Genomic DNA, 72,089 nt, shown 5'->3' with positions numbered 1-72,089 from the left:
ATTAACAAATGATTAAACCCATTTAGCAAAACTGCAGTCATAAAACTTTCCAAACACGCTGTAAACATCGCCAACTTTTAATCCGATTTTCCTCTGTTTTTCTTAAACATCGTTATTTTGTGGTATACAGTACAGTACTGTAAATAATACATGTTTTTTTTTTTACACACACTAGACTGATATAAAAGTAAAAGGTAAATGTTATGAAATATTTCAAACAGAAAAATACATTCTCAATTTAAAAGGGGATGTTGATAAATTCTTAATAATGTAATACTTTTATGACCAGTGTTGAAGGTGTTTATTTCAGGGAAAAAGACTTGTTCTAATAACTAAATATAGGAATATTATACATATATCTATATTGTGAAGTTAATTAGATTCTATTCAATTAAAGTCTAGCTCTTTGATTTTCCATTATGATAATAAATTCAGGATTCAGCCGGGAAAGGGGGTAATACTTAAACAGCCATAACTTTTTTATTTTTTAATGAAATCAGACCAAATTTGAAAAGTTTTACTCAGAATTGCATGAACTTTCTGATTGTAAAGTGTTTTGGTTAGAAAGAAACAAACTCTAAAAGTTAAAGAAAATGTCAAATTTTTACTAGGCCTGAAATTGAACAATATGGGAACAGAAAAGATGTTCAATGTGTGTAAAATGGGAAACTGGCTGAATTTTCATGATTGCTCAACCCTGTGATGAGATTTAGGGGCCAAAATGTAACAGGGGGTGGTCCATAGAAAAAGTGCAATTTTTTCGCGTTTTGGGTTTGTCCTTATTTTAAAACCCTTTATAGGCATTTTATTCTTATTGATATAAGATGCAGGGTTGAATTTGAATTAACTGAATAATATTATACCATTTTCTTTAAATTTTCTTGAAATTAATTGATAGCCATGCAGTTTTATGAAGTTTTAAACCCTTAGTTTTGATAAGAAATTGCTAAATATTGTTCTTTCTCAAGCTAAAACAGGAAAAAAGTAGCTTTTATGGCTAAATATATATTTTACATGTGCTACATATAAATTATATGTAATTACATGTAATTCTGAATAGTTAATATTTGCATTTTAAGTCATTATAAACAATTTTAAAATGTCTGATTGTCAAAAAAGCACCCCCCCACCCTTCAATTTTCTTCACCAAAAACCCCAAAATAGCCTTTGTTTCACATTTCTTTTGATAAAATCTCATAGGTACACAAAATTGCTCCCATTTAAAACAAAACACATATGTGTGGTTTCCTCTTTATTGAAAATATATCAAGAAAAATTGAATTTGTGTGCATTTTTTAACCATTTGTCATTTGCATGTATTCCGACCTCATGATGGGGGTGTGGTCATGATGTTCAAATTTGGTATTTCTTTATGTGTAAAACATGTATTTCAATCTTTTTAACAAATGAATCTAGATCTTTTACTATTGGTTAAAGAATAAACAGAGAAATTAGGTTTCATCATCATCCGTTCAGCATATTTGGGAAATGACTCCTCGGGTAAGATGCCTGATTGCCATTTTCTAGGTACCTGTCCCTTATGAAGAGATGAAAGTGAAGTTTTGTGTTCCAAATAAGTTGCTTTTATGTTCCAATAGAGTTTTTAAACCTGTTAATACCATTTAAAAACAAAAAGGTTGATTGCAAGGAGTAATAGTGTGTTTTTTCTTATTCCCATTTGCAGGGGGATAGGTGATACATATGAGTTGAATTCTCCTATATGTTGTTACTAAATGTGAATATTTCAATGTTTTTACATCAGATTTGGATAAAGGTTTCTTGTTATAACTGATTTTAAAAGAAAAAATGTCTTTTGGATTGAAAGAAGTCAGGATACATCTTGAAAACCTTACAGAAACAGGTTAAGGTGATTCAGCCGGGAAAGGGGGTAATACTTAAACAGCCATAACTTTTTTATTTTTTAATGAAATCAGACCAAATTTGAAAAGTTTTACTCAGAATTGCATGAACTTTCTGATTGTAAAGTGTTTTGGTTAGAAAGAAACAAACTCTAAAAGTTAAAGGTGGCAGGGGATAGTTTCGAAGGAAAGACCCGGTCAAAATTTTGAAATAAAGGGAGAACCTGGGGTTTGGCTGGTTATTTGAGGGGTATAAATTGGTAGAATATTTATTGCATTCATTTTGTGGATAGAGGAGCTCATGTCAATTTCTTTGATATATGACACTTTAATACTGGTAGCACTTTTCATCAGATATGGAATAAAAATGCGAAACTGAGGCCAAAATTTTCACTTTCGGTTTTGTGCTTGAAAAGTAGGGTGGGTTCAGAACACGAAATGTCACTCGAAAAGAAGGTGATTGACCCCCCATCAATTGGTGATTATTTGCATGGGTATACATTAAGCTACAAATCCTATGGTAGTTTATGGCAGTTGCTCGGGACTGGAGCGTGGTTCTGGACCCGTGAAAATGTGAAAAAAGGGCAATTTTTCAGAAAATTTTGAGACCGTCCCTGGCTGTTCTTTATAGTGCTATATGTAAGTTGTACTTGTTTTATTCTGAAATGTTTAAAAATTCTCAAGAGTTGGGACCATGTGTCCCCTGCATGCAAACCAATTTTAGCAAATTTAAAAATCCACTGAAAAATTAAATCTCATATATGAGCACTATCTGCCTCACATTTCCTCGACCAGAAAAACTATCCCCTGCCACCATAGTGGAAAGATAGCCGACTATTCTATGTACGAATTGACTTATTATAGGTAAGATAGTCAGGCCTCCATGTTTACAACCGGGATGCTCACCCCACATTTACAATTCTGACCCACATTTACAAATGTGACATCATAGTATCACTCTCGTTTGGCTTTTCGGATATTATCAGGTTTGTAAAATTTTTGGCTTTTGATAATTAATAATAATGTAAACAATGTGTCTGCAGATTCCCGTTGGGCTGAGTGTGATCTGTTGACCATGCAAAACATGTATGTCTTGATTACACAGCGTTGTGCACAATATGCTCTCAAGAACATTCAATCCAGAAGCATGACCAATGTAGCAACACTTTTAAAACTACTTTTTGATACTTGTATTAATTTTAATGTTTATGCGCACCCGGGGCGCCCTTCCCCCTGTAATTGTTGATTTATTAGAATAACATGACATGTTTCATACATGATAGCATTAGAAATGGTCGATGGTTGTAAATATTTTGTTGTTTACCAATTTAATGTATGTTCTCACTAGAACATACACATATGATATATGGTAGACTATTATCACATTCAACTCTCTCTCTCTCTCTCTCTCTCTCTCTCTCTCTCTCTCTCTCTCTCTCTCTCTACAGCAGCGATTCATCTTATGACCTTTAAAAATCATGCAACTGCACTCTTGCGAGTATACAAAATGTTGTAAAATGTTCGTACTATATATTGTTCGTGCATTGCACTCCGATGATTTGGATCGCATTCAGTCGCGTCTGAATAGTGTGCATGTCCACAATTTTTAAGGAGACTTGATGCAAGCACTAAAACGCTTGCAACAAATGCGAGACCTCATGCAATATATGAGAGAGCTCGTGCGAATCTAAAACATTCCGATCGCAAAGAGTTGTAAAGTGCTCGTACGCCAATTGTGAATGGGGCTTAATGTAGATGTTTATGAATCCAAAAGTTTTCTTTGCATATAAACAATGCTTCACACAGGTGCTTGTGGTTTTAATGTAGGTTTTGGAGTTATTAGCACAACCAGTCATGTCAGTGGAGATTTTCTCCTGCAGGAGAAACATTAAAAGGACAGGATGGGGAGGAGAGACTGAAGACAAGCACAGAAAACAAAATATTAATCTATAAATATAATGGAAAAGAACTTTGGTAATACGATTTATACATATTTACATGAAGCTGGAGGTATGTAGCTCCTGATGTAAAAGAAAAAAATTGAAGCAACGTTTATCCAAATTTTTTTTTCAGACCAGGAGATACAGACCTGCAGCTAAATGTAATATTTTAACATTTATGTATGGCAGTAATGTTTCTAGAAATAACTATAAACAATTCTAATTAAGTCAAGCAAAAATACCAGTAATTATATGCTTCTTATTTAAGGTTTGATTTCTTTTTATGTACACTGTAGTATTGATGCTGTCAGGAGTGAACAACCATACATGTATCTGCCAGTTTGTAAATGATGGCAAGGACGATGCAAACTCCACCATAAACTCAGAGTGTTTAATGGAAGGGAATACCTATGATTGTTTGCTAAGAGAGACATTGTGGTTGGGGAAGAGATACTTCATGTATATGACTATGGTTGTGATGGGAAAAGCTTGCGGTGGCGCAGCAAGGTAGGAAAATGGTTGGATTAATTATACACAAAAAATAATTATTAAGAGAGAGTTTAGTGATTTAAAATCAGGCTTTGGATATCTTGTTATCTGGCTTTGGTTTTGTTTTTGCATTTTTTCGTACATTGATTTGTTTTAAACTAATCTAAAAAATGGGTTTTTCTCAAGAATTTAAAAAGTATCAGAATAGATAATTTATATGTTTTTATTGAAAAACAAGCCTAAAACTTCTGTTAGTGTTGTTAAATAGGTTAAAAATTGTGATCAATTAATCAGCAGAATTGGTTGTCTCTTGCCATCTGATGATCGGTCAATAATCGAATCGGTAATAAATTATATTAAATTCAATAATATGGGGCACTAAATTTTATGCTATGTATAATCTAAAATATATAAGTGCTATTTTCACTTCCTTTTAAAAGCTTATAAGACTTTTGCTGTATTTTTAATAGGTAGCACATCTTTTGAGATTGAAGAAAACCCCCAGCTCACAACAGTTTTCATTTCATTCAATACAGATTAGAAAACAAAATGATAGGTATAATATTAATGTAATAAACCCAGACTGAGTATAATTGATTATAAAATCTAAAATCGATTATGATAAATCGACAACCTTTTCAACTCATCATTGATTGAAATTCAATCATCGTGACAACACTAGCCCCTGTTCATGTACATGTTTTTACCGGTACTAGTTTTGATTGATTTCAGAAAAGGCTGTGATCCTTTTGATTTTGGTAATGGTTTTGTTAGGTTTTATTTCACTTTATTTTGTTTATAGTTGTTTGATTTTCTTTCAATTTTAACATTATATACGGTTCTTGTGCTGACCTGAATAGATTTATTTTGTTTTCATTATCAAGCACTATTAAATTAAAAGCTTGAAAGAGGTGTCCAGTTGTGCAGTGGACAATGCACCTGCTTATCACCACTGCGACCCAAGTTTAATCCCCATGATCGACAGTTGTTGTATATGATAGGGTACATTGGTCGCCTGCTTGGACACGTGGGTTTTCTCCAGTCACCCCAACTTCTTCCCACATCATGACCCACTCGCGCTAACATCCATGCCAACAAAAAGCTATTAATATAAGTCAGTGTGCATTGTGAATCTGTCACTAATGTGGAGGGTCTCCTTTGCAGAACAAAATTGTTTTTGTTAGATAAATTACAAAATCTGTTTCTGTAGTAAATATGTATATTTTGCAAATTGTTTACAGAATGTACTTCTTGAAAAATATACATTTACATAGAATTATCAGATTTGGTGGGTTAGTTAATTTAAGCATCAATCTGAATTGGAATTCATTTTTCACTGAATATTGGTACAGTCTTGTTTTTGTACCATGGCTGAAAAGTTTGATTTAGTCAGTGGTCTGTTGTCAGATTTATAAAAAAGAAACATCAATTACCAAATGTGGTAAAATAATAATTGATGAATGTTTATGAAAGAAAATTTCATAATTTATAATATTGTTTTAATTTCTTTCAGTTCCCTCTGATGTGGATTCTGACCCATTTAGTGTATCAAACTACTCGCCAAATTCTGATTCTGAATCAGATGAAAATAAGATGGTTTTGGGTAATGTTATTATTTAAAGAATAATTTTGCATCTGCAGTCCATTTTCACTTTGCAAAAAATACCTGAAAGAACAAGAGGTTGAGAGCCCAGTCATTTTAATTCAGACTAAAGTAAATCCATTTATATTAACTAGATATACTTTGAAATGTAGTTGTGTATAACAATCTACATGTTGATCTGGTCTCCCTAATGCTGTGATAATGCATTAGATTTACATGATATGAGTGGAATGTACTGGATGTAATATATTTGTAACAGTTATATTTATTTTGTTTAATCATTAGGAATAAAATTTGCAATGATTTAAAAAAGTAAACGTAGAAGCTTGTATTTACAATACAATTTATTGGTATTTTTACAGAGTCCACCCCAAATTCATTGAGAGCTAGCCGCAACACAATGGAAAAACAGGGCATCTTGACCCTCAGAGAAAACAGTGAGCATTTTGAAGCAGGTAAATGAATTAAATTCAATGTTGCAATGTTATTATGTTTTTAAGCAAGAAACATTAATACAGTCAGTTGGGTAGCTAGACCTGAAACGAAGTGCATGCTTAAAATTGCAGGGGGTGTGGGGGCCACCATGAGGCCCCCAGTGGGTCCAGGACAAAGCCCAGGGGGCGAAAGCCCCTGGAAGCTCATGGATTCTGACGATTTTTAACACCAAAAATTAAAGCAGAAATTGAAAGGAATGCTTACTATTTAAGCCTATTGTTAGGCAGTTAAAATTGTTTTGGCTATAGTTTAGGCATAAAATAAAATCACAAAACTTATTAAAAGTTAAAAGAAGAATTTTTGTTTGACATTTGCCTTTAACCCACTCAAAGCTTTTATTCTTAAGTTCATTTTCACATAGTTTATGGTAATGAATATCTCAATAAAGCTGTGATATTCTATCGGGGAAATTTAAAATGTGTAAAACTAAGTTCAACTGCAAAATAAATAGTTGCCTTTTTAGGTACATGCATTGTGTACTGTTTCTTTAATATGGTACTTTAAGACCATATAGTGTGGCTATATTTGGTGCTTAATACGTCTTTGTTTAGCATTGATTTCGGATAAAGTAGGACCGAGTGACGGAAACGGGCTGATGGAATAACTAAGTATGGACCTTAATACTTGAATTCTTTTTATATATTTTTTTTTCTTTCTTTATTTTTTTACTGATTTTTCCCCCAAATGATGTGCATGCTCAGGCATATAAGCATACATGGTAGCTACGCCACTGGCAGTGTACAATTTACTACTCAAGTCTAAGATTGCTCGTGATCTTGGGGCTTGGTCTCCCTAATGCTGTGATAATGCATTTGATTTCCATGATATGAGTGGAATGTAATGGATGTAATATATTTGTTATACTTATAAGTACATGTATAAGTCATTAGGAATAAGTTTTGCAAAGAGATAAAGAAGTAAACTTAGAAGCATGTATTTATGATACAATATATTCGTACTTTTTACAGAGCCCACCCCAGTTTCATTGAGATCTAGCTGCAACACAATGGAAAAACAGGACAGCTTGACCCTAAGGTAAAGCAGTGAGCGGAGGTTGACAATGGTTTTCGAGGGGTGTCAATTTCAATAGATACCCTCCCAAACAGGCACTATTCATTTTTTTTTTACTGAATGTCTTATTTCTAAAGAAAATTTTACTGCTTTTATTTAGAAATGAAGTAAATTCTACGACAAACCGTACGCTCATAATTTAAGCGCATGTAACAGTTCGTTGTGTTACCAATTGCCAAGTGTGTTGCTATCGCTGAGGGTAATAGAACGGATTACCAACTGCGTCTAAACCATTTAACATTTAACATGAAAGTATAATAAAATTGTTTGTCTGGTCTCCCTAATGCTGTGATAATGCATTAGATTTCCATATTAGTGGAATGTAATGGATGTAATATATTTGTTATATTTATTTTTATTAATCATTAGGAATAAACTTAGCAATGATATAAAGAAGTAAACTTAGAGACTTGAAATTGCAATACAATATATTGGTACTTTTTACAGAGTCCACCCCAAATTCATTGAGATCTAGCCGCAACACAATGGGAAAACGGAACATCTTGACCCACAGAGAAAACACTGAGTATTTTGAACAAGGTAAATGAATTAAACTAAATGTTGCAATATTATTATGTGATCCTGGGGCTTGGTCTCCTTAATGCTGGGATAATGTATTTGATTTCCATGATATGAGTGGAATGTAATGGATGTACCGGTAATATATTTGTAATATTTATTTTAATTAGTCATAAGGAATAAAATTTGCAATGATTTAAAAAGTAAATGTTGAAGCTTGTATTTACAATACAATATATTAGTACTTTTATACAGAGTCCACCACAGATTTATTGAGAGCTAGCCGCAACGCAATGGAAAAACAGGACATCTTGAACCTCAGAGAAAACAGTGAGCATTTTGAACAAAGTAAATGAATTAGAATCAAAGTTGCAACGTTATTATGTATAACAATTAACATGTTTGTCTGGTCTCCCTAATGCTGTGATAATGCATTTGATTTCCATGATATGAGTGGAATGTAATGGATGTAATAAATTCTCCTATATGTAATAATATTCCTAAATATAAATACACTGTGTTAGAGTAAAATCCCAAGAGATCCGAATATCAACATGGTGTGTAATTTTGAAGCGAGCAAAAAAGTGTTGATTCCTTCAACAATATGAATTAAATATTTAGATGAAAAGTATTAACAGCCTCAGAATGGTTTGTTATGAATAATTTGACTGTTATTTTCAATACAACTTCATTATTTTTCTAAAAAATCGATTCGGAGCGATTCTGCAATTTTCTGCTACATTACGGGTATATGGGAGGCATTCCTGTCAGATTATTATAACTAAGCAGAGTGTAGTGAAATTAATAGCATTATTGTAGGCTTAAAGCTTGGTTCTGTAATTGTAAACAATACGGTGCGTCGATGTAGTGAATGTCCGATATCATATGCAATGTCAACCCGTGCACGCACGGGTCAAAGTCTAGTAAGAATAATTAATTTTGACTTGTGAAAGAAAGTAATCATTTTAAGATTGATAAAGCCACAAAAGGGGCAACTGTTTCTTTAAAAGATTTCTTGTTTTAAACTTTATTTATGCAATAACGATTCTTTGATCTTTTGCAGTTCCATACCATTGTTTTCCCTCTCTCAGTTCCTGTGATGAAAGAAGTCAACTTGATAGGTTTGTTTCAATCTATTTTGTGAATGTTTTTCTTGTTTGATAATAGGATAGTCATACATATGTAGCTGCAACAATGTAGCCCTCTCCGATTTTTTATAACTGATGTTTACTCCCCCCCCCCTCCCCCCAAAAAAAAACAAAAAAAAAAAACAGGAGAGGGCTACATTAATACAGCTAGGTGTTAGGCTTCGTGCTTTTGAATGACAATGTATAGATGGAGTTATTTCCTTGTGACTTGTGACAGAGGCTGTAGCGCACAATTCCATTTGACTTTCAAGAAATGTTCAGATAATAATGAAAATGTAAAGTGTTTAATAACATTTGCTGAGTACCACTTTCAATACTGTAAAAGGGATTATTTACATGTAAGGGAAAATTTACACTTAAGCTTAAAACTGGGTAAAATACCCCCACATTTGCATATGGGCAGTGCTTTAGTGTGGTAAATCACTGTGTATGTATTTCTTTTTCTTTTTTCTTCATTAAATAATTTTTGTATTTGTATACATTTTTGAAATTTTATCTAAAAGGGTGAGTGTCGGAGTTACATGTGCACAATCCTAAAGGTCCAAGTACAGCACCTGAATCACATGTGACTGAAGAAGATTTGATGTCCAAACCCTGCGAGAGTGGAAATGCAAATGCATCGGATGTTACACCACAAGGTGATCAGTCTTTTTTTTTATTTGTGTGAATCTGTGTGTGGTAGTGGTTGGGGGGGGGGGGGTAATAGAAGTCATATTATTGAAATGATAAAAACTTTTCTCAATAATTTTCTTTCTTTCTTTAAGATGACAATGGTACATTGATTTGCATCGTTTAATAATTAAAACCCATCCATAATGTTTGCTCTTTTCATTACGTTTTATGCATGCCTGTCCTTAGTATTTGCAAAGTAAGATATTCATGATACTGTTATTACAGAGTGCTTCTTTGAGATCGAAGATGATAATGGAACTAAAGTTCTTGCAAGCCCAGTTGCAGCCAAGAAGACTAAAAGCAGCTCAGGTGATATATCTTTGTTGCTTGGTCTATCTATCCACAATTTGATGAATTAGCAATTTTTAGGTCACCTGAGTTTATTGCAATCCGTTTTCGTCCGTTATCGTGCATCGTGCCTTAACAATTTTACATTTTTAACTTCTTCTTAAAAACTACAGGGCTGATTATTACCATTTTTGATGTGAGGCATCTCTATGGTGAGAGGAATCTAAATTGTAAAATTCATGGCTCTACTACCCCCGGGGCGCCACATGTGGGGCCAAATTTGCAAAAAAAGAGCCAAATTTTAAAAAATATTCTTCTCTATTCCCACACATGTTAGGAAAAACCTGGTTGCATAGTTATAATGTCCATGAAGCCCTCTACATAAATTGTGAAATTCATGGCCCCTGGGTCAGGGGTTCAGGCTCTAGAATGGGGCCAGTATGGCCATATAGTATATATGTATTTAATCTTAGAAAATCTTCTTCTCTACCCCATATATATTTGTTAAAACTAAATGCATGATTATGATGTCCATATTGTGAAATTCATGACCCCTGGGTCAGTGGTTCAGGCTCTAGGGTGGGGCCAATATGGCCATATAGTAAAAATGTATTAAATCTTAGAAAATCTTCTACTCCCATATAAATATATATATATATATCTGGTTATAAAGTCCATGAAGCCCTCTACCAAAATTGTGAAATTTATAACCCTCCGGGTCAGGGGTTCAGGCTCTAGGGTGGGGCCAATGTGGCCATATAGTAAAATGTTTTAAATCTTAAAAAATCTTCTTCTCTACTCCCACACATGTGGGCAAAAAACTGAATACATGGTTACGATGTCCACTAACTCCTCTACCTAAATTGTAAAATTCATGGCCCCTGGGTCAGGGGTTCAGGACATGAGGGGGGAGGCAATATAGTGTTAATGCATATAATGTTATAACATTTTCTTCTCTATTCTCACACATCTGTATAAAAAACTGACCTATAATTATGTTTACCAGGAAGTCCTCTACTGAAATTTTAATTTTCATGTCCCCTGGAGTATGGGTTTTAACTCTAGGGCAGGGCCAAAATGGATGTATAAGTGTTATTGCATATAATGTTAAAAAATTATCCTTTTTACTCCCACACACCTGAAAGGAAACTGAATTCATGATTTTGTAGACCGGATCTTTTAAAGTTTTTTGCCAAAATTGTAGGTTTCATAGTTCTTTTTGAAAGATTTCAGGCTGGGAGGTGGCCGTCATTACTAATTTATAATTTTTCTACTCCAGAATAAAACCTAATTAATTAAATACATATATGAGACTCCTCGACAAGTTTGTGTATGGGTTATATGCTACTCAGATGACCGTTACAGGAATAGAAACAAATTTCTCATGGAGATTTATAATGTGAAATGTTTACATCTTTTCACCATTCGGAACCCACTTGAAATACCTCATACAATTTTTCAATTATGTCATCCAGGCTATTTCATGGCCGATGCAATGCAAAATCCCTATAGGCTTTCTATTTTGGGTTGTGTATTGAAGCCTAAAGCGGTAGAGGGGGCATTTCAAAACAGATAATCTTGACATATAAGTGGATGAATGTAGTTCGAGCATGAATGTATTTATGAAAATCAAAATATTCAGCAAGAAGTATTGGAAGCAAAAACCATACAGAGTATGGTATGCCTTGAATCTATACATAGGTATTATCCTTTTTACATGAATATGTAACAATATAATAATTCTGATTGTTCATATTATTTTTTAAAATCTTTTCAAGGTAAAAGAGAAATCCAGGAGTTTTTGGAAAAACATGAAATGTATTCATTGGAACGGCTTGATGAGAGGACCAGATTTTTGAAGATTAGATCTAAAATCTTCAACGAGAGAAAAACAACAAGACTTAGGACATTTAAAAAATTAAATGAAATGAAAAAGCAAACATGAATCTCATCATTTTACATATAATGTAACTGTAATGTAACAACAAGACGTAGGGCATGTATGATAATTTATTTTTAGCTCACTGAGACGAAGTTCGGGGGAACTTATGCTATACTGCTGGCGTTGGCGTCCGGACCTGGTAAAAGTTTTTGTTGCAGGTCCGTTATCTTAGTTATTTCTTGTCCTATCTTCACCAAACTTGCATGGATGATGCATCTGGACCTTTTTATGAACTTGAAAAACTTGGATGCTGAATCTGGGCAATGAATTTTAGATGCTGGAGGTTAAGGTTTTTGGAACAGGTTAAAGTTTTTGGTGCAGGTGGCCTTTGATAGCAATTTCTAAATTACTACTGATCCAAACTTGCATGGATGATGCATCTTAAGATACTGATGCACCTGAAAGGCTTGTATGCTGAATCTTAGCCATAGGTTTCGGATGCTGGATGAGGTTATGTTTTTTTGGAACAGGTCATATATTAAATTTATTTAGTACTCTTTCAAACTTGCATAGTTGATTTAACTATAATATAAATGAATTGCAAAGGTAGCTTCAGATGCAGAGCCTGATCTTCATAATCAAGGATGCTAAAAATATATCTTAGTAATGACTGGTCCTAACTTAACCAAACTTGAATTGATGATGCGTCTTATGATACTGATGCATCTGGCAGGCTTGAATGCCGAATCTGAGTCATAGGTTTTGGATGCTGGATGAGGTTTAGTTATTTTGGAACAGGTCACATGATTTATAGACAATAGCTTGCATAGTTAATTTAACTATAATATAAATGAATCATAGAGGTTGCTTCAGTTTCAGATCCTGATCTCTATTATCAAGGATGTTTAAAAAGAATATCCTACCTCACTCTAACCTGATTGATAGATGTGTTTGTTGTTAAATGATATAACATGATTCATATGATATAGTATTGTCAGATTTGATACACTATTGTTTTATATGATACAATGTTATATCATATATTATATTATAAAAAGTTAGTAGCATATTGTATCAATATTTTTGTGCATAATGATATGATATTGTATCATTATATTGTAATGTAAAGTATTTTTTATTATGATGCAATGTTGTATAAAATGATAATGTATTATACACTATTTTATCACATGCTATTGTTTCATATTATTTTGCCATATTTAATATGGTATAATATGATACAATATTGTATTGTAATATATAATATCTTATCACATGATATGATATTGTATAAAATGATATTGGTTTATATAATATATTATTTTATCACATGAAATAGTATTATTTGAGATTGGAATATATAATATTGTAACATATGATACGATATTGTATAAAGTGATATTGTATTATATAATATATTACTGTATCACATGATATTGTATCATATGATTTGATACAATGTTGAATCAAGTTATATTGTATCTTATGATACAATATCATATTATGTATCAAATATGATATAATATCATACAATATCATACTTAAGTATACAATATAATATAATGTGTTACAAAATTGTGATGTATTATGTGATATGACATTGTATCATATATTATGATATTGTATTATGTGATCAAATGCAATAATGTATTTAACATGACACTATGTCATATCATATGTTACAATATCATATTGCATCATTATTTATTACAGTATTTTATTTTTATTATTATATGTGTGTATCTTATATTAATATATGAAATGAACATATGATTATTATCCAATTTTTTAACATATGATATAGTAATATGATATTGTTTCGAAACAGTATCCATAGATATCCAAGATCATTAACTATGATTTTCAGGTAATATGATAAAGGTGGTCTCATAAAGGTGATGCTTTATAAAGGTGATGCCTCGTCTCGGTGCTTTGTAATCTGTGATTACCTTTGTTTCTTATAAGGCAAGAAAGTGGCCCCTAAACGTGATATGTATTGCAGACGACATCCTAATGTCTTTATGTTTGAAAATTTTGAATTTTTTTTAGCTGCATAATCCTGTTCGTCCTTTAATATTTTTTTTGCCATGCATTTGATCAGTCATTTTTGCTCCCAGAGTAACTTTTAAACTTTGTCAATTTCTTACATGTGTACTTATTATCAATGTTATTCATTAACATTTATTAATGAATGGTTCATTCAATACGTGATTTTTGATCACCTTTTTTTATTGTTATATATGAATTATGAAGAATATTAAGTAAATCAATTTTAAAAGCTTTATTTTCTTGAAATGTATGAAATTTGAAATATGAAGGTTGAAAATAGATTATGAATATTTTGATTTCATAAATTTACAGATCCTTACATACATGATTTTGTTGCACAGAAAAAAATGAAACTGTTGTAATTGAACTGCAAGTTCACCAAAATAATGGACATGTTATGTACACTGAATTTTGAATGGAAATGATTGCTCTATTAATAAATTTGAAATGATTAATTGTTTAAACTTTCAAAATTGAACTAATGTTTACACCCTGGTCCATAAATTATAAATGAAATCTATTTGAAATTAGTTTTGATGATTAGTAAAGTTTGTTCATGAACTTGAAATGTTTTTTTTTTTTTCATTTATTAATGTGAAATTCTAAAACACATTAGGATACATGTAGAATGGATTGAATTGAGAAGATAATCTTCAGTAGGGACGCAAATTTAAAATGCTACATATTTTCCCCATTTTCGCAAATTTCGTGACATGCGAAAAAAAACCGGACAGTGAAAATTAAAGGGCTTGCAAATCACAAATGTTATGGTTAAAAAAAAAGAATGGTCTACCTAAACCCTAATTAAGTAATATTAATAAAAATGTATTATCGGTATCCCATAGCCGCATAAGACAGTAGCAAAATATTAGAGGGACAATATAGTATATTTTTAAGGGCTAATAGTAATGAAAAATTAAAACAGATGTGAGATTATTGCCATTCCACAGACCTCTAAATGACCATCTATGAATATTTAAAGTCCACACCATCAACTATGTGAGATATTAACAAAGCTTACATATACATGCACATGTACACAGTGACCTTGCATTATATCTTAATTCTATGTTGCGTGGCGATAAAAAATGATAGAGCACTTGCAAATCATGAAAATTATGGGAAAAAAGAATGGTCTACTTAAGCCATAAAAAATATATATGAAAATATATGCACGGTCTCCTTAAGCCTTATGAGAGAGTAACAAAATATAAAGGAGACCATTTTTGCTGTATTTTTTTAAGGACAAGATATATTGAAAAATTAAAACACATGTAAAGTTATTTGAATCTTGAAGACCTCTAAATGACTATTTGCAATAAAAAATATGCACATATAAAAATTTTGTATATTGTCTCCCTAAACTACATTTTAGGGTATGGTCTCCTCAATGCCTAAATCAGATTTATATATATATATATATATATATATATATAAATATATATATATATATATATATATATATATATATATATATATATATATATATATATATATATATATATATATATATATCGAATAGTTTTGTCCGTTTTAATAACTCGTGTGTTTAGATCAATTCTATGTAGGAATCAAAATTCGGTAAACTCGCAGTCATATATTTTCTTCACATATTACAGTTTGATAGAATTGATGTTTAAAAACTGTTGGTGTTTCTTGATATGTATCTACTTAGTGTAATGTGTTATAATTTTTTACTGATATTTTTGTCTCGGAAGTTTCACCGAGAGAATATTCAATTTTATATGAGCAATGTCTAACGTGTTTTTAAATCGTAAAACCTCAGACAATAGTATATGAATTTAAACTTGAATGACCCGCTCTATAACCCCTAAAACGTAATGTAAAAATCAATAAAGCGTGTGGCCAGATAAGCGGAGTTATGTAAACTTGTCTCTTTAAGTAGGTGTAGCTCTGGTTTTCTAGCGGCTTAATTTCGTTTATTTAATAATACATTTATTTTGAATATCTTTTTTCGTCGTACCCAGCATTTGTTTATTCACTGTAATGAATGTCCTATTTACTGCTTACTCTTTCTTAATGTCAAAGTAATTCAGTATATTGTACTGTTTGAAATTAACCCCAACAAAAGCAGATTGTTTACGAATCAAAGTAACAGAATGTTTTCCTATGAGGGCACCTGTTCATTACAAACGTGTTAAAAACTGTTTTTTGCTTATGTTATTTTTCTAATTTCAATATTCGAATTAGATTTTCATAAAGATAATTTTATACTTACCAGAACAATTCCACTAGGGCAACACAAGGTGCACGCATGTAAACGAGCGGATTCCAAGTATTATACCTTTGCCTACGTGATATCAACTTTTATATCCGTTATCAAGTGTTCTTCTACAATTATTTTTGTCGCAGGTAAATTCGTATTTGCGGACATGATAAGACGTTGCACTTCAAATTCAGAAAACAAAGTTTAAAACACGGTTTTATTAAATAACCTATAGACGTTGTTATCCCCAATAGCAAAACTACACAAATCGATATTGACTAGACAAGGTAAATAGAAAAGGAACATAATACATAAGTTTTTTAAACCTGATTTTTTTAAATGTATATATAGCCAATGTTCACATTGTGTTACATAAGTTATAAAAATTGTTCAAGAAAGGGAGCATTTTTGTCAGAAGTTGTGATTAAGCAAGTTCCATTAACAACCTCCCCCCCCCCCCAAAAAAAAAATACAAATAAAAAAACATAAAAACGCACTGATTACAATACAGTCCCTGAAACGTTCTACTTGCGCTCACTGTGCGTTCACAAAGCGTACACTACTTTCACCGTTCGTTTAACCCTAACCCTTCACTTATCTTTCAGTTCGTTTTCATTCATTTTCATTCGGAACTCTAAAATGAAAAGATCGGTCTTTGAGAGTCAAAGCATAATGAGAAAAGAACCTGTCCGTAAAGGTTAAAGGCAACCTACACTACACATGAAACATCCTTTTAATAAGAATTTAATCCGTAGAAATTAAGTTCACATTTTTTAGCAGGTCAGTTTTTAGTCCCCTCCGGTTCTCACCGGAGAGGACTATAGCTTTCCTCTGCGTCCGTCAGTCTGTCTGTCTGTCTGTCTGTCTGTCTGTCCGTCCGTCCGTCCGTCCGTCCGTCCGTCCGTCCGTCCGTCCGTCTGTCTGTGAAATTTGCTGAACAGCTTCAAAATGTCAAACTATAGATCAAGTTTACACTTTTGTAATGTCTGGTTGACATTTTTCCGAGAAAATAAATTTTTTATATTCAAAATTTTAATGTTTGGGTTCGATATTCTGCATAACAGTGCATTGTTTTAACAATTTCCACAAACCGGTAGGGGACGTGTATTGCTTATGCAATACTCTCAGAATGCTTGTTGTTGTTGGTTTTTATTATTACAAGGTGTATATCTTTACATCATTTCTATCAAGAAGTCGTTTAATATGCGTTTAAAAAAATGTGATGCTAATAATTAATAATCAAAGTACTGAAGAACTGATAGGAGTTGATTTTGTCGATGTTTATTTATTTTAAAATCAATGATATGTTATTTTGCATGACAAGAACATGTAGTTTCTAATTTAAATTACACACATTTCTATAATATGAATTTTTGGACTTTTTCGACAAGAATGTCCAGAAACTCCCATATGAATCATGTTGAATAATATTTAAAAATAAAATTAATTAAATCAAACTATGTATCAGTAATAGAAATATTTCTCAAAAATTGTATGGATCCAAGCAATATTGAACTCTAGTCTTGATCAACCAAACGCTCGGCTGAAACCGTAAATTTCCGACAAGGATTTACGGAGGCAGCCAAGCGTCGAGTTGAACGAGACTATATTGAACTCTGGCGTAGAAATACAAACGACTATAAAAGATATTTAAATTGATCGTACCATTTAAAATCTGACTATTTTCAAGGTATTTATAAAAAAGTTTCCTTGAAGACAATGCTTTAGCATACATTACATCGAATTCATCAATTATTTTCAAGAACTAAGTCTTGTCAGCAGCAATGAATTGTGCTGAGGTCCAAACACTGTTTCACTTTCGGTTTGACTGAGTAACTGCATAGCAGAGTTGATTAAAATCAACTCCCAAAAATAAAAGCAGTAACGTTTTCGTTCAAATTAAGACACTCCTTGACACTGGTATTATCGGGGTGTCTGTTTCAACTGTCACCCCTCCTCCCCCTCGAACAGGCATTATTTTTGACGATTCGAAAGTGACGTAAGTATGAATTTACTGTAAAAAAAATTAGGTTAAACAATAAAGCTTTAAAGGAATATGTGCGATATTATGCATTGTTTGCCCCCAAAATCAAAGTTTTATAAAAAGCTTTATAAATAAGGTGAAAAATAGTTAAAATCATATTGAAAATAAGGGTGTAAAAGGTTATCACCACAGTGACGTAATAATGTAGAAATTACGCCATGAAGATCGTCTTTTTGTGATAAATTGGTGTTTTGCAGCAAATTATGGTTGTTATCTGATGGTTTTTCGACTGGGAAACATCGAGTGCAGGCTTGCTCAAGTACCACTTTTTAGTATAATGTGTATAATTTTATGAAGAAAAACATATCTTAAAATCGTACTTCGCAGACCTGTGCTCTATACATCCGAATGCAGAATATAAAGCAAAAATGAGAATATTTCATTTGTTTGCAAATTTGCCGGAATTAGATAATTTAGGTGACGTCATAGATAAACAGAGAATGAGCAATGATGACTAAATTCAAGATTAAAGTGATAAAAGATTTGATTTTTTTACGATACTATTTAAAAATTGGTTGAAATCGGGGGCAGATATTTGACCATACCGCACATACATGTAGTCCTTCCTTCACAAATAATAGTTATTGATTCATTTAAGGTTTCAGTCTTAAAAAAAACTTTTTAAACAATGAACGATTCGACACGTATATAAATAGACAAAATTACAAATAAAAAACGGGCATTGTATTTGTGTACTTTTCACGACTCCTATCATTCCGGGTCATACTGAAACACCTGCCGGGGAAAACACCCCTGTAGAGAAAATATTAACGCCTGCCGTTTACCTGATAGATAATTTTAATATTCTCTTTGATATTTTATTTCACTTAACTAAATTAATGATCACAGAAATAAAAGGTTGACTTTATATCAATTATTCAGCACAAAATTAGCAAAAATGTTCAATGATGGTAAAGATAGATAACTCTTACGTAGAATTCGTGCGCCTGTCGAGGAGGTCTATACGTCTGCCGTTTTTCTGATGGATAATATTGTTTTTTCTTTGACAATTAATTTCACTTTACTAAATAAATGATAATAGAAATAACTTACGAATAAATATTTCTGATGCACAGGTATTTAGGTTACTCCAATATAAAGATTTTCGGTTATACGAGGGTTGTTCGGAAATTATTGAGACAACTCGAATATTTTCTTTTCTAATTGACGAATTTTGGTGAAAATTGGCATCGACACGGAAGAAACGCCAGAAAATAATAAAACAAAGTAATATTAAAAGAATATTTAATATTTTTTTTACGACGGTAGATAAACAAGTCGGTGGTCGGGGTACCCGGCGCAGTCTTGAACTCGGAGATTTAACAACTTAAAACATCTACTTTATAAGTGTACGTAGAATTACAGTTAACGATAAAAGAAATCAAATTAAATATGTTCATTTTGCTATACTTTGCGACTAACTTTTGATTAAGTTTCACTTGATGTTCGAGTTAAAATACGGATATGGTACACGTATATTTACCAAACAATAGAAATCTGACAACGACTTTACATTGAATTTTGACGTCAAGGCGGCGCACTGAAAACCGTCAAACTGGTGGAAATCTCAGAAGAAGACCTTTTAAGGCCACGCAATTGCTTAAAAAAACTATGCGATGACAAAACAAGGTATAGAGCTTCAGCTCATCATATTTTTTCACTGATTGTTCAACTAGAATTAGGCTAAAGGGATTAATTATCAAGTACTTTCGACACGCTTACTGTTGTCAACAGTTCTAAAATATATAAAAAATGACTGCAGGAGACATTCACAGTAATTAGACTTTCGGGTAAAAATAACTCGATTTTTCCTTTAAAAAAAACCAAGAATGAGAGAAAATGTGAATGATGACATCTTGAAATGAAAACAAAAGATGAGAAATATAGAATAATTCTTATTTCCGTTCGTTTGTAAGGTGTTTAAAACACATGAGCAATAAGAAGCGTTAAAATGACGTTGCGAAACGTTTGCGGTTGCGCCGGGTCACTTGACGAAGGCACGTTGGCCAGCTTACCAGGAATGATCTATTCATGCCATGGACAAGAAACTTTTCACATTGATAATCTCTATCCTGATTTACTTTTTGGTGAAATTTCAAGAGTTTATCTTTTTTAATAAAAGAATAAGAGAAAATTTCTCAATAATTTCCGAACAACCCTCGTATGTACTTATTAGATATTTTTATTATTACATTAAACTCGATTATTCGTTGACAAAATCATTATTGTCTTAGATTTGTTTTTATATAACTGTCATTCCTGAACATAAATGGTATGGTATAAGATAGAATAGGATAGATATTATTTGCAGGATATTTGATAGGCTTGTTTTAAATGTCAACTTTCACGATAGCAGCACTGTACATGTAGTTTATTAGCTATTTTTGGGAGTTGATTTGAATCAACTCTCCTATGCAGTTACTCTGGCAAACCGAAAGTGAAACAGTGTTTGGACCTAAGCACAAATCACCACCGCTAACAAGAGGTAGATCTTGAAAATAAAACAAGGTAGATAAATTCGGTGTACTGTATGCTGTACCATTGTATCTATAAATACCTTCAAAATAGTCAGATTTTATATAGTACGAACAATTCAATTGATTTTTGTAGTTTCATGCATTCCTACGCTAGAGTTCAAATTAGTCTCGTTCAACCAGACGCTTGGCTGTCTCCGTAAATCTCCGACAAGCAGAGAGTCTCTTGGTAGTTGGAGATTAACGGAGACAGCCGGGCGTCTGGTTGAACGAGACTAGAATTCAATATTGCTTGGATCCAGACGTGTACAATTTTTAGAAAAATTTCGATTACTGATACACAGTTTGAATTTATTCTATCTATAAATATTACACAACATGATTCATATGAGGTTTTCTCAAGACTCTTGTCGGAAAAGTTCGAGAATTCATATTATGAAAATTTGCATAACATATCGTTGATTTTAAAATTGATAATAATAAAACTCCCGACAGTACTTCAGTACTTTGATTTATCATTACCAACGAAATACAATGTAAGGATAACCCCCGAGGCAAAACGAATAAATCGCTCATCTTGCGTTGACAAAGCATTCACATATCGTTCACCGTGCGTTCACTTTGCGCTCCGTTTGCGCTCTGTGTTCGATTATCGCTCACCGTTTATGTCATCCAGCTTGCAGTTTCTTTTTTTGTAACTAGGAACTCTTGTTGAATTGTGGATTTATTCAATAATATCTTGCAAACTGCTGTTCTCAACAATACCTTCACGATTTATTGGCCATTCATGTTCAGGTTCGAAACATCGCAAAATCATGTGACCACCAACTATGGAACATTGGTCGCATTCGACCCTTAATATCAGAACGCGCTAGTAAAACCCTTGTATGCTCACTTGTGACCTCTCGTTTGGACTACGGCAATGCCTTACTACACGGTGTATGTACCAGTTCCTTGTCAAGACTTCAAAGGATTCAAAACACAGCCGCTAGGATTAAAACGCGTACTAGGAAATATGACTACATAACACCAGTGCTGGTCAAGTTACACTGGCTTCATTTTTTTAAAGCCGTCGGGGTAGAGACTTATTTTCTTTTGGGTCAAATAAAATTAATTATCTAAAGGTCAACCAGAAAAGAAATAAAAGATAAAGCATTGAAATGTTAAAAACTGCACGATTTATTGTTTAGTGTAAAGAATGTAAAGAAACATTTCATTCAAAAGTCAGGTTTAAGGAGAACGAATATTAAATGGCTTACGATCTTATCTCTCTTTGCATTTATCTAAGGTATACTATTCAAATTTGACAACTTCTGCACGTTACTGTTTATTAATGAATAGAAAAGAAATGCACAATTTAGAATTTGAAACATGTACTGGTTATGAATGTTCTCCGACTCTAGTGTAGGCGGTGAAAGCTCCATACATTTTTTACCGATCATTGTCAATCTATCTCATTATAATAGAGCCATAGATACAGGCAAACAAAAATCCCATTTTCAAAGGAGAGAATGCATATAGAGCCATTTTATCTACACAATTTTTGTTGACACAAACGATACTTTGTACAATCCATTAGTTTTACTGGCATACTGTTAACATATTCATTTGATCTCTCTCATTTGTTCCGTTTTACGTATTTGGCGTTATTTCCAAACTACTTTGTCAGATTTGTCTGTAACTAAAAAATAAGTTATATCGTTAAAATTCATTTGTACCACATTTCTGCAGATTTTTTTCCCCGCCCCGCATACATTTTTTTCATTTGACAAAATACGCGCCTGAAGCATTAAAACAACTTCGTGGATAAACATTCAGCAGGAAAGTCTTTCTGGAGTATTCCAAGACAAACTTTAATACTCCATTCTCGTTTTAATCGCATTATGAGCTCGTTATACCTTGATGATGTTTCATCTTTCTCGAATTCGAAAACATCCGAATATGGAAGAAAAAACGGATTAAGATATCGTTGATCCGAGAGATTTAGCAGGTATTCATAGATACGCCCAGCAAGATCTACGTATGAATCTGTCGTTTCTGTTTTCTGAATAGAACTGTACATTTCTAACCATAGATAGAAGGCACAATTCTTTAACATATAGCTCTTGATGGCGTGGGAAGGGTTGATGGGCAACGCTTTCTTGTGTTTGAATTTTTCCTGGATTGTATAGAGCGGTGATGGAATCACATCAATCTCAATTTGAGGACAGACCTTACTTTTAACAATTTTGGTCAATTTATACGCAAACCTAAATGGATCAGGGAGTGTTCTCATCAAAGCAATCTCAGCAGGTGCAGCCGATACACGGAGCATTCTCCTCGTCTTCTCATCCCTAGCTGTGTTACAGGTTTGAAAAATGTCGTCCCCTTTCCATAGGACCTTGTTGCTAAAATCATTCACTCGTGTTTGTAGAATGAGGAAACAACCTGCTTCATTCACCTTCTTATCTATTTCTAGAAAGTCTGGAAAGTTCACATTTGCGGGCCACCATCCAGGATTGTATACGACAGGAACTAAGTCAATGCTGATTTTTAGTTGTTTGTATACTGTACCAATCCAGTAAACACTGAAATTAAAAACGGGCTTTCCACGAATGACATGCATCTTGTCCTCATAATGGAAGTAGAGGTTGCCATTAGACCAAACTTTTCTTTCATTCAAAGCGCGTTTCAAATAACCTTCAAATAGTTTCAGGAATGGAAACGCAAGAAAGTATTCTTCGTTGTCTGCAAACTCTTGGTATTCATCTGGTACAGGCTTTTGTAAGAATTTTAGACAAGCAAATCCTTTTTCAGCGCATTCCTTAGTCAGAATAATGTCCGTTATTTTCTTTAGCTCCTCAATGCATAATGCAAAATCAAATTCATCTGGAGGACCAACTTTGGTGCCTTCTACTGACGACCATATTCGAAAAACGGACATCTTGAATCTTTTATCGTACGTTTCAATAACTGAACAAAGGGTTTGCACTGTTTTCAATACCTCTTCAGATATTTCCATTATTTCTTTGGTGTTTTCAGGACTGCTTTTGTAAAATCTGTTCAGCAGGAATTCATAAAAGTCACTACGTATGCTAGGGAGTTGCAGCACACTTTTTATATTTTCTTTTGTTTTGATCTCAGAGCTACAAATAGATGTCGGCATATCAAGAAGAAGGTCTTCAAAAGATTGTATACGTGTGTAAAGCACTTCCATTTTTTCAGTATATGCTAATTGTTTAAAACATCGATAACTGCAGTGCCTCCTAGCAGTATCAATTGGTTTTTTTTCTAGACTATCTACAGCAAATGCATCAGCCTGAAACTCTAACAAAAGTTCAACTTGTTCTTCAAAGTTGTGATAAGCTGCGAGGTGTAGTGGTGTGGTACCATTAGCATCACGTGCATTCACATCTACTTTTCCTTTAGTTATAACTTTCCTTATGAGTTCAGGTATTGGTTTATGTTTCAATAAAGACATCAGCGGGGTTCTACCCCAGCGATCCTGAGTATTTAACTCGATGCCATATCTAAATAGACTATCAAACACGTGCTCAAGAAAAAACACAGAGGCTGCCGACTCGTCGTAGACATTTTTGGCATTTACATCAACATTTGCGAACAACAGAAATTCCAAAATGTCGTTATATATAGTGGATACACCTGCTAATCTGTGTACTGCTGTGTTCCCTAAATTATCGGAGATCCCCAAGTCAGCATGAAGACTATAAAGCCGGGCAAGTGAATCCTCGTCTGTGTTAAAGGTGTCAATCATGTAGGCCCACGGTGCACGTCTGCGTACATCTGTACTGTTTAGCAAAGCTTTGACGGTATTTTTAATAAAATTGAGATCAATGAAGTCAATGATTTCAAGAACATTTTCGAAGACCTCATTAATCATGTACACATGAAGGAAATTCTCGCCTTTCAAATTTTGCAAATGCAAATCAAGATTATATGTAACGTAGTTATCAAAGATATGTTTTAGGAGAGGCGTATTGTCATCTCGATTTGCTATAAGGTGTAATATGCTATCTCCATACTTAGTCTGCGCTTTTATGTCCGCTCCTGCTAAAATTAACTTATATACAATATCCACAGTTGTAGATTATTCTTTGAGAGCATACGGATCGTCTATGTTGGACTCGGTGCTAAATGGAAAGCAACAGTGTAAGGGTGTGAACCCATTGATGTCCGCTGTATTCACATCAATGTTTTGTTGATTAAGAAGAAACGCTACGTTGTTTGGGGATTCCAGATACACAGCATAATGAAGCGGAGTCTGACCCCATTTGTTTTTTATATTAACATCAGCACCACATGACGTTAATACATTCATTAGTTCTACGCCTTTAGAATTTATCCAGCGGACGGCTAAATGGAGCGGGGAATCCCCACGTAAATCTCCGGAACTAAGGAACTCGACATTCGAGGCCAGTGCTGCACATTCTTTAACGTCTCCGTTTAACACTGCTTTATGGAGTGGTGTGTACGGATTTTTACAGGATTTTTCAAGGTCCTCCTCGTCAATATAACCTTTGGTAGCGAGTTGATGAAGGTCAAATATACCTTGAGGTTTCGGTCTGGCCATAATTTATTTTTTTCTTCTGTAAAATAGAGAATCTTTTTGTAATTTTTGCACATAAATTTCACTTTTATTAGCCATAAACCTTTTTAACTAGTCTAACCTTTATAGTGTCCGCTAGCAAACGTCTGGGATCTACTACAGTGAAAATTTAGTACGCTGCTAGGACTTGTGTGAAAACACAATGTACTAGGGTTCTCCCAAAATAGCGTAGACAAGTGGCGTTATTCAGTTAATCAAAGACACAGAAAGATAAAATATGTGCCATAAAGGGTTCAAGGAATTTGCATTCAAATAATGTTTTAAAATCATATATTGTTTGATATTAAGTTATTGAAATAAAAGCATGTTAGATCAGAAATTCGATATGCGGCGCAATATCAAAATAAAAAGTTAAATTGAACGTAATGAAATGAAAATAAGGAGGAAAGTACCCTTTGAAGGAAAAATTAAAATAAAACATACATTTATCTTTAATAATAATTATATTATTTATTCAAACAATTTTTTGCTATAACAATACTTTTAAATAGTGTATAGCGCGTATTGTGACAAGTTGAAGAGTTAACTCGTAATAAAATCACGACATCAGCGTTTGAGGCGGCGCAGCAGTATCTGAACAAATTTTGCAAAGGCCTTGAAACAAATCCTAATCGGCTTTTCTAGTAAATAAAATTAACAAAATTGATTCGAAATGCGTTTTGTGAATAAGTAGTTTATCAACATTGAAAATATTGAGACGAGTATGATGTGAATAGGTGGAAACGCAGTACAGTTAAGGCGGTCAATAAAAATATGGGCAAATTTTTGTGATGAAAACACGTATACTTTAGTTAAACTGACATGTCCTTTTTAAAATCAATAACAGTCACTCAAATGCAATATATTTCTAAAATATATATATAACATTACAATATTTTATGTTCATAGTGGTCACGTGATATGGCAGTCGCATGGTACAAGCAGATGTATTTGTGGTGTTGAGGTCATTTAAAAAATTCAATATTGCAAGGGCATAATCATGTCAAAATTCACAACTGAATTATGAAATAACTTGATGTTATATCGCAGATTTTGAAAAACGGTGCAAACTTTTTAAGATAAGAATATTTGTTGGTAGAAACCGTAATTTATAATGCATATGTTGAATAATTTTGAAGGTCGCAGGGTTAATTTCATTAAAAAATAATTAATTTGTAAGATTTTACAAGGATCGTAGAAGTTTTTAAGTTACATAGCATATTTCAAATTCACATGTAAAAGTTTGTCGGGATCAGGTAAGTGTATGCCCTTGCAATTAAGTGATTTATTTAGGTACTCAGATTTTAGATATACAATATTTTATACAAAACCGTGGTGGCTTCTTTATACGATGCATACTTTTAACAAAATGAAAATAAGACTATATAGGTAGCATTCTACTACTAATAATTTTAAACAAAATATTCATTTATACTTTTCCGTTAATGTATGATATTTATTTTTCTTCGCTATAAAACTGCACGATAGCCTTCAATGATTTAACTTAATGCGTCATTTTGAAGCATATGACGTCATATTTTGTAGTACAGCGAGAACGACATCTCGCTTTTTTTTCAGTGTGTACGATATAATGGACATCAAAATTGTAAGTAATAGCATTTGTTGTTTTTAATTAAAAGATTAGTATAAGTTAATTTTACTAATAAATAGATTAATAAGTACTTTCGAGGTTTGTAATATACTGTGATGTCATAATGCACATTTCCCGTACTTTTTGTCAGAACGGAGTTTATTGACAGCCTTAACTGTGCTGCGAAAAAGAAACACCGACCGATATCAATGGACGTCAAAATGTTGAACGACACATTGCGGTAGGACGGAATTCAGATAAAAAGTCATACAGGGCAATTTTGGAGTCGTCAGATCGTTAAGACTTATAAGATATTTTTTGCACTCATGGTAAATGTTCAAAAAATATTTCTTCCGAGAAATTTTCGGAAATAAAACGTAAATGTTATCGTAAACGTTAACGATGTGGAGGGTCTTAGCAACAATGTAAACACTGGACATTTCTGACGTCGTACATTGCGCCGCCTGACAAAACCTGTTGTTACTAATTATTCATTTTCTTAAGATTTAAATAACGTACGGATTTGAATTTTTCAGTAATGTTCGCCAATGGGTCATTGAAGAAAACTAAAAAGTCGAATGAAATTGCAGTGAACAGATTTTAAGTTATGTGTCACGTCTACGCTATTTTGGGACAACCCTCGTATTTATCAATACAATATATTATGTTTAAAGCATACCTAAGGAGTCTTGAAATTACTCTTTAATATATAAAAAATCAAATATTACATATCAAATCACTCTTCTTCAGAATATTATGAAGAATGTTTCTTATTTTACATTCAAATAATTTTTACCTATTTATAAAACTAATCATGAACATGATCATGATTTTTTAAGATTTAGTCTACATATTCCTATGTAAAACTTTGATCCCTCCATCCATTGTGGCCCCACCCTACTCCAGGGGGTATCATTGTTTTCACAACTTTCAATCTACACTACCTGAGGATGCTTCCACACAAGTTTCAGCTTTCCTGGCTCATTAGTTTTTGAGAAGAAGATTTTTAAAGATTTACTCCATATGTTCCTATGTAAAACTTTAACCCCCCCCCCCCCAATGTGGGGCCCCACCCTACCCCAGGGATCATGATTTTCACAACTTTGAATCTTCACTACATGAGGATGCTTCCACACAAGTTTCAGCTTTCCTGGCTGATTAGTTTCTGAGAAGATTTTTTAAAAATTTACTCTTCATATTCCTATGTAAAAGTTCGACCCTCCCCCCTCCCCATTGTGGCCCTACCCTACCCCGGGGTCATGATTTTTACAATTTAATATCTATAATACTTTAAGATGCTTCTACACAAGTTTCAGCTATCCTGGCTGATTAGTTTCTGAGAATAAGGTTTTTAAAGATTTACTATATATATTCCTATGTTAAACTTTGACTCCCCATTGTGGCCCCACCCTACCCCCGGGGGTCATGATTTTCACAACTTTCAATCTACACCACCTACAAATGCATTCACACAAGTTTCAGCTTTCCTGGCTGATTAGTTTCTGAGAAGAGGATTTTTAAAGATTTAAACTTGGACCCCCCATTGTGGCCCCACCCTACCTTTGGGGATCATGATTTTCACAACTTTGAATCTTACATATATCACAAAAAATCAACACTAACCCGCAGTCAAATCACTTTCTCAACTTCTACATTCCGAAGTGGATGTAGGCTATACCTGTCCACTTCTCAAAAGAGAATATAGTACACCTAGTACAAGACAACATTGTATTAAAGGGGCATAGTCACGATTTTGGTCAAATTTTATTTTTCTGTTTTTATTATTTGCAATGCTTTAGGAATGCATTTCTAATGATCAAATGAAATTTGGGTGCCAGTCGTTGAGTTTTAAGCAAGATGCAGGACTCACAGTTCTTCGTCATGTAAACAAGGTTCGTGCCCTGTTCTTGTTTACATAGGTTCAATATACCAGGTAAAAAATCATTTTAAAGCTGGGTTGTCTATCTTATTATTCATTTAAAGCATAAATAAACAGTTCCTTGACGATTAATACATTTATTTTAGGTCTAAAACTGGAATTTTCACTTCAACATTCGAAATGTAAACAAACGCTTTCTTTACATAGCAGTAAGAATTGTAAGCTTTTTAACTCGCTTATTACTCATCAAATGACACTCAAATTTTGGTTGCCTATGAAAAATGCCTTACTGAAGCATTGTAAACATTAAAATCGAAAAAATAATTTTTGACCAAAATCGTGACCATGCCCATTTAAGAGCTAAATATTTATATCTGCCATTTTTTTCAACAAGGCAATAATGTGAGAAATAAAATATCTTATTACTTGTACTTTTATCAACAAATACCCATAAACCGGAAGAATTTGATTATATGTGCTTAGTGTTATTGAAATTTCAACGTATATTAGCAATCACAGCAGTGAGATTCTGTAATAAATAAGCATGCACGAGAAGTGTCAGAAAAACAAAAAAGGTTAGTAATAAACGTTAAATCAACCCTATACATACCGTCAAATCGCACAACCCAAAACGTATGTCTATTTTCACTTTAGTGTTTACGAAAAAAATAAAATAAAAACAATGTTGAACTTCGAGCCCGATTTAAACACAAGATATAATGACAAATAGTTTTGTAAGCAATGTTGGTCTGTTACTCTATGTGTTAATCCAAGGCGTGTTTTATAAGAGAAAGAATTATAGACAACAGAAACAAGTATCATAAAGAAAAGTACGATATTGATTATAATCAAAGTACTGAATGTACTGATGGTCATCAAGAAATAAAGTGTCTATGAAAATCGAACTACGGTACCGAAAATGCTTATACCTAAGCTTATATATAAAGTTAGGTTTCTAAATTTTAAAGCCATAACCTTCATAATAATTCTTGGGCAACAAGAGGGATTAAAGTTTAACAAAGTTGTATATTGGGAAAATGTTGAAATGACTACTTCTCAAGAAATATAGGGTTGCAATTTGTGTAATATTACTGTGCAAGTATCCTTAGAAGGTAACATTCTAAATTGTTAAACCGAGACCAAAACTGGGGCCCAAGAGAGGTTCACATTTTAATATAAAAATATATAGGGAAAATATTTCTTTCTCAAAAACCTTAATGCTACAATTTGTATTATTATTTTGCAAACATTCCTAGACAGTGTGAATTCTAAATTGCTAGATTTGTGACCATCGGGCCAATATTTGAGCTTCAATAGGGGTTCAAAGTTCAAGCAGAAATGTCTACGGAAAAATGTTTAAAATGTTTTTTCCAAAAAACGAGAGTGTTACAGTTTGTGAGACTACTAAGCAAGCATCCTCAGATAATGCAGATTCTGAATTGTACAGTGACCCCTAACCAAATAAACCCAATGTTGCTCAAAGTTCAACATAGAAATATACAGGAAAATTGTTTATTTTTTTTTTCCTCGAGGAAATATGCTGCATTTATTGACATAACTATGAAGGCAACTGAATATATTCATATCATCACATCAATGTCACTAACCTTGTATTACTTTTTTATAATCATTTAAAGTAAAATCTATACGCAGGACAGATAAGGCAGATAAGGCAACACATCGTTTTGATATGCTAATGAAGGGATAATGAGTTATGACGTCATAATATACGCCCCGCCTCTGTATTACATATACCGAAAACAGCAGTTTAAGCATAAAATACGGCTGATTTTATACTTCATAAGCAAAATATAACTACGAATCACTCATGTGTGTTTTTATAAGTTTACAACAATCAGAATATAAGAAAAATTTCCATAACGCATCTATCGTATGGGTGTGAATCTGCGTCCAAAAAGCGCTCGTCAGACGATGTAAACACGTGTAGCTGGTATTCCCGATGATGGCGATCTTTTGATGATTTATCAGGTATGTAGAATAGATATACAGTGTATTTGTAATATACCAGATAGCTCAATAACTATTTTATTGTGATTTTATACTGTTGATGCATTTCTGATCGACTTAATGTGTTGTTTCGTTCAAAACATGAGGAGAGACTGCATTGTTTACATTTGGGCCTATACAATGTACATTGTACATGTAGCTTTATTGCCAGTCCGTTAAATTGTTGATCATTTTCACCAATCGACACGAATCAGTTCATAATACTTGTACTGACAATATTTAGCTTTACACAGCTGTTTGTTTTTATTTCAATTTGTAAGTAAACAATACAAAGACTGTGTGAAAACAGCTGATTTGATTTTCTGAAAATCAGTACAGTGCAGGCTAAAATATGCTGATTTCATTTTCTGGAAATTGACGAACAGCTGATCAATAACATCTTTCTACTGTGTTTAAAATTCTTCCATGACAGTTCATTTATATTTTTTACACATTCATCCAGTTGATATATTAAGATGTTCATGCACATTAATTCTTAATTATTACTAGTTTGTTTTTAGAACTCAGTATACTACTACCATGACACTGTTTTAAATCTTGTCACCTGGGTTCATACTTATGATGCTGTACTATTGGTAATAAAAAAACCCCAAATAATAATAAACAAATGACTGCATGTCTCCATCTGATTTTCTCTAAATGAGGAATCTACATTCATGGTCATATATGGTATTGTTTGTGTAGAATGTGCATATGTAACTTTCAAATAAAATTTGAAGTGTTGGTCATTTTACCCATCCATGCATAATATATGTAGACCTTTCACAAAAATATTCAAATTACTGTTGACATGTCCTTATATGCATGTAAATTAAATTGTATGACTTCTCATAATTATATTTTGTTATTTGCAGAGTAATTTGAAAAGTGTCACACTGATTTGAAAAAAAAAGGCTGGAAAAAAATGTAAGTTAATAACTTACATGTATAAGTTCAATAATTTATCATTTAGATAATGACCAATCTGATTATTCTATGAGACAATTCAATTAGATAAAGTATTTTCAAGTACGAATGGTTTCATTTAATGTTTTAAAATGATTGATATAAACCTATGTTATTTATAAATCTACAATTTTGAATATTGCTCATCAACAAATCAACAATACATGGTATGTTTTAATTCACACTGACTGCACCAGCATTATATAATATTAATCAATCAAATCAGTTGTGAGAGAGAGAGAGAGAGAGAGAGAGAAGTGCATTTTTAAAGTTAAACTTACTGAAATATATATAATTTTCATTTTAGCTGGTACCTGCTTTGTCTTGAGATTTACATAAATGATGTTCTTATTGGTGATCATTTACCCGCACCCTTATCAAGGTGTCATATACAAGATGAAAAATGATGGAAAGAAAAACCTGAACTTTAGGAACAGGAAGACTGTGTTTTTGAAGAGAAGAGGACCATAACTAAGAAGTCATACAATAAACACATTGACATCATAAAAAAAAATTGCAATTTTGAGTTTGCATGCATATGTCGGGTTTAAATGTTGTCACAGATTTTTTTTTTCAGAAAGTCCCTTTATCTTCTTGAATTAATAAAACAAATGAACCAAATATAATTGTTTATATATATATAATTTTGTTTGAGAAGTGGAAAGGGGATGGTATGTAAATGGGCGGGAGAGAGAGTCTCTCACATAGGAGAATTCAGACTTATTTAAATTCAATATATTGATGTGAACCAAAAATGGCTTTTGATCGCCTTGTTGCAGGATTTACACACTCTCTTTCCTTTTTCTGTAATGAGAAATGAGCCTTTAGAATTTATTTTGTGAATAAATAGATATGCTAACCCTCCCCCCTCTCCTTAATCTTAATCATTCTGCATGTGTTGAATAAAAATAAAAGTCAATTTTAATGAGTGTTTAAATTACAAGTATAATATGTGTAATACAAAGGTGAATACTGTTGATTGCTTATGGGGGGGTGGGAAAAGGCCTCATACATGGGCAGATCTACATGTATAGTCCCCGTGGCAAATTCTAATTTAATTCACAATTTACATAGTAAAACACCATGGTACCTGGCCCCTGGCAAACAGAAAAAAGTTACCCCTTTGAACCCCCTCCCCAGAATAATATTAACAGACCCAAGCAGTGCTATAGAATATGCTGTCATTGGGCAAAGGCTGCACATAAATAATGAAAAAATACTCCATATCTTATTTTTTAATATATATTATGAGAACAATTTAGTTAGTATATTAATATCAGGGGCTTCATTTGTCTCTGTTGACATCTAATCCCTCAAATAATTGTGTACAATTAGCTCTTATATATTTTTCTCCCATTGCTAAAAAAATATTAAAAAACCAATAACTCTACAAATGCAGTTAACCAAGAGAACTGATACACAACGGTTTTTTGTTTACATCCATGATACAACAGAGGAAATGCGGACGATTCATCGTAACCATCTTGTCTCTTTTAAAATAAATAAAACAGAAGCACTATGTTTAAATAACCATTTACATAATGTACTGTTAAAACATATCTTAAAATAAATTCGGATTATGTGATAAAATGACATCGCGCCTATATCAGAAGAGTTATCGCTCAAAGAGTTACCTCACCTTTTCGGATCACTTGTGCGTTTGAAATGTGTATTGATTTGAGAGGACTTCTAGATTGAGAAATTAAATGCAAAAGTTCAAGTGCAAGACGGCTATAGATATTATTTAACTTGGTATAATTTTCTTCCCTTTTACGAGTTCTTTATAAAAACTGATGCTCATTTGTTGAGAGATAAAGGTTTACTCTGTAATTTTAATGAAAATATACAAAAATGCACTATTTTAGGAACAAGTAGCCAGTTTTTAAAGAAATTTACATAACTAGTAAACTTTACAACTGAATGAGCATTGATTTCTATGATGTATGGATAATTTTGAATATGTTGCCATATTACTTACTCTTAAATATCTTTGCCTTGCCCTTGAACTTTTTGTCTCATTTTAGCATTGACGATTTCTGTCCAAAAGACGCCCACGTGACCCTAAAAAGTCACGTGACCGACAAATTTAGACATGGTCAAGTAAAGGAGACCCATATCTTTACAATAACACCAAAAATAGTTTAGAACTATTCATTATGCAGAAATGAATAGACAAGAGCAAAACGACCTCCTTTTACTGCTGTTTAAAAGCAAAATGTTGCCTTAACTGTCCTGCGTAATGTTGATGTTAGTCTCAGGCACGTAGCATAAGGGATAGGGCGGGGGGGGGGGGGGGGGGGGGGGGGCCTCCCCCACTTTTTCTCGCAGCATTTTTCTCAAATTTGCATAGTAAAAATAGACTTATCATGGAGTTGCCCCCCCCCCCCCCACACACACACACACAAACACTTTTTTGGGAGTATGTAAAAAAATGGAATGAAGTGAGAAAAATTGAAGCTGTAAGTAATATAAGTAACAGATATACTTGCCCCCATCCCCCCCCCCCCCAGCACCCCCATCCCCTCCCCACGGATAAGGACTTTGAAGATTTTGGGAAATTGGCCTTTTTTTTTTTTGGCTTGTCAAGATTTTTTGGATAAGTCTGCCCCCCCCCCCCCCCCCCAATTTCAAAATCGATGCTACGTGCCTGAGTCCACCAGTGATGATTAATTGTGTTTTAAAACCTCATTATATCTTAATTCAAAGGTAGGTCTTAGTAACCAACTTTTAACAAATGTCATTATCTATTTCTCAATATTGTTACATTTAATACGTTATTGCCTAGGAAATTAAGATAGTCAGTTGATGTATACGATTCCAAAAAAGGATCCCATGATTGTCTTTTTTTATGTATTGTTTATAAGTTTAAATATATAAGATTATTTTATGAGTTTTCAAATATTTAATGACTTATGACAATGAGTTTAGTAAGGCGAAACATTTTTTGGACGGGATGCTCAAAGCAATCGCGAAAACTGGTGCGTCGTACTGTCTTTCTGTTCCTTATAATCCAATCTAAGACATTGATCTAAGACATTGTGTCAAGTACAACTTTTTAAACAGCTCATTACCTGTGGAATAATTAAATAATTAATATTGTGCGAGTAAATTGTATGAGCGTTTTATTTTCATTTTAGGTCACCTTTACATCATTTTACTATACTAAACATATCATCTTCAATGAATGACTTATATTTGAACCTTTGGTTATTTATATTCTGATACTTTGATAAAAGACACCGTCACAATGGCGCCCAACGTTTTTTGGAGGTGACCAGATAATACAAAAAATACAGGTATGTAATTCCAAATTCGTTTACTAAATAATTAGTCCATACTATAGTACATGTGCTTTGTGTGTGAAAAACAAGCATAGAAAAAACAAATATTCAGTGTTCTTAGAAAGTAAATTGAATAGAGCTCTTTATAAATTTCTATCAATATTCTTTAAAATTCTTTAAAATTTTTCAGCGCTGGAAAAACTGAACTAAGTGTTTGCAATTTTGGGCGACGCAGGATCCCAATTACACCGAGCACGAAAGTGTGACGTCACAAACCTATCAAATGTGGAGCTAGAGCCGAAACGAGAAATGTTCTGTGCGTGTATCTGTTATTCTAGCACTTGATATCCATTTCAAGGACTGTCGAAGAACTAATTCGATTTCATACTGGAACTACTGGGGGATTGCGATAGACCTACATTAGACTGTAGTTGGACTGTGTGTTGATCCGGTGTTTTATTTCAGACAATTCTACTTTCGTTTTGTGTATGATTGATTAACCAATGTTTATATTTATTTCATTTGTCCTTTTTAGGCGGAAGCGCCTATTGCAATTGCTTTCATGACCTTCTACGTCAAAGGTCAAATTCCTGCCCTTTTTCAGGATAGCTCTATCTGATGTTATTTAAACTAAGGGCATACAACTCTTTACCCCCCCCCCCCCCCCCCACTGTTCGACCCTCGTTTAAACATCGTTTTTGATAATAGAACTGTGGTATGTCTCAAACCTTTTACTTCATCGTTTTTAATTATCTATTGAAACTGCCTTTAGCAAAGATAGCAGTTGGTAGAGCTATGAGTTTACGATTTTTAAAGTACAGGAACGAACGATAACTCTTGCGATGGTATGCGATATAGCATGGAGTCTGATGCCTGTAGATGAAATTGGTGAGGGAAAAAATAGTTCAATTTGAAATTGCGTGTTTATGAGTACAAAAGGAAAAATTGATACAACTTTTCACGTAGTAATATCAGACAATACTGCATATGCAGTGTAAAAATTTTGTCAACAAACCCACGTTGAGAACAACTGGTGACTGTCCATCTTCGACATAGTAAGGTAAGTTAGGTAACTTATGTGTTATTTCTCATTGTATAAACGTTTGCCTCATCATTTTAGATTTTCGTGTTACAATAATTGTGATAAGTTAACGTTTTCTTGATCGAGGAGCTGGTACTTTCTTAAGTCGAAATTCCTCTTACTCTAATCCCCGCTTGTATATTGTGACGTGCGGAAGAAACAATGTCACAGTGTAAAAGTAAAAGCGGGGGTTAGAATCAGAGAAATCTCTGATAAGTACATAAATTTTATGAAAGAATTTATATTGCTTGTGTTAGACATTCATCGATAATTCTGAAATTTCGGTCCATAGTTATGAATACTGTACAAGGCGAGGCCTATATGATTTCTTTAAAGATTAAAATTTAGCACAATGGAATCGCATATAACGGAAGATATAAAGTTTTCTTTTTATAAGTTCATATAGTGATTTTATATTACGTTACGAACTGCACTGTATGATACAGGATTCATTCACTTTTTGCTTACAAGAAATTACAATATTCAGCTTGGTTTTAAAATGACTCATGAATAATGCAAATGGATTTTCTCTAAAATATATCTCAAATACAGCTTTTAAGTATCATACAAGATGCAATTAATTGGTTGATATCATAAATATTCCAGATAGGCTATTACAAAAATATTTAATTGAACATTTAAAAAGAATTAACATGATTTATCCTTTTACCTACCGTATTTACTTGTGTGACGGTCAGACCGGTTTGAATACCGGCGCCAGATAGCTCAGTTGGTAGAGCACCTGACTAGAGATTCAGGGGGCCCGGGTTCGAAACCCGGTCTGGTCCGTCATTATTTCTCCCATCCCGTTACACTTGTATCTCAGAATTACTTCATCATTTCTCTATAATGAAAGTGACTAAGATTTCCTATGTGATAATTTTGATGACTGCATCCTTTTTTAAAATTTTAAATTCATGAGACCGGTATATCTTTGATCTACCATGTTCATGATTAATTGCAATTCCAACAAGACTCAATTATATACCTGACAATGATTATAGGTTATAACCTAACATATATCTATTTGTTCTATATGTATATGTTCTTTCAGATGAATGTCAAGAAACTGATTAACATTAACCGACAAGAGGAGACAATCAGAGCCCAGCATCATTCTTCATTTCTGGTGAAGGGGAGAGTTGCTATATTTGGGTGCATAGCAAAATTCAAGCAAAACAAAGAAAAAGACGGATGCTGTAAATGCAGTGTTGGCTTCCCAGTTCAGCACTTTTAACGAGGGACAAACATTGCACATTTGCAACTTCTAAATGGAAGCAGGGTCTCTTAAATATGCTGGAATCTTCATCTTAATGGCCTTAACACCATTTTCAAGGTTAGTAAATACACTGTACAACTAAATTTTATTACAATATTCCCCGTGGTTTTCTTGATTAAGTAATTTAACTAATTATACCCATGCTCGGAAGGAGAGGGGGTATATTGTTTTACCCTTGTGTGTCTGTTTGTCTATAACACATTTTGTCAAAGATATCTCGGCAACAATCGCAGATGCTTGAAATTTTAACTCAGTCTTTGTTAATTAAGGCATGCCATACGGTACGATTCATTTTTCAAAATATTTGATGTCAACTTCCCGTTACATGTAATGTTAACTATGCTTTTTTGTATACACATCAGAGCAGGGGTATCACTAGTGAGCATTGACTCACAAATATCTTGTAGTCGTATCTTTAATAATGTAGTAAATATTCTTGTTCTAAATGCAATTATAAACTGAAGAATTTTGGAGGAAAAAACCTTTTATTTACAGTTCAATCACTTCATTTTCCATTAATTGTATATAATACATGTATATCGAAATAACCTTACAAATATTGATAATCCATATCATGTGATCTTTATATATATCTCATCCTTTATTTGCAAAATACTTGTATACTTTTGAAAATAAAATATTTAAGGTAATACGCACATAAATTCAAAAATGTTTTATAGATTTATTTTATCTTTAAATCCATGTTTTCTTTATTGGGGGTCAAGTATTTTGTAATGAAATATTGCTTGATAAGATATCCATTGTTCATTTTCATCAACACATTTTAGAATATTCTGCTGAAAAAGACAGCTGCCATTGGTATAATGGATGCAAGACAACACAAGTGAATTGAAATTGTTGTTACCACAAATGGCACACACCAGGATTACACGCTTTCCAAAAACACATTTACGGCATGCAGCTATGAAAGGATTCTTTGGAAGTCTATGTTCTGTAATGGGGAAGTTCTCTTGAAGATTCCATTAGTATTAAAATAAAAACTTAAAAGTTAAAAGTTCAAATGTCTTCAGTACTAGAGACCTGTGATTTGACAGTACAACATCGAGCAATTGTAAAGGACACATAATTTGTACACTATTGAATATCAGTCTATAGTTATCCATAAATTACTTGGCTTTTACATTGTACATGTATTGTTATTCTCAACATTTGCATATATGTTTGATCTTTGTTAAATATATGTATGGTGTACAGTACAGTAAGTAGATACATTCTTTCTAAGTTTTAAACATTTGTCAACAAAATGTATGAACTGCAATCTGAGGATCATTTAGAGGTCTGCAATTCTCCACATATAAAATGACTTTGAAATCAACCTGTTACTGTTAAACTTGAGAATATATTAAGAAAACTTCAAAATCTCTTTATTGATTACCTTTTTTACTACACATTGTCCATATATTTTGTGTATTATTCTATAAAGCTGATTTCTCAATGGCTTTTGCTTCTCAGGTGAGCAAATTGACACACAGATAACTTGATTGTGTAAAATACTGTAATCAAGTGATGTACAAATGTAACTTCTGTATATTGGTGAAACATTATTGTAAAGAATAAAATACTGCAGTCTCAGAAGTTCAGTTTACTTAATTCTAATACTATAATATTCTTTCATCATTTTGATGTCAAAATGACTATTTTTAATAAATTGGCAAAATAAATGAAAATTTATTCCTGTAATTTCAGCTTGCATATAAATATCAATTGTTATACGAATGTACTTCACAAAATAGATGTTTTGATGTTTAAATTGCTTTTCTCATCTAATTTTTTTTAAGGCATGATCTCGACTAATCTGGTGCAGTAACTGAGTATTTCCACATTAACTAGATGTATATACTTTAATTGACACATTAGAATAGTGTTTTCTGTTATCAAACTAATTTTTAAAAAGAAAATAGTTATAACACAATTACATTGACAACTTGCAATCATGCTTCCGCCTATCAGTACTTTCAGTACTTTGATATTGTGTGTAACTGCTTTATCCTTCATCTTGTTGTATTTCATCATCCACGTGAGAAAGAGTAGAGTTAAAAGAGTGTGTTAAATCATAAAACATAAACATTTCTTGGAAAAAAAGGGGGACCCATTGGCTATTCATTGTCATTGAGGTTATTTGAAATTTTTAGACCGACAGACATGACTTATTTTCTCCTGTTAATTTTCCACTTTTGCAATTACTAATTTGTGTGGAAGTTGGGAGTAAAGTTAGAAAAAAAGTACTGAATTTATCTTGGACATTAGCTTTTTGTGGTCATTGTTTTCATACGGAGAAAGTGTTTGTGTGTTGAAGGTGCTGTCATATCACAGTCAATCCATTTGTATTTCTCATCATATTAAGACATCTTTCATAACTTACCATTTTATGTAGTTGAGATTTACGAGTAGTGTATATAGTATATGTAGAAGAATATTTAGAGAATTAGAGGCCGATTTAAAAGATCTATATTGAGTAACACTTAGAGTATTAGAAGTACAGTTAACAAAATATATTGATATGGTTTAACAGTCTTAAGGTCTATTTTTTTTTCATTTACAAGGGTTACGAAAGGATAAATGTATTAAATTTGAATTTATAATCTATAAGCATTTGGATTATATTTTCCAGCAGTTTTGTGTATAATAAGTATAGCATCAGGAGAGAAAGAAGGGGCCTATGATGAGCAGAAGAAAGAAGGAAAAGATAAAGATCAGGAGGAAGAAAAGCTGAAGACCTTGATATGTAAGATGATCCCAAAATATAAGATCATTTCCAAAAAAGAGTTTGACAGTTTACTGATATTAAAAGTCATTACACCATTGAAATGAAAACATTTGCATTTCCAACAATATCTCAAATAGAGAGGGTAGATTACAGTCTGCACTAATTCCATCTGTAAACAACGTGTATACTCTACGGGGCAAGCTTCAAAGGTTTTGTGGCATTGAAGAATATCAAAAAGGGGAAGTAACCTATGAAGATTGCAGCTTTGGGGTTAGGTGTTTGATAAACTCGCAGGCATTGCCTGATGCAGTTTTGCTTAAGGGAATTGCAAGTTCTTTGTTGTTATCACAAGGTTACATGTAATTGGCAATAGTGAATAAAATTTTAGACATATTAGAACGGTTTTATAGAAAAGTGAGTAGTAGTGAAACACGTATGCAAGAGTACTATAATGACTTTCAGAAAGAAAAAGAAGGGTCTTGTAGCTTATGGTTCTAAGTTAGAACTGTAGAGCTATCAAACAGGGTCAGATAAATATTGCTGCAAAATACACAATGTTTTAAAGTACATTTTGGACTGAATTGAGAAGCATGTTATTACGATACTCTATCAGAGATGTTTATGCAAATATAAAAGATTTTAAGATTTTACTTTTACAAAGAAATAAAAAAGGTAGAGCAGGAAAAGACCAGCACAGAGACTTTCAACAAAAATGCCAAAGCAGCTGCACTCCATACCAGATCACCAGAAGACAGCACAGAATCTACAAATAAACTTCTCAAGGCTATCACAAGAATTGAGAAAATCTTGAAAAGAAACAAGGTAACAAAACCGAATAGCTCAAAGGAGTAGTCTCTTCTATTTCAGGGCAATTAAGAGAGAAAACTAATTCAAGCCCTGTTAAAGATTTACAAGATATGATGATAAGACCTGCATGAGATTACAAAATTTCATCTCGATGTTTATGGTGCAAGCGGTGATAGTTTGCCCAATTTGGGGTACATAGAAGCAGTAATTGAACTTTCTATTAAGATTCTATTAGATTCTACTGAAGTTGCTAGAAACCATAGACGCTAAACAGAAACAAGATCGGAAGACTTATGGTTTGCCTCTGGATCTGGGCTGTAAAGAAACTAAACACGATACAACAGGGAATTTGCCTCACTATCTCATGTCTGGATGGCACCCTCGTTTGGTCATTGACGCATATTTGGGACTTGAGGATTCACAGGATCAGTAAAAAAGGTAAGGGAAACTGTGCACAGAAGCTGCGACGCAGATTACAGTTTGGTTACAACAACAAAATAAACACTGGAATTCTAAAAGATATAGGCAAAAAATGATTCCAAGGTTAGGTTTGAAAATGTTTTTGTAGAGAACAGAGTTTTGGTTAGATTTTTGGCTAAACCGAGCAAGTGTAGTTTGGTTGATAAATGAAAAATAAATCTCTACATAGTAGTAGAAAAAACAATTTCAGATACTCCTGTTTATCGAGTTAGGAAAGAGTTTGTTGATGGGTAAAATCAGGACTTTACAAATGACTTTGTTACTATTGTTAAATTTTGTAGAGACCTTAAAACAAATCTCAGGCCGATTTTAAAGTAAAAATAGAATTAATAAAATTGCTCATAAATGCATTTGTTCACAACCCATGAATATTTACATAAACGTTCATTCCCCAACCTTGTCTTTAGCCCCTCTGTACCATTATATTCTTATTGAAGAAGGCTTACTTCTGGAACATGGTCATTGAGCTCTTTTTTGTCTGGTTTTCCACAGGAATGGTTTCTGCTTAGACAAAGTCCTTCAGGTATCGATTAAGGTTTTTTTTTTGGCAGGGGATGTCATTTGTTTTTATAGTTATCATATGAAGATATTTGTATGAAATGTTTTTTTAAAAGAGCTCCTCAATTTTTGGTCGAAAAAACAGTGTGTCGTCAGCAGTTTTCTTAAAACAAAATAGATTCTAATCTGATGATAATAATAAAGACTAATAACACGAGCATATAAGGTTTTGACTTACAGTTCCTATACGTAAATGGATTAATTATTATAGTTTATAAATCATCATAATTGCTTTCATTTATTTCAACATTTCATGTTTTCATGTACCGTTGTTCATTTGTTACCATTTATTCATACATTCATTCATATTTTGATAGTAATACGAGAGGTTACGTTTGGCTGGTGAATCGGTGAATGAATCGGTGTGTAAGACTAGTTTTTAGGGTTTAAGTGAGTGACTGCGCATGTCATTTTATATAATCTAAATTTTAGCACAAACTTTGAAAATAAATATCAAGACGCTACCCGAGACAGACGGTTGATGTCTGCTTCATAGCTCGTCAACCCGACTAACTATTTATCTAGTAGTCTTATATAGTATGTTATACTTTGTGAATTATTTTTATTAAATATATGTAATTTAAGTACTATCTTACTTAAGATAAATTTTATATTAATGAGTGAATGTAGAGAACGAGAGTGTTTTAGTTATATTATATTGGTTATGATCATACCTCCAATGTGTAATGGAGGTCCGTATTCACTCAAAGTTTGTATTTTGACCATCATAAACAAACCAAAATACCAACGTTTCGTTTTCCCCCGATTATGCCATTTTCCCGATTTTGACATTTACCACAATTATGACATGCCCATTTGTGACACGGAGCACACGGAGGGTGCAACCGGTCAGCAGAGGATGTTCACTCCTCCTAGACACCTGATCTTACCTTTTTTTTTGGAGGTCCGTGTTGCTCTACTATAAATTTGTATTTCGTTTTCTGGATTTTTGAGTTGGTTGACTGTTTGTTTTTGTCATTTTTTCATAGATCACTTGTGAAAACCATTTATATCATAATTAAAATATGAGATTAAATTCAGTATAATTCCACAAATAGATCTTGGAGTTCTGTACATGTAGCTCGAAAAATATATTTTACCCCAACTCTGCTTATTTATTGCCAAAGAACAAGGGACGTTATTAGCCGTATTTGGCCGCAACATTTATCATATTTTTAACGTCTTAGTTTTGTTTTTTGATGTGGTGCATTGTACTAAGTTCGATACTGGCTAAATTCAACAGGCACCAAAATGACGTTATTTTTCATTATGACGTCACTAGTGTACCCTAAACATGGAATGATCTCCAAAAATCGTTATAATATATAGAAATATGAATAATCTTTGCTGAAATTAAAACCTTCCAAATGCATTAACCACTTTTATATTTAACATACTTATTTTCTGTATCATAACAAATTCATATACTGAAAATAGTGACGGTCAATAACTGTGAACAATGTGAATTTTAGCAGAAAGTATTAGAAAATTGCACATTTTAACAACGTAATTCAAACAACGCGATCCGACACTGACAGTTACTCGGCGTAACACGCAGTTTTTACCGGTGAAAGAGGGTTTATTTTTTTTTTCTATACGTAAGAGAAGCCAAAAGGAAAAAAGAAATAAATTGCAACCGAAAAATAAATAATTGATAATTGGTTTTATCTATACAAAGCACGCGTAATTAGATTGAAAAGAAAGTGCATTGACCTGTGCTCGTTCTTAATACTCTAAAAGTTAAAATATATTATTCATCTGTTTAATTAATCAGTTTTCTTGTATATTATTGTACCGGTTGGTAAATGGATGAATTGTGAAATTCCCGCATTTATAAAGTTGCTAAATTGTTCTATCCACGTGCGTCGATTGTTATAGTTGTTTGTGTATTACAAAAATCAAGATACTAACAAAGTATAAGTAAGATATTAAACAATAAAATGCTTTCTATGGTGATTCATGCGGTAAATGAAGGTAGCGACATTGCAGAAAAAATTACATTACCCGCGTTGTTTTTCTCTGCATTGATCGCTAATTTATTGTTTATATTTACATCTTTCTATCAACAAATTAATAAATTGGGTGAAAAAAGTCAGAAAAATTAACAAAATTATTGTTACGTACATCAGTACGTTAGGTATAAGAAACAGCCAAATCGTCTCCTATTGGAATTTGATTCTAAAATCACCATGATTATTTCGTGTAGTCCGGGATTTTTCTTAGTTTGCTGAAGGTTTCGACCGATCGATAAACTAGTAAGAACTGGATCGTTTATATTTCAGTTCTGTCCATTTCAACAGCGCTATGAATGTACAATCCATTTTCGTAATAAAATAGAGGGAATCATACTTGGTGGATGTAAATAATATATTCATTTACCTCTACTGACTTTCGAGTATTTCTCTGCAGTACGGATTTCCTAACTATGTCGGGTTAGTGAGTACGAAATTCTTATTCTAAACAAAGGGAATGGAAAGTTTGGAAATAAATACTTATACCAAAAATAAATTTAAAAAATAAGAGAAATGTTTGGTTGTGTTAAAATCCGGTTAAGCCTGTCCGTCATGTTTATGACGCCGCGTTAAAGGCTTCGTAAAATGTCGATGTTTCGTTTTAAAAAGGCGCCGTGTCTAACGTAAAATATATCATACTTACACTAAAGTTATATAAATAAATAATATACCATTGCGTTTTGTTTATTCTTGGCTTTAAAAAATGGTAGGTATCATAAGATTTTAAAACACGGCATTTTTTGGCCAATAACGTCCCTTGTTCTTTTTTGCTATGATTGGTTTCTGTCCGTCACGTTCGGGGATATCAACTCTTATACCCGGTCACAAATACACGGTCGGTACGAGTTATTGTTCTTTGAAAACAAGAATGGCAAAATGGTTCAACAAGAGGCCCACAGGCCACATAGCTCACCTGAACAGTTCCTTGTAACATTCTATTTCGAAGCATACGCTACTGGTATTTCTATCTAAAAAATTTTAACTGGGGTGCCAGTATTGGTCCGTGGTTTATGGTTGGCTTTAACAATTTAGAGTCTCCACTATTCTAGGGTGATTGCACAGTAATAAACTTAGCATCGTAGTTCTTAAAAAGAATTTTTTTTGGATATTCTCCTTAACATATTTCTATGTTTAACTTTGAAACCCTCTTGTGGCCCAAGTATTAGTTCAGTGGTCATAGCTTTATTAATGTAGAATCTACAATATTGAAGGATGTTTGTACAGTAATCTCACAAATTGTTGCATTGTAGTTCTTGAGAAAAAAAATTTAAAACATTTTAACCAGGTTTTCCCGTTATTTAAGTGATGAAAAGAGCGGGGCTGCCAAAATGGTACCATTATTGTACGATTAACTCCTCCTACAGTTTTCAAGATAGGAATTTGTTCACTTGCAGATCAATTGTAGATATATCAAAGGTATGCATATTGCTAGGATTTTGATTTCTAATTATTTATGAAAAAAATACCAGCTTTTGAACTCAGTCATTTTTTGGCAAAATATTGCATAAAGGGTACCCTCATTGTACGATTAACTCCTCCTACAGTTTTCAAGATAGGAATTTGTTCTCTTGCAGATCAATTGTAGATATATCAAAGGTATGCATGTTGCTAGGATTTTGATTTCTAATTATTTATGAAAAAAATACCAGCTTTTGAACTCAGTCATTTTTGGCAAAATATTGCATAAAGGGTACCCTCATTGTACGAATAACTCCTCCAACGGTTTTCAAGATAGGAAGTTGTTCTTTAAAAGATCAATTATACGTATACCAGAGGTGTGCATTTTGCATGAACAAAAATACTTACTTTTGAACTCAGTCATTTTTTACTCTACGGTAGGTAGTGTTTATCAATCCAGGGTTGACATGGATTTTGGATACAGTTTACATAAAAGAAAACTCGGTTTGCTGTCACATAGACAGCTTTTCACTTGTTCTATATAGGGCCACGAATTATTCACCTGATATACAAGCTTTTGTGTAAACTTTGGCATTTCATCTTAAACTTTGAACCTCACCTGGGGACCACGTTTTGGTCCAGGGGGTCACAATTATTAAAATTTAGAATCATCACTATATTTTTAAGCCTATGTGTCAATATTGGCATAGAGTGGTTCCTCGAAAAGAACTTTTAAAACATTTTTCCTACGTATTTCTATGTAAAAATCCCGCCTGGGGACCCATTTTTGTCCAGGTCCCAATTTTTAAAATATAAAATCTTCACTTAATTTCCTTGTGTAAATATTGTTTCTCGAGAAGTTTTTTAAAACATTTTTCCTACGTATTTTTATGAAAAACTTCGAACCCCGCCTGGGGGTTAGGGTCTTGGTCTGAGCGTCACGATTTTTAAAGACAATGGAAAGGCAATGGACCAAAATCTTACAAATGATCTGGTGAAAAATATACCAGCTTTTCCATCTACTTCAAAGCTGGCATTACCTCCCCATGGACCTTAACGAATATTCTCTACAACCATTTTTACAGTACAACAGTTCCACGATTGCTAAATTACAGAGAATTAACGTAGGTGATATATTAAGCGATTTTGAATCCCAAATTACAGAAGCAGCAGCCTCCGTGCAGGCCAGGAAAAATCTTTCAGATTTTCATGGATGCACCTTTGATATCATAAGCATCAATGTAATTTTAATAAGTTACTTGAATAATCATTAATGCGATACTTGTGATTCTGTGATATCCAATGAAATTTGACTTTAAACGTGTTAAAATTGTCAAATTCAAAAAAAGACCTTTAGCTGTAAATTTTCTCGGTTTTCATTTAGTTCTCGTTTTTAGTTGTACCGAAAAGAAAGTACAAAGTAATTATTATGTTACAATTAGGCCACACCAATTTGATTTTTATGGTCGCCGGATCCGCGCGCACGTTCCTTATGGCTTTTTAGAAAATAATATTAAAAAATAAATCCCGCATCCGGAAATTTTCGTTCCGTTTTTCGCTTCAATTTTCGGTTTTTACTTTTATATTTTTTTATTTAGTCATGATTGCGCTTGAAATCAAAGCTTTTTTATACTGCGTGTGAAAGTCTCGATTTACATTGAGCATTTCTTCAGTGTGATATAATAGACTGGATGGCCTCAAAGGGTTTTGGGTGGACACAAAGTTCTAGGGATACAGCTGACTTTGTTTTCAAGATCTTGAGAAATTCTTTATGGTATATAGATCATGCCCATGAAAAATTCAAGGAAAGTAGTTGCCCGATTCCTAGCTGTTTCTGTACATTTCATGGATACAATGAATTTAAAAAATTGCACCACAGAATACCACAGATAAAATCAGAAAGACTTAATGAACTCTCGATGGATCTGACAAAAGCATTATCTTTTCCATCAATGTCCTTTTCTAGAAACAAGCAACTCTCCTCTGACATGGAATCACTTCTTGCCACCTTAACTCAATACAAAACAAGATTAGACAAAGACAATACTCGTCATAAAAATTCACGAAAATCTTGTTCCCCTCCACGCTCACTTGAGTCGGACACATCCCTAAAGTATATACCAGGGAAACCTCAAAATGAAAATTGTTTAGATGATTCCAGCGTATACAAGACTCTAGAGGAAGATGTGAAATGTGTGGAGAGTTTTCAGTTCATAGATCTAGATAATTACACACCTGAAAACAGACTAAAACGAAGGAAATACATTAATAATTTGGAATTAAATGTGCCAGTGATGCTGTATAGAATAGCATTCGGTGGTTCTATTAGTACCAAACTTTATTTGGAAAGTACCTGGAGATGACAGCAATGATCCAGAGGTTTCAACAAAAAATATCAAAATTGTTAACAAAATCAACAAATCACTTCCAAAGTTTTCAACAAGGTCCATGAGAAAGCAGTTCATAAACCGCTATTTTAAGAATGTCAAGACTACGAAATCTGTGCTGAGAAACATATTCTTTGATCTTACTGGCTGTGAACCTTCATGGGAATCTAGTGAACAAGCTGAAATTGATGAGCATGTAGCATCTATATTACTTAATGGTGATGATCCCTCTCTTCTACTTGATTACAGATCTTTAAACGGAAAGGATATTGATTCCAAATACGGAGATTTCTTTGAGGAAATGGGTAAATACTTTGATGAACAGTTAATGCCAGTTAATGAAAGGCGACATGGGGAAGAACTTTACTTACCTATGGCAATATCAATTGAAGTTTTCAGGAATCAAGTTTCAAAGAGATTACCAAATGGCACACCAATTCCATGCAGTGAAACTGTTCGCTTACAGTTTCAACCAAACAGTACGTTTCAAAAGACTGCTTTAAAGTATTCTGGTAGATTTAATGTGAAATTTCGTGTGCAAACTCGACTTGCAAGAGTAAACCATGTTTTCGCAAGGTATGTAGCTACCTCATTGAGATATCTGAAGGAGTTCTGCGTTAGTAATCGGGATGATGTTACACTAGTATGTTTAGATGACAAAGCAATTGTTCCCGTTGGGGAGCCAGGAATACCTATCAGTACTGGTGTTAGGGGGCATAATAAAGTGCTGACTCATTCAGATGGTCCAAAACTAGTATGTACCGACCATGATTTTCACATAGCAGGTCTAGTGTCATCTGTAGCCTTTGTATCTTGGATACCTTGAAACAGTAATGACAGTTTCTTTAAAGGAAATGTTTACATTACAACGGAGGATAAGGTTTTTCAGCCATCAACACCCCACTGTCATGCATCTGAACTTACCAAGATAATACGTGAACAGTATTCTGAAAACAGTGTTGATTTGAAGACTCCGATTCTTTTTTTGGTGACAGATGGTGGGCAAGACCACAGAGTGACATTTAAAACTGTCAAGTTATCCCTTGTTCAACTGTTTATTCAACTTGACCTTGACAGGCTAGTTGCTCTAAAAACTGCACCAAACCACAGCTGGATGAATCCAGCAGAAAGGTGCATGTCAATTTTAAATTTAGCACTGCAACATGTTGCTCTTGCAAGAAAAGAAATGGAACCCACATATGAAAATGCTGTCAAACACAAATCTACACTTGGTGCTGTGCGTAACTTGGCTAACATTAAGACTGGTTTCAAAGATGCTTTTGCTGAATCTGTTGGGAGTGTCATTGAACATCTTAACTCTCGATTCAAGAGAATGAAACTGAAAGATGAACATTTAAAAGTATACACAGGCATTCCAGATGAAGACATTCAAGCCTCTCTTGATGTTGTTGGTCAGGTCTTTAATTCCAATCTCACTGTTGACATGTCTACGGGAGATTTACGTAGGTTAAGAACTTGCAGGTAAATAAGACCATGGTAAATTTACTGAACTCTTCAGGATTTATTTTGTACAGTATCATGTATTCACCATTGATCAAAAAATATAAAAATACATCATTAATAGTGTAATTATAGTAATATATTAAGAAAAATTTCAAAACCATTACCATGGAATTCTTTATAGTACTTTGATATTTGAAAAATAGCTATCAATGAGTAGAGAAAAAATCCATGGAGAAGTTTAACACTAATATCTTATTTTTTGCAAAACAGTTATTATAGAGATAAATTACTATATACATGTACCAGTAACACCTGCATTATAATTTCAGACCTTCTTGGCAGACCATGGAAAGAGTAGTCACTACATGTTCCAGTTGAAAAAGTGCAATAACTGTGCCTATTGCACAGTTATTAACCCCCCAAGGCTTCCTGTTGCTGAATTCCAGAGTTTGCATTTTCTGCCTGACCCTGTTCCTGGTGGAGAGGGCCATTATCAAACCTTTGAGGAGGTAGGCATAATTTTTCATTCAAAGGATTCCGAAACATATTAAGATCCGATAAAATGAAAAAGAACATGAAAATCGTTCATGTTAATAAGGCATTGAATTAATTTCAGGTACTTTGTTTATGGGTTATAATATATGATTCTAAAATTATCAAATTTATTAAGTGTATGGACAGGTAACATGCGATACATACAGGCCGAGTGCTCAAGTACAGGATGATCCTGCCACTACCAACGACAGGCGTAACCGAGATATATTTAAGACCCAAAAAGTTCATGATGTTATTGTATGTAGAGAGTGTTCAAAACCAAGATGTGTCTACAGTGATAAAAAGCTTACCCGTGAACAAGTAAGTTATTAGTATTGTATGTTATTGGTGGCTTCACTGTCTCGTTTAGCAAGCTTAAGAGGCCTTCAGTATCTGCAGTTTTTAACTACGCTAAATTTAAGGTGATATTAAAGTAGATTTGTGAAACTTTTTTTCATGATGTCATGTATTTGTAGGAGGAACTGTTGCTGCGTTTAAAGGAAGATCATGTATACACATGTGGAGACCCCATGGTAGCAGAGGATGTGGAAGATCCAGGTATGGTTGTTCGTGAGGCCATAAACTGCACAACAGAAGTGGAAACAAGTTATTTCTCAACCTCCTTACATCACTACTTACCTCCAGTTTGTATTCACTGCGGAAGTGTTGACAGTCTTTTAGATGATACAGACCCTTACATTTCTGGCTTATTTGAGCAATATTCTATTGTTAGACCCATATGCCAGATTTGTAAAAATAATGGCAAAGATGCAAGAACATGGGGAAAAAAATTTCTGCCCATGAGGTGCAGAAGATAAACTGTTGAATGTTGTTCATGATGAAGTGAAATTGTAACAAATTGAACAGTGTGCATTCTTTGCTAACAATTGATTTCATTATTTTGTCCGAAGGTACCGGTAAAAACTGTTCATATTGTATACATGTGCCCAAAATACATATTTTGCACCATTATTGTTATATAATTCTAGTTTTGACTAATAGGGTGTGAAAGTATAATCTGAGACATTGCACAGTGGTTTTAGTACAGTGTAATAATGATTTTTACATGTATTTCAAAGAAAATAATGATATTTTAAAATAAAATGTAATCGCTCGCCTCTATTTTTTTTTATGTCGCTCCTAAATTTTCAAATTTCAGTATTTTAATTTTAAAATTATTAAATCGTTCGCTCGCCCTAATATTTTTTTGACTAAAATCCGAAGACCAAGAAATCAAATTGGTGTGGGCTTAATCAATTTTTTACTCAATGGCCCAAAATTGTAATAAACCTTTAAAAACAATAATTCGGTTTGCACATAAAATAAGAAAAATGAAAAGTTTGACATACTAGGCTTAGAGCCTATTAAAAAGGGAAAATTTCTTTTATATGAGTGCAATGATGCTTGTGTTGTCATATCACGTAGTGTGCATTGAATTTCTTGAGAGGATACCAACATTCATTCATTTTTTTGGATCTATTTATATTTTTGAACTTAGACCCTCTATCGTAATGTCATAGTGTTCTTGGTTAGTTTAGAAAAAAAGCTAAATGAGAATACAGCGTATTTGCATATCAAACACATCGTCGTCCTTATGAAAAAAAAGTTTTAAACAATTTCCCTATCTGTTACTTTGAACTTTGGACACTTGCATTGGTCCCCAAGGAATGGCATGGGGACCAAAAAAAGGAGATGACACTTTTCAATAAGAGAGTTTAAACCGAATTGAAGTGTGGATTTTACTGATTAAAGTGTGAATTTGACAGATTTAAGTGTGGGTTTTACAGATTAAAGTGTGAATTTTACAGATTAAAGTGTCAAAATTATAGACTAAAGTGTCGAATTTACAAGTTAAAGTGTAAAAAAATTTACATATTTAAAGTGTGAATTTTACTTTTTAAAGTGTAAATTATACATTTTAAAGTGTGCATTTTACATATTTAACTGTGAATTTTACAGATTAAAGTGTAAATTTACAGATTAAAGTATAAAATTTACAAATTAAAGTGTGAATTATACACTTTAAGTTGTAACTTTAACACTTTAAACTGTAAATTATACATTTTAAAGTGTGACGTTTACATATTTAAACTGTGAATTATAGACTTAGGTGTCTTTACACGTTAAAGTGTAAAAAAAAATTACAATTTAAACTGTGAATTTTACAGATTAAAGTGTAAATTTTACACTGTAAAGTATGAATCACCAAACCCTGAAACTTTAATTTGCGATTAAAACTAATTAAGTTACAAGCACATTAGTTAAGTTACAAAGCCCACTTTTTTAAGTTACAAAACACCTTTTTTCCCATTAAGTTACACAAAGTCTGCCTTTTAGTTAAAAAAGTGTGCTTTTTGATAGGCGACCCTTACCCTAACTCTAACCCATACCATAACCCAAACCCAACCCCTAACCTTGCAGAAAATATATATAATAAGGATAGTCTGAAATAACTTTATAATTTAGTCCTTTTAAAGATATTTTTTAAATAAGTAAGTAACAACTGTTTAGAATATTGGATGATATAAATGTGCGATCAGTTTTATCAATAGCTCTTCAGAGAGTCATCAACGTAATTTTATGATATAACAAATGACATGAGAATCTAACTTTTATTTTGTATCAGAGCCTATGTCTTCTGACTAATTAATCAATTAACGGGACACATGAGTTTTTTTTAATGTTGGAACCACATTAAGAATATACTGTTAAATTGCTGTTAACTTGCTCTTACTTTTAGGTTATCAATTCCATAACATTTTTAAGTGATTTCCATCTATCAAATCAAAACTTTCATTGCATCTTAATTCGCATGCCTTGCTTAAATCTAGAGACAAAAAAGCACAGCATAGTTATTCTAAATGGACGTAAACTTTTCTAAATTTGCTATAAAAGTTAAAAAAAAGCATATGTTATATATTTTTTGTCCCCAAATAATGAGTTGTTTGAGGCCTTTTTCAAACTTTAAAGCGTGCCATTTATTCTAAAGTAAAAACCTCGAAAATACGTAATTTTATGACTTTGCGATGACATTTTTATATCGTATAAATAAAACTATACACATTTATATTTTATTATTCAAAACAATTCAATCAAAGTTTTATTTCGAATTGAAATTGTACTTTAAACACGATGTATCATTTTAAACAACACACAAACAATGCTTTAACAGTACACATATAATTTCTTATTGACTTTTGGAGACAGATTTAACAGAAAGATAAAACAAATGCTATACTTTTCGTACGTTAACAATTAAAATATTATATTAAAACAACTTTTTGAACTAGCAGCAATAAATACTGACACATCAGAAACTCTTCTACTAACATCTGCTCCATTTTTAAAAGTTCACATATTACGTCTAAATATCCTTCTGAACATGCAACAATCAGAAGAGAATCAGTTCAGTTTGTGATGTTTTTATCTGCTCTATTATTTAAGTTAACGTGTTATATCTAAATGTCCTCTTGAACAAACATCAAAAAGCGGGCAAGTAGCGGAAAATGTGATATTTACATCTGCTCAATGATTTATCAGTTCACGTACTACACATAAACGTCCCTATTGAACAAGCATCAATGTATCGGGAATATCAGAATACTGTAACATTGGCATCTGCCCCATGTCTTAACAACTCAAGAACGACATCTAAATGTCCTTTTTTACGTGCAGCAATAAGAGGTGAATTATCAGAAACTCTGAGATTGACATCTGCCCCTTGTCTTAACAATTCAAGAACGACATTTAATTTACCTCTTGCACATGCAGCAATGAGGGGTGAATTATCAGAAACTGTGAGATTGACATCTGCACCATGTTTTAACAATTCAAGAACGACATATAAACTCCATTTTGCACATGCAGCAATAAGGGGTGAATTATCAGAAACTGTGATATTGACATCTGCCCCATGTCTTAACAATTCAAGAATGACATTTAAATTACCTTTTGCACATGCAGCAATGAGGGGTGAATTATCAGAAACTGTGAGATTGACATCTGCCCCATGTTTTAACAATTCAAGAACTATATCTAAATGTCCTTTTGTACATACAGCAATAAGGGGTGAATTATCAGAAACAATTATATTGACATCATCTGCACCATGTTTTAACAATTCATGCACTATATCTAAATGTCCTTTTTGACAAGCTGTGATAAGTGGCGACTTATCATTAACTATGATATTGACATCTGCTCCGTGTTTAAGGAGTTCACTAACTATACTCAAGTGTCCTCGTGAGCAAGACGCATTTATAGGTGATTCTTTACAGTGTTTTACATTGACGTCTGCTCCATGCTGTAACAGTTTGCGTATTATAACTAAATGAACTTTTGAACATGATAAACGAAATAATGTATCATCTGAAATGGTATTTGCATATGCTGTTCGGTTTGACAAATTATGCTTCATATACCAATAATCTATGAGACATGAAGCAGTAAGTGGTGAATTACCAGAAACTGTGATGTTTACATTTGCTCCATGTTTTAATAGTAAACGTATTATATCTAAGTACCCTTCTGAACATGCACCAATAAGTGGTGAGCTATCAGAAACTGTGATATTAACATCCGCTCCATGTTTTAACAATTCATTTACAACATTCAAATGACCTTTTGAACAAGCAGCAAGAAGTGGTGAATTATCAGAAACTGTGATGTTGACATTTGCTCCAAGTTTTATCAATTCCTTTACAACATTCAAATGACCTATTGAACAAGCCACGGTAAGTAGTGAACCTTTGTTGACGTCTACTCCATGTATAAACAGTTCACTAACTATATTCGTATGACCTTCTAAGCAAGAAGCAAGAAGAGGTGAATATATACAGTTTTTGCCATTGACATCTGCTCCATGTTTTATGAGAGCGCGTATTATATTCAAATGCACTTTCGAACATAAATCTAGTCTGTTCTTAGTATATACGATTTCGGCAGAGTTTCTTTGGTAATACATACATGATATTTCATCATAATGAATTAAACATGAAGCAGTAAGTGGTGACCAACCCGAAACAAGCATATTGACATCTGCTCCATGGTTTAAGAGTTCATTTATCACATCGTAATTCCCATTTGAACACGCAGCAATGAGTGGGGAATTTTCAGAAACTGTAATATTGGCATCTGCTCCATGCTTTAACAGTTCATGGACTATGCTTAAATGTCCTTTTGAACATGCTTCAAGAAGTGGAGAGGTATTAGAAACCATGGCATTCACATCTGCTCCATGTTTTAACAGTTCATTTATCACATCGTAATTCCCATTTGAACACGCAGCAATGAGTGGGGAATTTTCAGAAACTGTAATATTGGCATCTGCTCCATGTTTTAACAGTTCATGGACTATGCTTAAATGTCCTTTTGAACATGCTTCAAGAAGTGGAGAGGTATTAGAAACCATGGCATTCACATCTGCTCCATGTTTTAACAGTTCAAGGACTATATGTGAATATCCTTTCGAACATGCTGCACGAAGTGGAGAGTTATCAGAAAGCATGTCATTCACATCTGCTCCATGTTTTAACAGTTCATGGACTACATTTAGATATCCGAAGTAACATGCTTCAAGAAGTGGAGAGCTATTAGAAACCCTGCCATTCACATCTGCTCCATGTTTTAACAGTTCAAGGACTATATGTAAATGTCCTTTCGAACATGCTACACGAAGTGGAGAGTTATCAGAAAGCGTGTCATTCACATCTGCTCCATGTTTTAACAGTTCATGGACTACATTTCGATATCCGTAGTAACGTGCTACAAAAAGTGGAGAGCTATTAGAAACCCTGCCATTCACATCTGCTCCATGTTTTAACAGTTCAAGGACTATATGTAAATGTCCTTTCGAACATGCTTCACGAAGTGGAGAGTTATCAGAAAGCATGTCATTCACATCTGCTCCATGTTTTAACAGCACACGAACCATATCTAAATGTCCTGCCGCACATGCACGAAAAAGTGGTAAATAACTAGAAACTTTGCGATTGGCATCTGCTCCATGTTTTAGTAATTCGGATATGATATCTAAACTCTTAGTCTCACATCTAAACGCAGCAATAAGTGGGGAGTTATTTTCAACTGTGAAATTGACATCAGCTCCATGTTTTAACAATTCAAGTACTAAATCAAAACGTCCATTTCTACATGAAGCGATGAGTGGGGAATTATAAGTATTAGTCAGATTGACATCTGCGCCATGTGTTAACAATTCTCGTACAGTATATATATGTATATATCTATTTGAACAAGCAGCAATAAGAGGTAAATCTAGACAGTTTTTTTTATTGACATCTGCTTTATATTTCAAGAGTTCGTGTATCATATCTAACTGGACATATGAGCATGCAGCATATTTGGATTTATCCTCTAAATATCCGGTATCAACACCTTCACCTTGTCTTAACAGATTGTTTCCCTTTCTAAAAAAATCTATAGAACACGCAGCAAGAAGAGGTGTTGAATCAAAAACTTCCAAATTTACATCTGCTCCATGTTTTAACAATTGGAGTACTATATCAAGATACCCCTTATTACAAGCAGCAATAAGGGGTGAATTATCATGAACATTGATATTGACATCTGCTTCATGTTTTAACAATTCAAGTACTATATCAAGATGTCTCTCTGAACATGCAGCAATAAGGGGTGAATTATCAGAAACTTTGATATTGACATCTGCTCCGTGTTTTAACAATTCAAGTACTATATCAAGATGTCTCTCTGAACATGCAGCAATAAGGGGTGAATTATCAGAAACTTTGATATTGACATCTGCTCCGTGTTTTAACAATTCAAGTACTATATCAAGATGTCTCTCTGAACATGCAGCAATAAGGGGTGAATTATCAGAAACTTTGATATTGACATCTGCTCCGTGTTTTATCAATTCAAGTACAATATCATAATACCCTTTTAAACACGCGACAATGAGTGGGGTCATATTATAATCTGTTGTATTGACATTTGCTTTGTGTTTTAACAATTCAATTAATATATCTAAATGTCCTTTTGAACATGCAACAACCAGTGATTTATCACAGTAGCTGTCGTCATTTACATTTGTACCAAGGCTTAACAGCTCAAGAAGTATATTCAAGTGTCCAGTTTTACTTGCAACAACAATTGGTGGATCATGAATATTCCAATCATCATCATCATCATCATCATCATAATAGTCTTCGTGTATACACCATGATCCTGAAAAAAGGACATCGTTATCACTATATGGGAGTAAAGTTTGGAAAGTCAGAAGGTCACCACTATAACAACTAAGATTAAGAAGGCGGCGCTTCTCAATAAAGACTTTTTTGGTGTCAAAAAATTGGCGGCGCTTCTCAATAAAGACTTTTTTGGTGTCAAAAGATTGACCGCCTCTTTCGAAGCATAAATCAGACCATGATATATCTTCTGACACATCACGTCTCTTTGCACTGTTTTCATCGATATCTGATTCATTTCTTTTATTACAATCTGTGCCCTGTACTTTAGTACAAAAGTCATCTGATCGAATGTTAAACGGAGTGTGAAAAAGGTCATTGACCGTGTTTGTGTTTCTTATTATCTGATCTATGATACACTGTAAAATTCGATTGTGTCCATAGAATATAACCCAGTCAATGGCACGAGTATATGTGGTAACGTACTGATTTTTGTTATTCCATTTTGAATTCATGAGCAAATTATAGCTCATGGTCGAGTAATAATCTTCTTCAGATGGTTTTGTTTGTTTAACTTGTTGGTCTTCTAACTCTGACATAAATACGGTGAGCAACTCTGAATAAGGCTTACTTTTCATCACATCCAAAAACTTCTGAAGCACCAACGGATTTGTTAACGCTTCGTTTTCAAAAACATTAATCAACTCGCCTTTATGTATATCTTCAAAAAAACGATCAGCAAGTAAATGGTAATGGGACTCCTGAAGTTCTATACACAAATCATGCACATATTCTTCGTCGGCAACTGTATCACTGTCTTCCATTGTATCGACTGTTTGTTCTAATTCGTCTTCTTCTATTTTACGTTTCCTACATTTGAATTTTTCTGGTTTGACATAATTAGCGATGTAATCACTATCCATATATTGCAAAATTAGGTCTGGAAAGTGACGACCAAAATGATAAGCGACTATTTCAAGCATTGAATCGTGAATAAATGTAAACCCCCTTTGACGTTGCTCGGTGTAAGTCCCTTCCATTTCAGTCAACGCATCAATAAAGTAAAAACTACAGGTGATAGGGTCGACTTTGCATCTCTTTAAAACCTGGAACTTCATTTCAACAAAATACGTCGTGTTTTTGCTGTTAAAATCTTTTTCTGACAATGAATTTTGATTGGTCATTAATAAAACTAATGAAGCATAATGAAACTTGTTTCTTATTTTCATGTCGTCCAGAAGCTCTAATATACATGGAACTGGTGAAATAAAAAACTGTGGCCCATAATGACCTAACTCTTTTTTTCTTGAAAACAATTTGCATAGATATGGAAAACTTTTCGATATTTTTGACAAAGTTTCCGTTGAAAACAAATCTTTATTTAAGTTGTATTTTGAAAATAAATCATATTTATCTTGATCATTTAAAGCATTCTCTTCACTGTGTAACCGAACTACATGGTTTTCATTTGACAAAATGGATCTTGAGAAAGCTTCATGTTTGACAATTACCTCCCGGCATGTCATAAGAACCTTGGTTATTGGCATCGGAGGTTCATTTAATCTAGCTTTATACATGGACAGCTTCTCAAATTCATTCATGTCAAACCCAAACACACCTAGGACATCATCAATAACAAACACTTGTGGATTGTGAGGATCACAATACGTTTCAATGTCTTTTATGTCTTTGGTCGGTAATATTTCATACCCGTCTTTCTTTTGCAGCATAAGAGCAATGTGGCGAGCTGAAGCAGTTTTTCCTGAGCCTGGGACACCAACAAACGTCACGAACGGCTGTTGTCTGACTTTGTTTAGCATCGCTTGGAAGTTGTGAGTTTCAACAAAAAAACTGTCATCTTCTTTCCATTTAAGAACGTCCTTCCCATATATATCTAAGAGAAATAAATAGAATATTAGCTGTTTTAAACAAACAATATTTGCTGAATTCATTAGTTAACTGCTGTTTTTACATTAAGTGTTTAGTATTTATAACATACTAGTATCAACATTGACAGAAATAAAGCTAAACAGTGATATATCAATAACAAAAACTGCAAGATCACTTGCATGTGACAGATTGTTGGGTATCTATTATTTATAAATTTGATTGAAACTGTGGTTTTTATTAAGGTTTGTTGAATGCGAATTTTTGAGGATGCCTCCACACAAGTTATCTTTTCTGGCCAAATGGTTTAAGAGAAGAAGATTTTTAAAGAGTTTTCTATAGATATTCTTACATTAAAAAAATCGAGCCCCACTGTGGTCCTACCTTACCCCGTGGATCTTGATTTCAACAAACTGGTCTGCACTACCTATGCTTCCACATAAGTTGTAGTTTGTCTGCCTAATAGGTTTTTGAAAAAATAGTTTGAGGATGTGTCTCTTAATATCCCTCTATAAAAATTTAACACCCCAACAATACAGTGTAATTGTCCAACCCTAACCCCGGGGATCTCGATTATAATACACAAGACTCCTCCTTACCTGAGAATTTTCCTTTAACTGTTTTGGCTTCTCTGGTCTATCTAATCGTAACCCTAACCCTTATAAGAAGACTTTTAAAAATACAAACATATTTTCATTCATAAGTATTCATAAGTATCTCTCTTTGAGATGGTCGTGACCATTTGTTTTATCAAACTTTAATCCATATTTACCCAGTTATGCTATCTGTCAAGATTTGTTGAGAAGTTCTGAAGAAGAAGTCGAAATTAAAAAAGTTATAAAGTAGACAGACAGGCCGACAGATAGAGTGACATACGGGTACATTAATTCATAAAAGCTTACTAAAGCTTTTATCATAGGTGAGTTAAATAAATTTACACATTCGTTAAATTGGAAACACGTTTTGCATTTCCATATCAACAACAATTGATTAACACGAATGTTTAAATAATCGCAGTATTAAGTTTCATCTGAGGTTAAGCAGAAGGTCAGCGAATTGCCGATAAAGAGATTACATTGTCAAGGTAAGGGGTAATCCATGATTAATAAGTGTGTGTAAGGGGAAGAAAAAACGATATTTAAGTTTCCTGGTTTAGCGGGTTTTCTAGGGAAAGCTATAAATGCCTTAGAACAAAGCATGGAAGGGGTTTACCATAGTTTGGATCGTTTTAATAACCATAGTCGCATGCTACTAATGTTTTTTGTTTGAGGTCAGCAATTTTGTTGAAGGAAAAGATTTTATGATATTCCTCAACAAATGGGTAAGTGGTGCCATAGGAACAAGAGGATAAATAAAATAACGTCAGTAGAAATAAGGGGACTGTAAAAAATTGTATGTTATTAAGCTATTTATTATTCATAAATAACATGTTTGACATATATATTATGTTTCTCGTATGCACATCATAGAGCAAATGGTCACTATGGTGTCATATCATTATGTCATAATTCTTAACAGGCGGATGACGTAAACGATATCAGATATCAGATGGCGCTATGACATATTTTTTCATTAACAATTAATTATCTCTCTTTCGTTAAGAGTCTATTTGTAGGGGATGCATAGTACCTTAATATTCTGATTTCATGTTATAATTGTTACTACCTCTTAGAAATTAAGCATACTTCCAAAAAATGTGTACAGGGGTGGTGATGGTGTCAGGTGTTTTAAACTGAATTGGAACGTTACAGCATAATGAGCACATTTTAAAGCAGGCCCACAATATATAAGAACATTATATGTATTGAAGCATGTTAATTACATGCAACAATGAGGATATCAATCCATTTATTCTCATTGTGTAGGTTGTATTGCATTTAACATGAACCTCGTATCGAACCTATTGCTGTATTTTGGGTTTTGTTTATAATGTGTTTGCGTTTTTTCATGAAGCTGGTTACATATAATTTTAAATTTTTTATTATATTTTTCTTGTTTTCAATTTCAATTTAATTCAATTAAAATTCAATTAATCATTAATCATTTTACCTTTTATATTCCAAGGAAGAACTGTCTTCTTTATTTCTTCGACATCCTCTGTAAAATAATATTATGTGTGAAACATATTTTTTTATGTTTCAACAATATCTTTCTTGCTTTTTATCAGCGCAAATAAAAATACCTGAAATATCTTTTATTTTTTTATGAAGGTCAAGAAGCTCTTTGATATTTTTTTCGCTTTGTGTAGGATCCATGGTACAAGTTTTCAGTTCCTTTACTTCGTCCTGGTATTTAGTAGAACTACCTAAGTAGTTCTCCAACTCTTTAACAATGCCCTTAATGTCTTTGTATTTTATTTTAAAGTTTGTATCGGAGATATTTCTTTCCGAATTGTGCCCATATTCATTTCTTATCAGACGAATCCGTTCGATGTTTCCTGACACACTTCTATCTCCGGGATGTGGGTTGTTTCCCCATTTGTTTGAATGCGGTTGGATCGAGCACATATTCCGTAATAAAAAGTACAGTAACGTAACATCGAATTTTAAGTAATCTTTACTGTAGACGAGTGTCTCTTGGTGTTGGTTGATCAGTGGTTTCTTCGTTTTAGCAATATAAGCTCTGACTTTCGTTTCCAAATTGGACGGAGAAATTTCCTTCCTAAGAACATCACGTAGTACGTTAGTGCATGGACCCAATATCAGCTGAGCCACACGAGCCAGGTTTGTGTTTTCCCCAGTTAATTTAAACTTTGAATTTGACATCTTTCGTCATTAAATAGTACAATCCAAGGGATTCTAAAAATGAAATTAAAGAATATTGTTTCATTTGAAAACTTTTAGTGATATTATTCCAAACATAATTCTCCATTCTTTTTATATTAAACTGTTTGAATTATGATTTACATCCCTATAATGTATAACAGTGATATGATTATTTTAACAAATATTGTGTCAGTAAAACAATTAGCCAAACGTTAAAGTGACTTTTCTGATGAACATTTGTTTTGTATATCATCGACATCATTGTTATCATTGTCGTCGTCATCACATTTTATCTTCTTTTTCAGAAACACTTAGCCCATAACATACTTAAGATTTCAGGTTTGTTTCAATGAAAAGTCAGATTACTTCAAAGGGAAAGAAAAATTGGAGAGGGTGGAAGTAAGATTGGGTACTACAAAAATCTTCTGAAAACCAAATATTATGCGATATCAAAATCTAATCTTTCTGATATAAGTTAATTCAAGTTTGTTTAAATCTTTATCACCAGGGAGTCAGAAAAAGGGTTCACAAGTTATGATAAAAATCAGTAGAAATCAACAATTAAATTATACTTATGAGGAACTAAAAGGCTATACTTTGTAAAAGTATTGTAGCAGAAAGCTAATATACCGGTTTTCATTTACCGTACATGCATCAACAATATGTATCTGTCGGACCTTTTTTGATGTAAGTATTGCGGGATGGTAAAGTAATTGGATCATGAAATCATGAAATTGTATGCTTCACACCAAAAAATGGTAGCAATTGGCATTGTGGTGTTTAAAAAGAAGATAAACATGTAAAATTGTTAACGCACGACACACGACGACGGATGAAGACTAATTGCATTAGGTCACCTGGGTGACTCATGTGATCTAATAAAACCGACGTATTTTCTGAAAACTTAAGTCAAAGTTGAATCTGCATGTGAAATTGCCAAAGCCAACCGCCATGTTCAGTCTCAGTCTGTTTCTTGAAGGTATTTGCAAGGCATCAAGCCATTAAAATAGCTAGGAGTGATTTTTTTAATTCTAAAATTACTTGGACTGTGACCTCAATGAGATAATTACAGTATATAGGAATACAATTTAGAATTTGTACATGATCCCCCTTTAAGAGAAATTCAAAAATCAATGTGGGAATATGTGGGCAAAGTGTTTATATAATCTTAATTAGAAATTCGTGGTTTTAACATTTGCAATACTATAAGTATCCAAGCATCCTAACAACCTAACAACCACTGAAACAGCAAATATGTATATATGAGTTTTCGACGATGCGTAGGTTAAGGGTATGGCTGATTTTAATCAGGTGAGCGATGCGGCTCATTGGCCTTTTGTTTCATTAGGTGGCGTAAAGTTTATATCTATAAAAGTTAACGATATAATTTAGTTTACGTTAGGTTGCATTACGAACAAGAGATAACATTTGTTTAAGAATATTCACAAATGACGTTTATTGACATTACAAATTACTTATTTCAAACAATACAAACAAATCTGAATACAATCAGACACAAAATGTTACCTAAAAAGCACATTCTTTTTCATTTTTTTAACTAATCTAAAAGATTTTAATTTGGACGCTTTAAACAAGGAAGAACATGAGAATGTAATTCTTGCAGACGAATCTAAAAGATTTTAATTTGGACGCTTGAAAAACAAACGCTTTTACAACAGATGCACATTTCAAAGTCAGTTTTCATTTAGTTCAGCATTACGGTGATCGAACGGTCAGGAATGACTCTATTTGCGTTTTTTTCATCGGTATATGATTGTTTTAATTATGTACAAAGGTTTGAGGGACTACCCAAGTTTTGTCGAGGCAGTCATATTTCTTATATATTTACAATAGCAAAAATACCAACTCGCAGAATCTGCTCCAACTGTTTAGGAAGGATGCAAGAACTGCGAGTAAGAATAACAAAATACCATTATAACACAGTATTTAAGTACTCCCTCCCCACTACACCTCCACATATAGATAAGGGTTATAAAGTTTAGATAAATGTTTATTTTTAACCTTTATTTTTCACTTGATAAATAGTTCGAACGTTAAATTCAATCTCACAATAATAAATATACTAAAATGCGTGATGACGTATATATTTGTGCTAAATACGCATAAACACGCTACGTGTATTCACAGGAAATTGAAAGTTGCATATTTCCAATCCAAACGTAAGGGAAATACACTGTGTATTTTTAAATGGCATATCAGATTCACTTTGTAAATGTAAATGTGGTCTTTTTTTAAAAATAGATTATTTACAGTGTTCTTTTCAGCTTGTTCAACCAGAAATGTTTCTAGTTACTGCTTTTTTAATAATCTATTAGAAAATGATTTCGGGAAAAAAGCTAATTTATAGAACATATATGAAGCATAAATTAAAAAGTCGTACATCGTTAAAACAATATTAGCAATGGTACTTGCTGAATAAAGAAGATACATGTACATGTATTTATAGTCTGTATTTGTTACGTTCATTTTTTTTTGCATTCTTAATCAACGCACTATGTTCTTTTCTTTTTTTATGCATTCTTAATCAACGCACTATTAGCGTAGATTCCTGTTTAAAGGAATTAATATCGGGAGAAGCGCATCTTGCGAATTATTTTAAAATCTCGCTTTTTTTTTTATATATGTAACCTAAAATTCGGCATTCGCGATTTTAGGTTCTCGCGATTTGATGGATACTGCTGAATCGCAGAATATAGTACTCGCGTAATATAATGAATCTACAGTATGTGGTCTGAATAATGATTTCCTATCTTTAAAATAAGATAATTTTAATTATTTGTGAAAAAAATAAATAAGTTTATATCAATGCGTTGTAAAAAAAACAAAAAAAGGTGAAGCAGACACCTAAAATTAATAGCAAATGAATAGCAAAAAACATAGCCCATTTGGAGCATCGGGACAAATAGAAATACATGTAGTTAATCAAATTTGTGTGCAAATAAAGTATAAAAAAAGATTATTTGAAAAAATGTGAAAATTAATTTTAAAAAGGGTATAAAAACAATAAGCTATGAAAATGACGCTTTATAAATTTTACTCTTTTCAGACGACGTTATGACGCAACGTCATATGTTTGTGATGTTATTTCTCTGTTTTGTCAAAAATGTCATAAGCACCCTTTTCTCATGGGCGCAATCATATATAATTGTTCAATGATCACTTTGTAATAGGCACTCGTATCATAAGGTTAAAAAAATGGTATAAGTCTTCATGATTGATAATATCTAAAATGCCATCAGTTTTGATTTAGTTTTAGTAATGGAGAGAATTGTAAATATTTTATACTTTCTTCTATATGTTCATTTTGTCCTTATCCTAGAGTAGAATATCCCATTGGACAAGAGACATTAAAGGATCTGTTTTTTTTTTACATTATTGACCTAATGAGTCTCGGGGGAAATGTTTCAAATGTACAGTTTCTTTTTTTTTCACTGAAAGGTCAACTTGTGAGTAAACTATGTGCAAAATATAAAGTAAATTGACCGGATAGTTTATCTGTTTGCTGCGCTTAAACTTTTTTCGTTTGTCCGAATCATCCTCGACATTTATATACTATTTTAAAGGGAAGGAGGGGGATTCATTTTCATTTTCATTTTCATATGTTAAAAGATACAAACATACGATATTCTTTCAATTTTCGGCGATGGAAGAGTTACGTATAAGTTAACTTCTTGTATAATTAAAACGAAATTGACCGGATAGTTTAAAGCGAGCGCAGCTCGTCGGCGCGCAGCGCCGGCGAGCGATGCGAGATCTAAGAACCAGTGTGCGCGGGAAAAAGAACGAGCTAAACCTACAGTTCATCAAACAAGTTTTTTTGTCTACGTCCCATAATGCTCTTTAATGTTTTCACCCCGGCGCTATGCAAAAAATGGCCGACTTCTAACTCGTAAAATACATTGTCTTCAGGTTTGCAGACACGTTTTGAGTACGCATATGCTTTGGCGAGACTCAAGAGATTTGTTACATGTTTCTATACCTTCGTATATTGAGTCGAGATACGTAAACAAAGACGAACAAATCATGATTGACGTCATAGTGCACTCGCGCTATATTTCCCGCGATAAATTTAGAGGTGGATCAAACATCTGTAATGCGTGTACTAAACACTGTGCCGGATAATTATGCCAGTGCAAAGGTGGAATTTTTGCACCCGCTTAAGCTGAAGTTTCGGAAAAATCCATATATACGAAATGATAGACCATAGTCTAGAGAGTATATAACCACTTTTGTTTTTAGTGTGTTTTACCTGACAGGTGAGATATTTATCTTTAAAAATTAATATCCCATAGGAAAATAATGATTCCCATAGGAGAAATGATTCTCTTACAGGAAACATTGACAATCCTATAGGATTTTCTACAAATCCTATAGGAATGATATTTCCTATAGGAGAATAGTATTTCCTGCAGGAATTTGATTCAGACAGGTAGTTTTCTGTAAACAGATATCCATGCTATGACCTTGAATTGCTTGTATTACATAATGGTCACTATGATATTTATGTGTACCTAGGTGCTGCGCACTGAATGGTGTTAATGATAATTAACAGAATAAACTCTGTGACTCTTGTAGCAATGCGTAGTATTCCTAAATGATGTTATGAAACCAAGTGCATAATACGTGCATAATAATATCCAAATTGAGAGTTTAACAACAAGTTACATATTTGGCGATTCTGTGTCTGCAACGATAGCTCTAGTACTCTATATTGACTCATGTATTGTGTATTTTATATATTAACCTTTGTAACCTTTTATGTCATGTATGAATGAACGTATTATGAGTAAGTGATGCCTCATACTAGGTGGGGGACTCCGAGACCCAGGACTCGGAGACTCAAATCCTGCATCCAGACTCTTTGATTGGCAGTTTTGACGGTTTTGTTACTTTATTTAGAAATGAAATATTAATCCTAATTTTGAACACTAAATGTTCACTCATGATCGTCGTAAATTAGCCGAACTAGTCAGAACTGTCCATCATAAGTAAAATGTTATATATACCCATGTAAAATGATGTTGAATAGATTTAGAGAGATTCCGCTTATAGAGATTCTGAGACTCTTGATTTGGGCTGCTTTTAATTGTTGTAACTATACGATCACGCTTAATAAAACCGCTTGAGAAAGAGATACTGTACTTGTCATCAATAAGTTTAAGCTGACCCTCAATTGGATCCGTAAGACAGAAGGATTACATGAACTTTCTTGGTGCCGCGACCAGGATTGAGCGAAGTTCAATACAGAATAAGGTAAGAACCATTTCTATATGTCTCCTTTAGCTATCTCGAAGTAAACAACTGTGTCTAAGCAACCAATATGACGACAGGTGATGGGTTTGATAAAACAAGAATTTAAAAATCAAATGGAGCAATTAGAAAAAAAATTCGCGGGGTTGGGTCAGAACAAGGAAAATAAAGGGCAAGAAACAGGTCAAAAATCCTCAGAAAAAGAGCAGATTAAACAAAATACTTTTGAAACATATCATGATGCTAAGCCGTATGATACTCGTGAACCTCGACACCGAGTCCCAGATTAGGATGATGATAATGATTTTTTCATTAGTTAAGTTAAAGCTTTAACAGCCGCACTCTCAGTGCCCCTATCTTCTGTGATAACTCCTTTTGAGGGAGATGCTCAAAAATTTAAACAGTGGATACAGGAAGTTGAAAAGTACAGTGTTATGTCTGGGAAACAAGGTCATGAGATACCCATGCTTGCATACATAACGAGAAAGGATTCATTTGGGGATTATATTAAAAGGTATTTAGATGAAACAGATGCGTCTGAAGAAATCCCATCTTGGAACGATCTTAAGGAATCCCTTAAAAATAGATTTGCAGAAATAACAGACCCCAACACGCGTTAGCAGTAATGCGCAGGACTCGACAAAATTCAAATGAAAGTGTTCAGTTATTCGCGGAGAGACTATTGCAAATCGCAGAAGACGCCTACAGTAATGACAGACTAAAAGATCCTTTGATACAACAGCAGTTAGTAGATATCTTTTGTGACAGGTTGACATTCGACTACCTCAGAATGAAAATTTTGCGAAAAAAACCTAAAGATTTAGAATCCGCAATTCAAATAGCAATGGGACAACCAAATCTGAGACAGAGACTAGCAATAAGAGGGTCAAATATGACAGAAATTGTACAGAGTAATGAAAACAAACGAACTCTTTCAAATTTTGATACTACTCTTCCCTTTTTAAAGGATAGAGCAGATAATCTTACCTCAATGAAAACAAGGCAGGTAGAACCAATGGAAATTGACCATGCGCGAAATAGAAGGTGTTTTAAATGCAAACAGACGGGTCATAGGGCTCAATTTTGTCTTCAAAATAAACCCCAAGTCAGGTCCCGTCCTCAATTAATAAACGACCCAGTCAAAACAAACCCGTCCATAATGTAGAGCAGAAACCCCGTTCACCTGTGGAATGTTGGAATTGTGGTAAGTAGGTCATGTGCGTGCAGATTGTTGGGGCTCGCATATGTATCAAAGAGCGCAGCAAAATCGGGGCAGACTATCAATCGTCAAGGCAGAACATATGAATCTAGCGACCAAGTAAATAGGGGATCGTCTCAAAATTTCAAATCTCGCTCTTATTTTGACAAACAAAAACAGGAAAACTAAGACGTTCTTCCTTCGTTGAAGCCCGAAGAAAGAACTTTAAACAAAGACCTACATATGAAATTAATTTTACTAACAACCCCAGTAGCTGTTTATTAAAAGTTGGAAAAAATAAATTTAGAGCTTTGGTAGATACAGGTGCAGCCGTATCTCTAATTAGTAAGAAAATGTATGATAATCTATTTCCCCGCCCCAAGTTGTTTAATAATGACATCCCCTCTTTACAAGCAGCAAATGACAATTGTTTCATAATGATAGGGCATGTAAATATTTCCTTTAAGATTTCAGGATTAACTTTAGACCACAAACTTTATGTGACAAAGGGACTCAACCGAAACATGATTCTCGGTCGTGATTGGCTCAAGAAGAACAATATTCGTTTATACTTTGATCTTGGACTCATGCGTATTGATGGCTAAGTATACGCGGAACTTAAAGAAGATTTACACATCTCAACTATTGTAAGAACACCTAAGAAACTTATTTTGAGACCAAACACGGTGACTGTATTCTATGGAAAAATAAATAACAATTTTCCTCCGGAAAAAAGTGACTTGGTTGAAGTGAACAGCATAGACAATAACTGCATTATGGAAGACCCAGGATTATATTTAAAAGACGCTTTTTGTATAGTTCGAAAAGGTAAGACAGTTCCAATTATCTTCGTTAACCAAACTAACAAAAATTATAAAATTCCAAGGGGCTACATAATAGGACGAATTACCGCACTAACTCAGAAGGAAATCTCAGAAATACAGACTATTCAAGACACAAAAAAAGAAATTGATGTACCTTAAAGATTTGAACACTCAATCACAAGACTTGTGAGTAAAAACAATGATTTATTTGCAAAGAAAGACAGTGATCTTGGAGTGACTGATACTGTTAAAATGAAGATAGAAACTGGAGATCACCACCCAATAAAGAACAGACCCTACCGTGTACCCCCAAATAAAAGACAGAAAATTGACAAGGCTATACTGGAAATGATGGACGCAAAGATTATTGAGAGATCACAATCGCCTTGGTCATTTCCCTTAGTAGTGGTGAAGAAAAAGGACGGATCAGACCGGATGTGCGTTGACTTTAGAAGCTTGAATAAGATAGTAAAACCAGTATCATTCCCGCTACCGTTGATTGATGACATCCTATGTTTACTAGGTAAGTAAGGCGAAATATTTCACTGCACTAGACTTAAAGACTGGATATTTGCAAGTGAAATTAGAAGATTCAAGCAAAGAAAAAACGGCCTCCTCAAAGGACTACTGCAATTCAACCGGATGCCATTTGGGTTGAGTAATGCACCGGCAGTCATTCAAGAGCTGATGAACATAGTTCTTCAAGGACAAGAGGAGTTTGCCATCGCATACCTGGATGACATTCTTATATTTTCAGAGACACCGGCAGATCATCTTCGTCATATTCAAGACGTTTTCAATCGCCCAAGAAAGCATGGACTAAAAATGAAGCTAAAAAAATGTAGTTTCTTCAAGGAACAGACGGAGTATCTTGGTTTCATCATTGATGAACATGGCGTTACACCTGATCCAAAGAAAGTCGAAGCTATAAAAAAGTTACCAGCGCCCACTACAGTCCGAGAAGTTCGTGGCTTTATAGGTATGTGTAGTTATTACAGGAGATTTATACCGAACTTCTCTAAGATTGCAGAACCATTGATTGACTTAACCAGAAAATATGCAAGGTTTAAATGGACACCATGTTGCCAAAAAGCGTTTGACTTCATTAAAGAAAGTTTAACTGTAGTGCCTTTACTAGCATATCCAGATACTAATAAGCCGTACATCCTGTACACCGATGCCAGCGACAATTGTATTGGGGCGTGCCTTACTCAAAAGACAGAGGAGGGAGAAGATAAGCCAGTATATTACTTATCCCACAAGCTGAGTAAAACTCAAGAAAAGTGGTCAACCATAGAAAAGTAGGCATTTGCAATCCATTACGCCCTTCAGAAGTTAGACCATTATTTACACGGTGCTCAGTTTACTATAAGAACAGACCATAAGCCGCTCAAGTATATCTTAGAATCTCCAATGCAAAATAAGAAAATTCAACTATGTGCGTTAAGTATTGCAGGATATAACTGTAAGGTAGAGTACATAGAAGGAAGATTTAACTGCTGTGCAGATCTCTTATCCAGATTACCGACAGTCAACCTGAAGTGTGAAGAGGAAGAACAATCAGAGCATTATGAACCAGATGTTAAGGACAATTTCTTTGAAGTTAACGTACTTAACTCCAATGCCTTTTCGCGTAAGAGATTGGCCAGATGTGAAGTTAAGCAACACGACGAATTGGTCAAACCCTTTATTGATCTACCAGCAGAGATCAACATCAAAGAAAGTCAACAACACGATGAGCAGATCAAGAAACTGAAGAATCGGTTAAATAAAGGAACAGCAACGGCAACCGAAGAAAAGAAGTTTCTAGAAATTGATGGTTTAATGTACTATCTTTCAGATGGAGACTCAGAAGGCCCAAGACTTCGCCTGTATGTACCACGTGAGTTAGAACTTTTAGTAGTGCAGCAGTATCATGACGGACTTGGACATATGGGAGTGGACAAAACATATGACGTACTCAGACAAAAGTACTACATTCCAAATTTGTACAAAAGGTTATACTCTTATATAGAAGGATGTGTAGTATGCCAAACGAGGAGCAATAAGAAAAATCAACCTCCACTTCAAGAGACAGATATACCACCTTTTCCAATGGCTAAAATAGGACTTGATCTATCAGGACCATATCCAACATCCTTGTCGGGAAACAAGTACATAGTTTCTTTTATTGACATCTACTCTGGTTGGCCAGAAGCTTTTCCCGTTCCTGATAAGTCAGCTGACAAAATAGTACATCTTATCTTAGAAGAAATATATCCAAGATATGGCTGTCCTCTTCAAATCCTCACAGACAACGGAACAGAAAATGTGAACAAGAAAGTGGAAGAATCCTTAAAAGAATTGAATATCAACCATATCAAAACATCTTATTACAGCCCTCAAGGTAATGGTAAAGTAGAACGATTTCATAGAACTCTACATGACGTGATGGCTAAGAAAACAACAGACAACGCTCAAACATGGAATATTCATCTTGATCAGACGTTGGCAGCCATTCGTTTTCATCCTAACGATTCATCAAAGTTTTCCCCATATTACCTTATGTACAACAGAGATGTCGTATTACCTCTTGATACGTTAATGAAACCTCGAAGGAAAAATGCGTGAGAAGATCAACACAAGATCGCCCTACAAGAACAACAAAACACTTTCCTGCTAGTACATCGTAATATGAAGGAAGCCAAGAAGAAACAGAAAGCTCAGGCCGATAAGAAAAGCAAAGACGAAAATTTTCAGGTAGGTGACCCTGTCTACCTTAAGAACAACAGGAGACAAAGTAAGTGAGATAAAAAGTGGCTACCATATTGAATCATTGAGCAGAAAGGACCAGTTAGTTTCGTGGTGAGAGACCAATTGACTGGATTAACCACCAAATGCCATGCACGACAATTAAGACTGGCAGATATTTCGCACTGGCTCCTTTCACAAACTACTGAAGATGGTGGAAGAACTCTAAGAAAAACTAACTATGTGGTGCCACCGAAAGATGAATCGTCGTCAGAAAATGAAGACATGTAACCAGAACCATTGGAAAGAGCTATACAGTACAAACAATGGGAACGAGAAGGATCTTCAGACAAAGAGGATATTCCCCTAGCAGAACTTCAGAGACGTATAAGAGCTAAGAAGGTCATGAATGATCAGCAGTATAAACACGAGAATGATCAGACCGTAGATTCAG

At 33.5% G+C, this 72,089-nt stretch overlaps 2 protein-coding genes and 2 long non-coding RNA genes across 4 annotated transcripts; 2 read left to right on the top strand and 2 right to left on the bottom strand.

Annotated features, from left to right (window-relative positions):
* Positions 1–24,847: 24,847 nt before the first annotated feature.
* On the bottom strand, positions 24,848–25,330 carry LOC117687591 (putative ankyrin repeat protein RBE_0317). The gene has a single exon (XM_066087832.1). It carries the CDS (start codon positions 25,328–25,330, stop codon positions 24,848–24,850), a length of 483 nt encoding a protein of 160 aa, XP_065943904.1.
* Positions 25,331–30,687: 5,357 nt separating this feature from the next.
* Positions 30,688–32,273, top strand: LOC109617793 (uncharacterized). The gene is made up of 3 exons (XR_010710942.1): positions 30,688–30,804; positions 31,698–31,749; positions 32,096–32,273. It is a non-coding gene; the product is annotated as an uncharacterized lncRNA (long non-coding RNA).
* Positions 32,274–35,747: 3,474 nt separating this feature from the next.
* LOC117681888 (uncharacterized) lies at positions 35,748–39,025 on the top strand. The gene is made up of 3 exons (XR_010712441.1): positions 35,748–36,129; positions 37,205–37,486; positions 38,218–39,025. It is a non-coding gene; the product is annotated as an uncharacterized lncRNA (long non-coding RNA).
* A 13,813-nt stretch (positions 39,026–52,838) lies between these two features.
* LOC136276270 (ankyrin-1-like) lies at positions 52,839–55,729 on the bottom strand. The gene has a single exon (XM_066087827.1). The coding sequence runs from the start codon at positions 55,727–55,729 to the stop codon at positions 53,393–53,395; it is 2,337 nt and encodes a 778-aa protein (XP_065943899.1). The 3' UTR covers positions 52,839–53,392.
* Between the last annotated feature and the right edge of the window lie 16,360 nt (positions 55,730–72,089).

The sequence above is a fragment of the Magallana gigas genome, chromosome 1, assembly GCF_963853765.1.
Source record: "Magallana gigas chromosome 1, xbMagGiga1.1, whole genome shotgun sequence".
NCBI lineage: Eukaryota > Metazoa > Mollusca > Bivalvia > Ostreida > Ostreidae > Magallana > Magallana gigas.
Note: the sequence above shows the minus strand (reverse complement) of the source record. Positions and strands in the feature narration are given on the sequence as shown.

Bases quoted from the DNA above. Each gene is read 5' to 3' on its own strand.
- LOC117687591 (XM_066087832.1), bottom strand. From the start codon at position 25,330: ATGGCCAGACCGAAACCTCAAGGTATATTTGACCTTCATCAACTCGCT.
- LOC136276270 (XM_066087827.1), bottom strand. From the start codon at position 55,729: ATGGTTCGTGTGCTGTTAAAACATGGAGCAGATGTGAATGACATGCTT.